General features: G+C 43.7%; 2 protein-coding genes and 1 long non-coding RNA gene across 4 annotated transcripts; 1 reads left to right on the top strand and 2 right to left on the bottom strand.

Moving 5' to 3' along the window:
* Positions 1–8,551: 8,551 nt before the first annotated feature.
* Positions 8,552–16,525, bottom strand: LOC135564539 (uncharacterized). Its single transcript, XR_010461123.1, has 2 exons — positions 15,873–16,525; positions 8,552–14,642 (listed from the first exon to the last, which is right to left on the bottom strand). It is a non-coding gene; the product is annotated as an uncharacterized LOC135564539 (long non-coding RNA).
* A 16,854-nt stretch (positions 16,526–33,379) lies between these two features.
* On the top strand, positions 33,380–36,106 carry LOC115109507 (F-box/LRR-repeat protein 14-like). Its single transcript, XM_029634461.2, has one exon. It carries the CDS (start codon positions 33,940–33,942, stop codon positions 35,149–35,151), a length of 1,212 nt encoding a protein of 403 aa, XP_029490321.1. The 5' UTR covers positions 33,380–33,939; the 3' UTR covers positions 35,152–36,106.
* Positions 36,107–41,278: 5,172 nt separating this feature from the next.
* LOC115109506 (ELKS/Rab6-interacting/CAST family member 1-like) lies at positions 41,279–69,868 on the bottom strand. Of its 2 annotated transcripts, none has more exons than XM_065009788.1 (19): positions 69,679–69,868; positions 62,988–63,771; positions 62,550–62,738; positions 53,665–53,956; positions 53,449–53,576; positions 53,220–53,294; positions 52,985–53,140; positions 52,562–52,729; positions 52,304–52,471; positions 52,049–52,186; positions 51,042–51,182; positions 49,609–49,749; positions 49,322–49,515; positions 48,703–48,838; positions 47,340–47,471; positions 44,291–44,451; positions 43,961–44,108; positions 43,510–43,605; positions 41,279–41,403 (listed from the first exon to the last, which is right to left on the bottom strand). In XM_065009788.1, exons 2-19 carry the CDS (start codon positions 63,543–63,545, stop codon positions 41,380–41,382), a joined length of 3,045 nt encoding a protein of 1,014 aa, XP_064865860.1. In that variant the 5' UTR covers positions 63,546–63,771; positions 69,679–69,868; the 3' UTR covers positions 41,279–41,379. The 2 variants fall into 2 exon arrangements, with proteins under 2 accessions (XP_064865860.1, XP_064865861.1); XM_065009789.1 differs by lacking the exon at positions 69,679–69,868 and adding an exon at positions 67,957–68,291.
* Positions 69,869–72,089: the final 2,221 nt, after the last annotated feature.

Raw genomic sequence — 72,089 nt, 5'->3', positions numbered from 1 at the left:
ATGACAGGATTACCCAAAAAATGGTCACCATGGCAGCCATTTCCTCACCAACAATTGACCCTGTAAGTAGTATCCGTGTACTAGACTTGGAACATCATCAGCCGGGAGGACCTGCTCAAACAACCCTTTCATCCATCTATTCACCGTTCATTACAGAGGGTTACGTATCCCTGATAGGTAACCAAGATTAAGGAAAGATGGCACCGAAGAACATGGCTGGCGTTTCACATTCTCCCAACCAATTGTGCTGTTTGGTTAGTTTTTTTGCATGTTGTGTAACTTATTTTTGAATTTATTGTGTACATAATGTTGCTGCTACCGTCTTTTTTGACCAAAAATAACTTCTGGACATCAGAACAGTGATTACTAACCACGGACGGGAAGCTTAACGAGTCTGACGAGAAGGATGTCCAGCTATCACTGGAACAGGCCCAGATCCCTGCCTTTTGAGTGAATATAAGACGCAGGAAAAGGGTCCGCAGATCGGGCATCCTTCTGAAGATCTGTAGGCGAGTTTGTAATCTCCCACTGCCATTCATTCTTCTTTCTATCGTGCAATCATTGGATAATAAAATTGATTGCCTACGACTAAGATGATCCTACCAACGGGACATTAAAAACTGTAACATCTTATGTTTCACCGAGACGTGGCTGAACGAAGATACGGACAATATAGAGCTAGCGGGATTTTCCATGCACCGGCAGAACAGAGACGCTACCTCTGGTAAGACGAGGGGTGGGAGGGTGTCTATTTGACAGCATTTTTACCAGCAGGTCACATGTGCAACCAGAGGGGAAAAAATCCAAGACCAACTTTACACCACACATAGAGATGCATACAAAGCTCTCCCCCGCCCTGCATTTGGCAAATCTGACCATAATTCTATCCTCCTGATTCCTGCTTACAAGCAAAAACTAAAGGACGACAGGACTGTTTTGCTAGCACAGACTGGAATATGTTTCGGGAATCATCCAATGGCATTGAGGAGTACACCACCTCAGCCATCGGCTTCCTCAATAAGTGCAGCGACGACGTCATCCCCACAGTAACTGTGGGTACATTTGAAGTCAGAAGTTTACATACACTTAGGTTGGAGTCATTAAAACTAGTTTTTCAACCACTCCACAAATATCTTGTTAACAAACTTTAGTTTTGGCAAGTCGGTTAGGACATCTACTTTGTGCATGATACAGATAATCTTTCCAACAATTGTTTACAGACAGAATATTTCACTTATAATTCACTGTATCACAATTCCAGTGGGTCAGAAGTTTACATACACTAAGTTGACTGTGCCTTTAAACAGCTTGGAAAATTCCAGAAAATTATGGCTTTAGAATCTTCTGATAGGCTAATTGACATCATTTGAGTCAATTGGAGGTGTACCTATGGATGTATTTCAAGGCCTACCTTCAAACTCAGTGGCTCTTCGCTTGACATCATGGGAAAATCAAAAGAAATCGGCCAAGACCTCAGAAAATAATTTGTAGACCTCCACAAGTCTGGTTCATCCTTGGGAGCAATTTCCAAATAACTGAAGGTGCCACGTTCATCTGTACAAACAATAGTACGCAAGTATAAACAACATGGTACCACGCAGCCATCATACCGCTCAGGAAGGAGATGCGTTCGGGTCTCCTAGAGATGAACGTACTTTGGTGCGAAAAGTGCAAGTCAATACCAGAACAACAGCAAAGGACCTTGTGAAGATGCTGGAGGAAACAGATACAAAAGTATCTATATCCACAGTAAAACGAGTCCTATATATACATAACCTGATAGGCCGCTCAGCAAGGAAGAAGACACTGCTCCAAAACCACCATAAAAAAGCCAGACTACGATTTGCAACTGCACATGGGGACAAAGATCATACTTTTTGGAGAAATGTCCTCTGGTCTGAAGAAACAAAAATATAACTGTTTGGCCATAATGATCATCGTTATATTTGGAGGGAAAAGGAGGATGCGTGCAAGCCACACCATCCCAACCGTGAAGCACGAGGGTAGCAGCATCATGTTGTGGGGGTGCTTTGCTGCAGGAGGGACTGGTGCACTTCACAAAATAGATGGCATCATGAGGGAGGAAAAGTATGTGGATATATTGAAGCAACATCTCAAGACATCAGTCAGGAAGTTAAAGCTTGGTCACAAATGGGTCTTTCAAATGGCCAATGACCCCAAGCATACTTCCAAAGTTGTGGCAAAATGACTTAAGGACAACAAAGTCAAGGTATTGGAGGGCCATCACAAAGCCCTGACCTGAATCCCATGGAAAATGTGTGGGCAGAACTGAAAACGCATGTGCGAGTAAGGAGACCAACAAACTTGACTCAGTTACACCAGCTCTGTCAGGAGGAATGGGCCAAAATTCACCCAACTTATTGTGGGAAGCTTGTGGAAGGCTACCCGAAACGTTTGATCCAAGTTAAACAGTTTAAAGGCAATGCTAACAAATACTAATTGAGTGTATGTAAACTTCTGACCCACTGGGAATGTGATGAAAGAAATAAAAGCTGAAATAAATCATTCTCTGTACTATCATTCTGACATTTCACATTCTTAAAATAAAGTGGTGAGCCTAACTAACCTAAGACAGGGAATTTTTACTAGGATTAAATGTCAGTAATTGTGAAAAAGTGAGTTTAAATGTATTTGGCTAAATTCCGACTTCAACTGTACATAGCCCTAACCAGAAGCCATGGAGTACAGTCAACATCTGAATCGAGATAAAGGCTAGAGCTGCCGCTTTCAAGGAGTGGGAGACTAATCCGGATGCTTATAAGAAATCCCGCTATGCCCTCAGACGAACCATCAAACAAGCAAAGCGTCAATACAGGATTAAGATTGAATCCTATTACACCGGCTCTGACGCTCGTGGGATGTGGCAGGGCTTGAAAACTATTACGGACTACAAAGGGAAACCCAGACACGAGCTGCCCAGTGATGTGAGCCTACCAGACGAGCTCAATGCCTTTTGTGCTTGCTTCGAGTCAAGCAACACTGAAGCATGCACGAGAGCACCAGCTGTTCTGGATGACTGTGCGATTACATTATTGGTAGCCGATGTGAACAATACCTTTAAATAGGTCAACATTCACAAAGCCGCTGGGCCAAATGGATTACCAGAACATTTACTCAAAGCTTGCACGGACCAACTGTCAAGTGTTTTCACTGACATTTTCAACCTCTCCCTGACCAAGTCTGTAATACCTACATGTTTCAAGCAGACCACCATAGTCCCTGTGCCCAAGGAGCGGAGGTAACCTGCCTAAATGATTGCAGCCCCATGGCACTCACATCGGTAGCCATGAAGTGCTTTGAAAGGCTGGTCATGTCTCACATCAACAGTATCCTTCCGGACACGCTAGACACACTACAATTGGCATACCGCCCCAACAGATGCACAGGTGATGCAATCTCAATCGCACTCCACACTGCCCTTTCTCACCAGGACAAAAGGAACACCTATGTGAGAATGCTGTTCATTGACTACAGCTCAGCATTCAACTACATAGAGCATACGAAGCTCATCACTAACCTAGGACTCTGAGACTAAACTCCTCCCTCTGCAACTGGATCCTGGACTTCCTTAAGGGCCACCCCCAGGTGGTTAATAGTAGGCAAAAACACGTCTGCCACGCTGATCCTTAACACTGGGGCCGCTCAGGGATGTGTACTTAGTCCCCTCCTGTATTCCCTGTTCACCCCAGACTGCGTGGCCAAACATGAATCCAACACCATCATTAAGTTTGCTGACGACACAAAAGCTGTAGGCCTGATCACCGACAACGATGAGACGGCCTATAGGGAAGAGGTCAGAGAACTGGCAGTGTGGTGCCAGGACAACAACTTCTCCCTCAATGTGAGCAAGACTAAGGAGCTGATCGTGGACTACAGAAAAATGCAGGTCGAACAGGCCCCCATTATCATCAACGTGGCTGTAGTGGAGCGGGTCGAGAGCTTCAAGTTCCTTGGTGTCCACATCACCAACAAACTATCATGGTCCAAACATACCAAGACAGTCGTGAAGAGGGCATGACAAAACCTTTTCCCCTCAGGGACTGAAAAGATTTGGCATGGGTCCACAGATCCTCAAAAGGTTCTACAGCTGCACAATCGAGTGCATCCTGACCAGTTGCATCACCGCCCGGTATAGCAACTGCTCGGCATCTGACCTTAAGGCGCTACAGAGGGTAGTGAGAATCGCCCAGAACATCACTGGGGCCAAGCTTCGTGCATCTAGGACCTATATAATAGGCGGTGTCAGAGGAAAGCCCAGACTCCAGTCACCCAAGTTATAGACTGTTTTTTCTGCTACCGCACGGCAAGCAGTACTGGAGCGCCAAGTCTAGGACCAAGAGGCTCCTCAACAGCTTCTACCCCCAAGCCATAAGACTGCTGAAAAATGTACATTGACTCCCCCCCCCCCTTTTGTACACTGCTGCTACTCACTGTTTATTATCTATGCATAGTCTCTTCACGCCCACCTACATGTACAAATTACCTCAACTAACCTGTACCCAAGCACACTGACTCGGTAACTGTGCCCCCTGTATATAACTTCATTATTGTTATTCTTATTGTGTTACTTTATTATTATTACTTTTTAATTTAGTCTACTTGTTAAATATATATCCCTAACTCTTCTTGAACTGCACTGTTGGTTATGGGCTTTGTAAGTAAGCATTTCACGGTAAAATCTACACTTGTTGTATTCGGCGCATGTGACAAATAAAGTTTGATTTGATTTGAAGAGAGGGTCCCAGTTAAAGTCCTGCGAGACACTGGTGCTTTGTTGTTCCATTCTGCAGTCAGTGCTCCCTTTTTGTCCAGAGACTGATATAGGACACAGTGTGTTGATCCGAGGGATAGGTTTGTATATTGTGTATGTCCCTTTACACAAACGTGTGCACTCCACAGATCTGGTACAAGGTGAGGTCATCATAGGATTGCATTCTTCATTGCCTGACAAAGGAGTGGTGGTGATTCTAGGAAGTGAGCTTGCCGGTGGAAGGGTCTGGCGATATGTATCACCACCTCCTCTGGTTTCCATTCCTTCGGCCCATCTCAGAGAGGTGCCGGACGAAGGTGCTTTGAGTTTGCCCAAAGTGTTTACTGCTTGTGCCGTGACTCGTGCAATGAGCCGCTCCTGAGTCCATGTCGGAGTCTGGTGTATTTTATTTATTTTATTTCACCTTTATTTAATTTAACCAGGTAAGCCAGTTGAGAACAAGTTCTCATTTACGAACTGGCCAAGATAAAGTAAAGCAGTGTGACACAAAGAACAACACAGAGTTACACATGGAATAAACAAACGTACAGTCAATACCACAATAGAAAGTCTATATACAGTGTGTGCAAATGAAGTAAGATTAGAGAGGTAAGGAAAGAAATAGGCCGTAGTGGCAAAAAAATTACAATTTCGCAAATAAACACTGGAGTGATAGATGTGCAGAAGATGAATGTGCAAGTACAGATACTGGGGTGCAAAGGAGAAAAAAATATATATATAAATAAAATAAATAACAATATGGGGATGAGGCTTTGGGGGTGACCAGTGTAATATACCTGCTGGAGCATGTGCTACAGGTGGGTGCTGCTATGGTGACCAGTGAGCTAAGATAAGGAGGGGCTTTACCTAACAAGGACTTATAGATGATCTGGAGCCAGTGGGTTTGGCGACGAATATGAAGTGAGGGCCAGCCAACGAAAGCATACAGGTTGCAGTGGTGGGTAGTATATAGGGCTTTGGTGACAAAATGGATAGCACTGTGATAGACTGCATTCAATTTGCTGAGTAGAGTGTTGGAGGCTATTTTGTAAATGACATCGCAGAAGTCGAAGATCAGTAGGATAGTCAATTTTACGAGGGCATGTTTGGCAGCATGAGTGAAGGATGCTTTGTTGCAAAATAGGAAGCCGATTCTAGATTTAATTTTGGATTGGAGATGCTTAATATGAGTGGAAGGAGAGTTTACAGTCTAACCAGATACTTAGGTATCTGTAGTTGTCCACATATTCTAAGTCAGAACCGTCCAGAGTAGTGATGCTAGGCGTGTGGGCAGTGATCGGTTGAAGAACGTGCATTTAGTTTTACTTGCATTTAAGAGCAGTTGGAGGCCATGGAAGGAGAGATGTATGGCATTGAAGCTCGTCTTTAGGTTAGTTAACACAGTGTCCAAAGAAGGGCCAGAAGTATACAGAATGGTGTTGTCTGCGTAGAGGTGGATCAGAGAATCACCAACTGCAAGAGCGACATCATTGATGTATACAGAGAAAAGAGTCTGCCCGAGAATTGAACCCTGTGGCACCCCCATAGAGACCTTCAGAGGTCCGGATAACAGGCCCTCCGATTTGACACACTGAACTCTATCTGAGAAGTAGTTGGTGAACCAGGCGAGGCAGTCATTTGAGAAACCAAGGCTGTTGAGTCCTCCGATATGGCCAGTTTAATGAATACGGCTGCACAGTATTGTCTTTTGTTGATGGCGATTATGATATCGTTTAGGACCTTGAGCGTGGCTGAGGTGCACCCATGACCAGCTCGGGAAACCAGATTGCATAGCGGAGAAGCTACAGTGGGATTCGAAATGGTCGGTGATCTGTTTGTTAACTTGGCTTTCGAAGACTTTAGAAATGCAGGGTAGGATAGATATAGGTCTATAACAGTTTGGGTCTAGAGTGTCTCCCCCTTTGAAGAGGGGGATGACCGCGGAAGCCTTCCAATATTTGGTGATCTCAGACGATACAAAAGAGAGGTTGAACAGTTTAGTAATAGGGGTTGCAACAATTGCGGCAGATCATTTTAGAAAGAGAAGGTCCAGATTGTCTAACCCAGCTGATTTGTAGGGATCCAGATTTTGCAGCTCTTTCAGAACATCAGCTATCTGGATTTGGGTGAAGGAGAAATGGGGAGGCTTGGGCAAGTTGCTGTGGGGGGTGCAGAGCTGTTGACCGGGGTAGGGGTAGCCAAGTGGAAAGCAAGGCCAGCCGTAGAAAAATGCTTCTTGAAATTCTCGATAATCATAGATTTATCGGTGGTGACAGTGTTTCCTAGCCTCATTGCAGTGGGCAGCTGGGAGGAGGTACTCTTATTCTCAATGGACTTTACAGTGTCCAAAAACCTTTTGGAGTTTTTGCTACAGGATGCAAATTTCTGTTTGAAAAAGCTAGCCTTTGCTTTCATAACTGCCTGTGTATATTGGTTCCTAACTTCCCTGAAAAGTTATATCGCGGGGGCTATTCGATGCTAATGCAGTACGCCACAGGATGTTTTTGTGCTTGTCAAGGGCAGTCAGGTCTGGAGTGAACCAAAGGCTATATCTGTTCCTGGTTCTATTTTTATTGGAATGGGGCATGTTTATTTAAGATGGTGAGTAAAGCACTTTTAAAGAATAACCAGGCATCCTCTACTGACGGAATGAGGTCAATATCTTTCCAGGATACCCGGGCCAGGTCAATTAGAAAGGCCTGCTCGCTGAAGTGTTTTAGGGAGCGTTTGACTGTGATGAGGAGTGGTCGTTTGACCGCGGGCCCATTACGGACGCAGGCAATGAGGCAGTGATCGCTGAGATCCTGGTTGAAGACAGCAGAGGTGTATTTAGAGGGCAGGTTGGTCAGGATGATATCTATGAGGGGGCAATTAATTCACATATGGTGTCCAGGGCACAGCTGGGGGCTGAGGGGGGGGGGGCTGTAACAAGCGGAAACAGTGAGAGACTTATTTCTGGAAAGGTGGATTTTTAAAAGTAGAAGCTCAATCTGTTTGGGCACAGACCTGGATAGCATGACAGAACTCTGGAGGCTGATTGCAACTTCACCCCCTTTGGCAGTTCTATCTTGGCGGAAACTGTTGTAGTTGGGGAATCTTTGGTGGCCTTCCTATGCCAGGGTTCAGACACGGCTAGGACATTAGGGCTGGCAGAGTGTGCTAAAGCAGTGGGGGAAAACACTTAGGGAGGAGGCTTCTGATGTTAACATGCATGAAACCAAGGCTTTTACGGTTACAGAAGTCAACAAAGGATAGCGCCTGGGGAATAGGAGTGGAACTGGGGGCTGCAGGGCCTGGGTTAACCTCTACATCACCAGAGGAACAGAGGAGTAGTAGGATAAGGGCAGGGCTAAAGGCTATAAGAACTGGTCGTCTAGTGAGTTGGGGACAGAGAATAAAGGAGCAGATTTCTGGGTGTGGTAGAAAAGATTCAAGGCATAATGTACAGATAACGGTATGGTAGGATGTGAGTACAGTGGAGGTAAACCTATGCGTGATGATGAGAGAGGTTTCGTCTCTGGAGTTATCAATTAACATAGGTGAGGTCCCCGCATGTGTGTTGGGTGGGACGAAAGAGCTATCTAAGGCAATTTGAGCGGGACTGAGGGCTCTACAGTGAAATAAAGCAATAAAAACTAGCCAAGACAGGGGGGTTGTAGGGGGGTTGCTTAGCCCAGATGATGGTGTCCTGTTTATTACTGTGTTGTGTGTTCTGGATGAGCCGCCACTTGTTACAACCTGACTCAAGATTGTAACAAACAATGGGAAACCACACAAAGGGATTAACAAAATGAATTTATTCCATAAATAAAGTAAACACTCAAAACAATAATCAGATGAGGCATGAAGGTCAGTAAATTAGGTGTCAACTGCCAAAGCCACAATGAAACAACCAAAGGTAAGCCAAAGGTAAACCAAAGGTAAGCTTCTCTTGCTGAATGGGGAAGCAGTGGCTCATGCTACTGCTGAGCTTTCACAGGTGTGCCCCATCAGCACTGACGACCCTCCCAGCTCCTCCCACCTCTACTACTCCGCACACCAGTCTCCTGCAGGAAGTAAGCACAGCAAAACCCAGTAGACAGAGCTGTCACAGGATGAAGTGGAGGTGGTTTTGTGTGTGTGTGTGTCTTTGATCCCCTCCATCATGGCTACATGGTCTAATCACCACCAGCAGATGTCAGTGTGTCAGCAGCACACTGCCCTCTCACTATAGCCACCAGTTTAACCATGTGCTATGGATTTGTGTGTGCATCCGTGCATGTGTGTGTGTGAACATCCCCATTCTGTGTTGAACCTGATGAACTGCAGTGTTTGAAAGCTGATTTGTGTCAAAATGACATCATCAAGACCACTTTGCACCCTACTATTCTCTTCTCCTCTCCTTTCTCAACCTACCCCCTGCTCTCCTCCCCTCTCACTCCCCTTTCGTGGTGCCGTAGAGGGGGAGCTGGTTGCATCATAAGCTGCGGTGGCTGTGGCTACCGTTAAAGCCCAGGATTTACAGCAGGCCCTTCTGCTGTTGCAGGGACAACGCAGGCTCTAATCCACCGCACATCACTGCTACATACTCCACTACACGCACTGCCGAGCCCCAGCCCTATACTCCAGCTCCATCTCGAGCCCCAGCCAAAACCATCCCTACGACTGGAAAAGTACATGAATCAATCAAATTGATTGACTGATTCGTTGACTGAGGCAAATCTCGGTAGGATGCACTTCTCATTCCAGTGAGGTAAATGGTTCATGGAGGTGTGTATGGATCTCTGTTACAGCCCCTATTGCTGAGACGTACTCACACACACTCCTCTGTCAAGTGTAAGGTTACTCTGGGAGTGTATGTTATAATCAGCTAATCATAGCGCAGATGCCCCGGGGGGATGGCACACAGCTACTGAGAACCCTGGGACCTATGGGAGAGAAGAGTCAAAACAAGAGGATGAGTGATGCTTGTTCTTCTGCCCATAATTTGGCCGCCACACTGAAGAAGTCTGTCTGTGTGTCTAAACCCCAGAAGGCTTTAGGTGGGCCACAAAACCTCAGTTATGGCTGTGTTCTTCCCAGCCTCCATGGTGATGAGTGTTCTGAGACTGTATGGGTGCAGGAGGGGACAGTCTGTTTAACCCTCTCTCTGCTCCACCCACAGTCACTTACACACCTGTCACACACACCCCTCCTCTCTCTGCCTCATCCAATCAACACTCAATTAGTCACGCTCACCTGACACTCCTGTCGTGTTTCAGGTTTAAAAGAACTCTGGCCATCAAAGGCTGCAATGTCATTCTTGTCGTTTAACTCCATCAACATCTTGGCTTAAGGGGGTGGTTGCCGGGTGGATCTGGCTGGCTGGTAAGCTCTTAGTCAGTTGTTGGCAAGTCTAGAACCACCGGATCCATCTATCCCACCAGTGTGAGTTCTACCATTGCCAAAAACCGGGGTGAGCGGGGCGACCATAAATACACCGGTGGAGCACATTCTGTTGATTATTATTGGTCAGGAGAATTGCCCAGAAGTCACAAAGGAGTTATTAATAATGATCATCCTAGGAAGCCCCTGGAACTTGAATGGTTTGAATGCATTAAGTCTGAGAGCATCATAAGGCTCTGTGTGAGTCATGAGGTCTGTGTCTGAGACTACAGCTCGGGTTACAGCGTTCAGGGCCTCTGGAACAGAGTATAGACCTCCATAGCAACCAGAGATATAGGAGAGGACCAAGACCATTGATCTATAGATCATCCTCTGCGGTCTCTCGCTCTCTTTTTCATTCCCTCTGGAGTTACCTATCTCTTTGTCTGTCTCTCTCACTGTCCGTAGGAAAGATAAAGAAAAATTGTGATCAAGTACTCATGAATCTAAAGAAACAAAGTCATTGTTCCCACCCTCAGCTTCTGTCAAATCACTGACACTGCACATTGATTACAGGACCTATCACCTACGTATCACTATTCCACGTTCTATACAACCTCCGTTCAAACAAACCAAAAAGACAAGTGTTGAGTGTCTGTGTCCTCCTATATTGGCACTACACATGATTGCTCAAACCGATATATACAGAAGCAAAAATGTGCTAGTGCCAAAATGGGAAAAGAAGACGAGTGGAGGCCATGTCTTAAACAACAGCACCAGCCTGAAGAAAACTAAAATAGTTGGATGAATAGCAAGTTGTTTGTCTCACCACAGCTGTTAGAACACAATCATGGTCATAGACTTTCATCAACACTGAATTTTACACAGTTGGTGTATAGAATGTAAAGAGGGCAGAGGGTAAGGGACAGTGTCAGCGATGCATGTTGGGTAATTTGGTTATTTCTCTACTCTGTTTATGGCCCTATGGTAATTCACTGATAGTGTGCCTTCACAGTGAATTCTACCAGTGCCATACACAGAACAGGAGGAGTCATCAGCCCAGCACCAGGGAATGCTGCATGGGTAGCCTACTACATCCGTGCAGGGCAGGACAAAACACAGAACATGGCAGAGCTGTGTTTCAATCCAGGAAGTTGTTGCCTACCTTCTGTCTTTGTTTATTCCCATCACAGATCCACAGGGGCGGACTGGGATCAGAAATCGGTCTTGTCAGTTGAAACACTCCGGACCTTTTTTTTCTTGGCCGAGGCAACACATACTGAGTTTTCGCCTCTGCCACACCCCTCTGGAAACTTCTCGAAACTAAGGATCCGAACCACGTTCTGTGCATGTGCTATTTTACATAAACATTCACGTTTCTCTCTTCACTCACCCTCTTCTGAACCCTCAAACAAATTTGATCGATATGATGATGTAGCCTATAGAGCAGTTTATACTTGGTCTAACGACATGTCTGTAGACAAATTGAACGCGACAAGTATCGCTGGTCAAAACTACATTTAATTTATAGTCCGGTGGAATGTCTGTAGACTGTCGCTGCAACTCGGTTTCATCGTTGCACAGACATGAAAAAAAATGAATGTCTCTGTGACTGTCGCAATGTCCGTTGTTGTGGTTACTGGGCTGCTACAGCAACAAGACTAAATCCCTCTGTGGCAAGAAGGTGCAGGGCAACAGGAGTTCTAAAATTCTCCGAAAAAAATACCTACTTTTATTTTGGCCGTGTTCGTAATTTCACTCTGGCTATCTACTCCAATTTCAGAGCACTCTAATCTGAGTGTGCCAGAGCGCAGAATAACTGATTCATTTACGAATGCTCAACACCCGTTGACTATGGCCGGTGTCGCTAAACGTCAGCAAAAAAACGTATTTAAATGGTTGCCAGCAGCACTGTTGCAGTCACCAACGCTCTGGATAACATGAAAACAGTCTAACCAGCTGTGCTAGGGCAAGTTAAATGGTCAGAGTGAGGTGTTCTCTCATTTGTGTCTGGAAGTAGCTAGCAAGCTAGCCAACGTTAACCAGTTAGATTGGGAGCTTGAATGCCATTGTGTGGTCAGAAATTCTCGGATCAACCCTACTCCTCAGCCAGAGCGTCCAGTGTGCGCTCTGAACTCTCCGAGAGTGAATTTACAAATGGACAATCTGACAATACTGAGTTTAAGAATGCCCAGAGCGCACTATGAGCACACTCTGGCACTCCAGAGTGAATTTACCAACACACCCTTTGTTAAACTCACAACCGTAAGCAATTTTACCTTGTGAATAATGTGGTGTGTTGTGGTCGTTGGTTTATTTTCCTGTAATAATTCATAAAAAGCAGCTAAAGTTAAGATGTTGTCAGCTGTACTCTGGCCCAAATTTTAATTGGCTAGCCAGCTAGCTGACAATGAACCAAAACATTGTTGCCTGGCTTGCTAGGTTGACATTTATTAAATTCATTTTTTAAATGTTGGGTTTATTGGTGTTCAAATAGAGCAAGTACTCTATTTGGAACACCAGAATGCTGATGTTATGCACAGGTTGTCATTTTGTGTTTATACTTTTATACTCATAACGACGACAACAAGTTTGATGTCGGATGACAATAGAATGTTCATGATGTCACTGCGATAACTGTTTACAGACATGTCGATCGACCAACTGTAAACCAGCCTTATGTCTCTGCCTCATATTTCTGAACAACTGCAAAAATGAGCGTTCCAAAAATATATATGAAGGCTACAACCTTCTCTGTAACTGATATTGCACAAGCAAGACGCAGTCTACACATTGCATTGGGGCAAAACAATTAGCATTTTGAGTGGGGATGTAATCTTTATAGCTATGCTGCCATTTTACCAGCACTGTAGTCTCCCTCCTGTTTAGCCTATGTTTGCAATGATTATAATTATTTATTTTTTAAACCATTAAATTGCTATTGACTACCTGTCTTGTGTGCGAGCGGCAGTGGCGTCACGGAGTGACTGAGCACTGAGCAGTAGTGATGTGCAGTTTGTGAACCATCCGTTCTTTTTGAACTACTCTTTTAACTGACTCGAGAGTCACGATTCGTTTTTCCGAGTGACTCGTTCATTTTAGTCGTTCTTTTGACCTGTTGGCCACCAAAAAATTCTAAAGTAGGACTAATACGTGTCTACCAACTGTCTATCATGTGAGCACAGACAAATACAGGCAGCAGAAAAGGAAATACTGTGTTTAGAACTGATAGGTGATCGCATTCTGACAGAATGAATGCAATGATTTGATTATTGAATGTTTTTCGATGGACACAGCTTTGTAGAATCAAAACATACACAGCCTGACTCTGCCCAACACTCCATAAAAATCGTTTTGGTGGGCTGCTGCAGTTCGTAAACAATATATTGCTGATCTCCCTCGCGGCAGTCAAGCATTCCGCCAAGAGTCGTTCACACAATCTAGTCCGGCTGCAACAAGACCTTGTTTCAAATGTATCGATGAATAATCGTATTTGTATGCTTAGCAATCACAAATGTACATTGTATGAAGCACAGTTTTATACGTTTCAGTCACAAATGGCAGCTCCAATAAGCCTCCTATGGGGAATGAGAGACTTGTGCAATCATGATTCCTTCGAGCTTTTAGTTCATCGTTCGCCGGTAGGGGTCCTGCATGCTCTGGGCATTACTGAATCAAAGGAATGGAATGATTCATTCTTTTGACTGAGTCAAAAAGTTCTGAGTCGGTAAGAACTTCCCATTATTACTGAACAACAGCTGAAAGGAGGTAGGCTAGTGGATCCCGCATATGCAGAAATCTACGTCTTATTTTTAGAAACAGAAAGTCGGGTTACAGAAGATCCAGAACCACAGCCACTCTGTTTTTCTTTGAGGCCCCCACACCAGCCCATTTTGTTCCTTGAGGGGCACAAGTTAGACAGTCCAACTGGGCTAAAAATTGACCAGCCCATCTGGCATTACCCAAAATGCCAGATGGACAGGCCGCCCGCCCCTGTGAACTTGGATAGGTCAGAGAAATATGATAGAAACTCAAGTCAAATTATTGCTTACATCTTCTACCTTGTTTCTGATCAACAAAAGGGGAATGGACGGGGCAGAAAGGCAGAGCTTGAATGAAATGCATGACTCGAACACCAGACCTTACTCCACACTACACAGAGAATAATTATTCTCTATGTGTTCTAAAAGAATGTGTTCCAACATGTCGTTCAACACAGCATTAGCCATGTATTCAATACTACGACTTAAAATCTTAAAATCCGCAACAAGTTTCTTATATCCATGTCCTCATGGGCTGCGTTGCACATGCCTTCTGTCCATCGGGTTAAAACAAACAGGTTACAACAAACATCCCTTATCGGGACATGGAGAAAGGGGCAGACATTCATCTCTGTGCCATGCAGACCCACTACCCAGCTCGAAGATTGATCACAGCCGTGTGGAATGATGCACTAAGTGATTTTTGAGATGCTCCAAATGGGTCCCAGAGCTCCTCTTCCCACTTCTGGAAGAAATCATCAATAGACCTAAAGAGCAAAGTTGGTTGAGAGAGAGAGAGAAAGAGAGAGACCTCTGTCATTAAGCAAGTTGAGTAGGCACTTTGCAATGGTGAGAGGAATGCCCTTGAAAATGGTTAGCAACAGACGTTTCACTGGTATTATAGGCCTTTTATATTAGAAAAAGCAAATGCTCATTTATAACGTTATAAAAACGTTACAACCCTATCCGCCTAAACGTTCAATTCCGGTTGCCTATATGCAAATCAAAAAGCCTCAATTAAACGAATAAATAGGATATAGCAGCAATAATACATATTAGGTTATTGGCTTCGTTTAAATTTCTTCAGAAAACAGTCTGTTACTTTTTTATTATTCAGTCGCCTAATCCCATAGGCAAGAATACGATTTGGAGAGTAGGTTAGCCACAGGCCTTGTTGCGTGCGGGAGCGACGTTCACCTTTCTTTAGAATGCCCTCGATGCTGGTGGATAATCGCATTTGTCTGTGATGATTATGCAGTCTACGCTCCTCCACCTCCTGTTATTTTAGGAACGTTTTAGAAATACAAACCCTTGAAGAAGTGCACGAGAGGGTTCACCAAGAGGGTAGTTAAGGCCCATAGCTGTCCAGATATGACCTTGATATATTTTGTTACAGTTTAACCCGCGAGGTCACTGCTTTAACTTTCATGTGGACTAAAAGTGATTACATGTTTTTTTGTAGGCCTACAAATAAATGATCTATAACGCATAAGTAGCAAACCTGAACGAATTGTAATTAGGCTACTTAGAGTGCTAAGTAATTGTATTTGATTCAACTGCATTGTAGGAGGAAATTATATCTTTTAAGGTTAAATACAATTACAATTTGAATAAAACACATTTTTCAGAAGGCGAAGCTACTAGTTTTTATTTGCTAATTGTATTAGGCCTCAGGCTGCAATGACACAGTTAACATGCAATAGCCTATAAAACATGTATGCACTTGAATCAACACCGCATAGAAAACATTAATTTCGAACCAAATGCCAAGTTGTATTATTTTTGTAATGAAAAATAGGCCTATCGTTTTCTCTTTTAAAATGCAGTGACTGAAATGACATTCCATAAAGCGCACTGCGCAATAACTCTACATAATCATGAAACGAAATTATTAAACCGCATTTTACCTACGTAAAAATAATACCGTGTATAAAGCTTATACAACTTTGTCTATACAACTTTGTCTAGTCAAGGACTGTTTTCTTCCCTTTACTCACCCCTCTCTCCCTACCTCCCCCTCTTCGAGGAATAGCTCTATACCTGAACGAAGGCCACATCACCCAAAGGACAGCATCCTCATCCTGAAATGAAAAAAGAAACACAAACACCCATCCTCTCCTCTTTCCACCACCGGCCTCCCCGTCCCTCTATCTCTTGATCTCTCCTAGCACTCCGTCTGTTGGGGCTGCGTGGTCGGGGATTTTCAGATGGAAAGGTAATTAGTTGGTAAGCATCTTAACCCAGTGGAGAGGGAGTAATCCATGCTGCCCTCATCCCTCTCCTCCTGCTGCTGGTGAACAGTTCGTCAGTGTCACGGAACTCTTTAGCGCGTGCGGCGCGTACAGGAGTCCCGTGCCGTGTGTCACTTGACGGATATTGCGAACATAGCCTATTAAGATTGCTGATGGTGGCAATACTAATAATTTTAGATTATATTTGATTGTATTCGCGTTGTTTAAGTGTATTGGCTATAGGCCTACTGTTACGAGCATTAAATGTTAATTATACTATTAATGTCCTTAGCCTCTAAAGCGCACAGATTTCTCCGTTTTTTAGGGCTTGTTGAGTGCGCATGCAGCTCCTGCGCTCACACTGCGGCAGCATCGAATGACGCTCCTCATATGGCGGATAGTGAACCAGTGCAACAGTTCTTTCTCGAGGATGAGGATATCTATTCTCTAGCCTAGGCCCACTTCATGCCATGCAGTAAGCGTTACCCTCCACGGCCGTTCACCTTCATCCCCATATTGACGTGGAGGCTTTAGAAAAAATGTGATGTAGGTAAATAATTAGTTTGTTTTAATCTAGTTTTCCACTCACAAGTTCTTTGCCTTTCCAGTTTTAGGATAGGCCTATAGTCTATACTTAAAACAATCTATTTATAAACAACACAAAACCTTTTATTTAGCCCAAGCAAAGAGCTTCATGCTTTCTTTTTTATCCAAGCCATTTCAGCTCAGAGACACATTTTATACAACCTGTGCTGTCCATCGGGTGTGGCATGAATCTTCCTCCATAACCATGTTCCCTCCCGTTGCTCGAAATGGGGCGCTGTCACTGAAAGGTCCCGCTCGAACTGTAGATCGGGGCTCACATCCCCTCAATATATAGACCTACAGCCGGTGAACATCCCCCATACTCCAATTTTCTCCCATTCACCTGCTGTTGATAATTACACAGACAGACATAGAGGCCTACTTTGAAAAAGAGAGCTCACCCTTTCAGGTGATCCGGGCTGAGTTCCACAGAGAGGAGCGGTTTGGATTTCAAACCTTTTCAACCTCTAAAAGTTGCGTTGAAATCCGTCCACGCGCACCCATTGTCCAAACCATACATTCTAGAACAGACGCAGCCGGCTGGTCACCCCTCGTGCTCTACCGCTGCTGGTAGATGTGCAGGCGGGCCATGTGCATTAATAATGATGTGAAGGTGGAGTATTGTCCTCTGAATACAGTGGGCCTATGCAATTTGATGACAATCCCCGAGTTTACCAGTTATCGTTAAAAAATAAGACTATTTTAATTATATGTATTTTAAATCGATTTATTTCAAAATTGTGACTTTTGGTTTCATGTTGCACAACATAGCCTGTCCCTGTCCATTCACCGACTCATAAATAGGCCTACTAAACAATTGAACTAATTAAGCATTTTATTGATTAAACTCGAACATCGAAAAGCAAAATGAGATACATCTTGATTTAGACTATTCTTAGAGGCTGCCTTTTATTTTTTTTGCTTAAACTAAACCCATCATAATAACATTGATAATAATATAATTAATTAATTAATTATCAAATCAAGGCGTTGAGTCAATCGTTACCATACATTGTTCCATCGATTTTATTAGTACTTTTTATTCATTTAAATCTTTAAAGGTTACTTTATTTCTTAGCCTATATTTTTCTCACATGATCCTTTCGTCCTTGAGGTGAGAGAATGACTGTAAAAGTAAAACCATAGTAAAGAGAACACTGTTCTTTCTGCCTTTTCCTTTCATTCCCTCCGTCTCTCGGGCTGTTGAGTACTCCTTTTCTTGGAGAGAAAAGACATTCAAGTCGAATTTCTACTTTAAACTTTTCTGCCACCTACTGGATGAAAATAATACATCCAAAACTTAGATTTGTTGTTCAGTGATTTCAATCTAGTCTGTTACTTATCCCCAAGTACCCCAGAGAGAATGTTGATTTTCTAATTAAATATTTCTGTATATGGAATCATATAATTTCATAAATAACATGTTTTAATGGTCTCCTTCCATTCAGTAGGCCTACCATTGTTGTCTCTACCTTCTTGCCCTTTGTGCTGTTGTCTGTGCCCAATAATCTTTGTACCCTGTGCTACTGCCATGTTGTGTTGCTACCATGTTTTTGTCATCTTGTGTTGCTACCATACTGTGTTGTCATGTGTTGATGCCATGCTATGTTGTTGTCTTAGGTCTCTCTTTATGTAGTGTTGTGTTGTCTCTCTTGTCATGTTCTAACAGTTCTCTGCACAGGTAGCGGTGGAGGACAGTGAGAGGATTTTTACTGAGCTGATCTGTTCCATTGAAAGAAGGAACTCTGAGGTGAAGCAACAGATAACAGCCCAGGAAAATGCTGAAGTGAGTCGGGCTAAAAGGCAGCTGGAGCAGCTGGAGCAGGAGATAGCTGAGCTGAGGAGGAGAGATGCTGAGCTGGAGCAGCTTTCACACACAGAGGATCACATCCATTTCTTCCAGGTGACGTCAGTCTGTCTATATCAGCAAACAAATCTAAAATAACTTGTAAACTTTAGATAAAACATCTCCACATTTCTGTTTTTCAACCTGTTTCTCCCTGCAGAGTTTTCAGTCTCTCTGTGTCCCTCCTGGATCTGATGCCTTACCCAGCATATCTGTCAATCCACACATATCTTTTCATTTTGTGAACAATTTTGTATCTGAGGTGACAGAACAACTAGAGGATATCTGCAAGAAGGAAATTGCCAAACTATCATGGGAAGGTAGGTGAGAAGTATCAAATAGACTTGTTTTTTACATGCCTCAAAATGAGCAACAGTGGTTACCTTGAATGAATGTTGAACCATAGAGTTGACTGTAGTAATCCTTTGTATCTTGTTTGGGGTTTCTTGCGTTTTCTTGCATTCATTTGTGTTGTTTTGATTGTGTTAAGAACAGTGAGCTCTCCCACCATCCACACTCACCATAGGTTCAAACATCTGTCTTTATAGAACACCTGATGTGTGTTTACCACCACCATCTGTCTGCCCCTGGTGGTCTGGTGTGTAATTGCCCAAATAATAACAGATGATAAAATGCACCCACATTTTATTATGGGGACTTTCATTTCAATCTTCTGGGTTACTGAGGAATGGATACATAAACCTGTGATTTAAATAACTGTCAAAACACCAATTGTCAAGCTGACTTAAATCAATCAGTGCATCTCTCCCTTAGCACCTCCCTCTGACTACTTCATGGGTGCCATTCCACATACTTCTTATTACAATTCCAACCAATTGGCAGGGCGGAGACCCAGCCCTCGCAGGATAACCCAACAACAATATTTTCAGAACATGGAAGCGACCTTCAGCACTGTGAGGCCCAATGTGTCTCACATGGTGACCCCTCATCGCATGGCGGCCCAGGTTGCACCTGCTGTAACCCCAGTGTACATGCCTCAGTACAAGTATGCTGCAGGAGTGCGCAAACCTTCATACATTCATACACTTCCCCAGGTAGTTAAGCAGCAGCCTGCTGTCCATGTGCAGGAGCCTCTGACTGCCTCCAAGCAGCCTGCTGTCCATGTGCAGGAGCCTCTGACTGCCTCCAAGCAGCCCGCTGTCCATGTGCAGGAGCCTCTGACTGCCTCCAAGCTGGCTGCTGCTCCTCCTCAGGAACAGAAAGAAATGCTGGGTCAACGCCTCTACCCGCTCATCCAGAACATGCACCCCAGTCTGGCAGGAAAGATCACTGGCATGTTGCTGGAGATTGACAACTCTGAGCTGCTCTACATGCTGGAGTCTCCAGAGGGTCTCCGCTCCAAGGTGGATGAAGCTGTGACTGTGCTGCATGCTTACCAGGCCAAACAGGCAACAAAGAGACAAGAAAAACTAAAGAAAAGGAAATAATTTGATTCAGCTGGGTCCAGAGATCACCAGACAAAAATGGAAAATGGTCCAAATAAAACAGTCGGGGTATAATTACAACAGAGAATGAAATTACTATGGCTGTCAAATGATACAAACATACAATTGAGTTCATCGCTGGTAAACAGATGAAGAACACTTTCTTTAACCGCAATGTCAACCTGTTTTGACATTTAGTTTTTAGTTGAATATATTGTGTATTTTGGATGTTTTCAGTGTATTATGAACGCGTTCAGACAATACGATTAATCACAATTAAAAATAATTTGTGCACAAAAATGACAAACAGTTAACTGATTAACTCTGACAGCCCTAGAAATGACTGAAAGCATTCTTTTCTGGCACGTTATTCCTTTTAAATGTATGAATGCTTGGGATATTGAGAGTCTATGGCATTGTGAAATGTACAGTGCCTTCATAAATATAAGACTTATTCCACATTTTGTTGTGTTACAGCCTGAATCTATCTACACACAACACCCCATAGTGACAAATTGAAAACATGTTTTTAGACATTTATGCAAATTAATTGAAAAATAGAAATATCTCATTTAAGTAAGTATTCACACCCCTGAGTCAATACTTTGTACAAGAACCTTTGGCAGTGATTACAGTTGAGAATCTTTCTGGGTAAGGGGTGGCAGGTAGCCTAGCAGTTAGAGCGTTGGACTTGTAACCGAAAGGTTGCAAGATTGAATCCCCGAGCTGACAAGGTAAAAATCTGTTGTTCTGCATCTGAACAAGTCAGTTAACCCACTGTTCCCTGGTAGGCTGTCATTGAAAATAAGAATTTGTTCTTAACTGACTTGCCTAGTTAAATAAAGGTTTTTTAAAAAGTCTCTAAGAGCTTTCCAGGTGCCACATTTGCCTATTATTATTTTGAAAACTCTTCAAGCTCGATTGTTGATCCTTGCTAAATAAACTTTTTCAGGACTTACCATAGGTTTTCAAGTAGATTTTAAGCTACAATTGTAACTCGTCCATTCAGGAACAATCACTGTCTTCTTAGTAAGTAACTCCAGTGTAGATTTAGCCTTGTGTTTTAGGTTATTGTCCTGCGGAAAGGTGAATTCATCTTTCAGTGTTTTTTTATTTTTTTATTTTATTTAACCTTTATTTAACTAGGCAAGTCAGTTAAGAACATATTCTTATTTACAACGACGACCTACCAAAAAGCAAAAGACCTCCTGCGGGGACTGGGGCTGTGTTTAAAAAAATAAAAATAAAATAACATATAAATATAGGACAAAACACATATCACAACAAGAGAGACAACACTACATAAAGAGAGACCTAAGACAACAACATAGCAAGGCAGCAACACATGACAACACAGCATGGTAGCAACACAACATGACAAGAACATGGTAGCAACACAAAATGGTAGCAGTACAAAACATTGTACAAATATTATTGGGCACAGACAACAGCACAAAGGGCTAGAAGGTAGAGACAACAATACATCACGCAAAGCAGCCACAACTGTCAGTAAGTGTCCATGATTGAGTCTTTGAATGAAGAGATTGAGATAAAACTGTCCAGTTTGAGTGTTTGTTGCAGCTCGTTCCAGTTGCTAGCTGCAGCGAACTGAAAAGACGAGCAACCCAGGGATGTGTGTGCTTTGGGGACCTTTAACAGAATGTGACTGGCAGAACGGGTGTTGCATGTGGCGGATGAGGGCTGCAGTAGATATCTCTGGTGTGTCTGGTGGAAAGCGTTGGTATTACATTTTTGCATCTGAGCTCTTAGAGTGTGCGGCTCTCTTTTATTTTCAGGAAAGCAGACTGAACCAGGATTGCCTCTAGGATTTTGCCTGTGCTTAGCTCAATATAGTTTACTTTTTATCCTGAAAAACTCCCCAGTCCTTAACGATTACAAGCATACCCATAACATGATACAGCCACCACTATGCTTGAAAATATGGAGTGGTAGTCAGTAATGTGTTGTATTAGATTTGCCCCAAACTTTGTATTCAGGACAAAAAGTTAATTACTTTGCCACATTTTTTTTGCAATATGACATTAGTGCCTTTTAGCAAACATGATGCATGTTTTGGAAAATGTTGTATTCTTTACAGGCTTCCTTCTTTTTGCTCTGTCAATAAGGTTAGTATTTTGGAGTAACTACAATGTTGTTGATCAATGCTCAGTTTTCTCCTATCACAGCCATTAAACTCTGCAACTGTTTTAAAGTCACCATTGGCCTCATGGTGAAATCCCTGAGCAGTTTCCTTCCTCTCCGGCAACTGACATAGGAAGGACGCCTGTAACGTTGTACACTATCCAAAGTGTAATTAATAACTTCACCATGCTGAAAGGGATATTCAGTGTCTGTTTAAAAATGTGTTTTTTTACCCATCTATCCTTTGTGAGGAATTGGAAAACCTCCCTTGTCTTTGTGGTTGAATCTGTTTGAAATTCAATGCTCGACTGAGGGACCTTACAATTATCTGTATGTGTGGGGTACAGAGATGAGGTAGCCTAGTGGTAAAATGCGTCGGGCCAGCAACTGAAATGTTGCTAGTTCAAATCCCCAAGTTGACTAGGTGAAATATATGTTGATGTGCTCTTGAGCAAGGCACTTAGTCCTAGTTGCTTTGGATAAGAGTGTCTGCTAAAATGTGAATGTTGTCATTCGAAAGTCATGTTGACCACTATTATTGCACAAAGAGTGAGTCCGTGCAATTTATTAAGCAGAATCTTTACTCCAGAACTTACAAAGGGATCGAATACTTATTGACTCAAAACATTTCAGCTTTTCATTTTTAATTAATTTGTACAAATTTTGAAAACAAAATCCCACTTTGACATTATGGGGTATTGTGTGTACAGTGGAGCTTTCGTTAAAAGTTAGTGGTAGATAGTAGCATTCTGTCATTAAACCACGCTATCAAGGTGGAGTTAGAACGCTGATCTATCGGTGGAGGTGTTAATGGAGGTGTTTTCAGTCTGAGAGTCTCTCTTCTCTGGCACTAGAGTCCTGCATCAGGCAAAAAAACTGTCAGTGGTCCTGGAGCATTTAAAGCATATTGAAGCCTCTTAATGACTTCCGAGAGCCGATCTGTTATCCAACAATTATTATTATTATTATTAACCCTCTATTATAATTATATAAAAGCCCCTTAGACATTCTCACAGACCAGATTTGTCCTAACGAAAAATGCCTCTTAGATATTAATTTAGAATCCTCCAATCCTCTAAATTTAATTAGACCTACAGTTTATTGATCTGCAGGTATTTTCATTTAGAAGCTGCCTCTTAATGAGTTCAATAATAGATTTGTACCACTGTAGATGCTGTGTTTTTATTTACAGTAGTGTATTAAGTGCTCTAAAGTTTTACATTTCTATCTCCAAACCTCATACAACCGCAAAATGTAGGACAAAGCATTTAATGTACAGTATTTTTTCATCAACATCTTTATTTTTTCGTTAATAAAATATTGATAAAAATACTCTTTGGAAATGCAGATGTTTATTTCAACTACCGTACATCTCAGCTACATAAACCCTAAATCTAACAGTATTTTTTAAATGTCTCCAGTAGATTTTTGTTCCTCCTGAAAGCCCTAATTGTCATGCCCTGATCTGTTTCACCTGTCCTTGTGCTTGTCTCCATCCTCCTCCAGGTGTCGCCCATCTTCAACCATTATCCCCTAGGTACTTACACCTGTGTTCTCTGTTTGTCCATTACCAGTTCGTCTTGTTTGCCAAGTCAACCAGCATTTTGTCTCAGCTCCTGCTTTTCCCCAGTCTCTCTTTTTCTCGCTCTCTTGGTTTTGAGCTTTGCCTGTCCTGAATCTGAGCCTGCCTGCCTGACCACTCTGCCTACCCTTGACCTTAAGCCTGCCTCCCATCCTATGCCTTTGCCACCACCTTGGCAAAGGCATAGGCAACAGTCAAATGTATTCCTGAACTCAATCACTTTAGACGACATATTGAGGTTTATTCATTGTTTAAATATTCAAGGCTACCTTTGTTATTTCATTTTATAACAAAAATACTTGCATGTATTTAAAGACATGGATGACTTCTACACTGTGTGATGACATGCACAAATGAATGAATGATTGATTGATATACTGTATATTGAAGTAGGTCTGTATGCCAATAAGTAAGTTACGCTAAAACAGCTACTGTACAGTAAACAGGACTCTTAGGTCCACAGCTCCATGTCATTTAATTAACTTAACTTCTCAAAGATGCCCTCTGGTGGTCAAACTAGAATTAACTAGCATTAATGTCAACAATTGCTGACACTTAAATAACATGCCATAGAATTCTGTGGCACCCAGTACCTGCAGTGTGATGCAACTTTTAAAGGAAGAACCACTGGAGAGGACGGTGAAGGAGGTGCAGAGGCTAAAGGAGACCGTGGAGCAGCTGAAGAGCCTGCATGGAGTGCAGGATGAGCAAGATGGAGAGGAAGAGAGAGAGGCTGGGGGACAGAGTGAGGGAGAAAGAAGAAAGAGGGGAAGAAGAAGGTAGAGAGACAGGAAGACAGAGAAATGGAGATGGACAAGGAGGGTGAGGGGGCAAGTGACAGGGAGAGAACAATTGTGGAAGAGAGAGGAAGTGGAGAGGGCCAAGGAGATTGAGACAAAATCTCAATTTAATAAATGTTTTATTCAGGCTGTAACACAACAAAATGTGGAAAAGGTAAAGGGGTGTGAAAACTTTCTGAAGGCACTGTATGTTGACACCACTCCACCACGTCGGCTAGAGTGATGTAAAGTTCAACACCATTGGACTCTGGAGCAGTTGAAACCCATTGTCTGGTGATGAATCATGCTTCACCATCTGGCATTTCGGATGGACGAATCTGAGTTTGGTGGATTTTAGGAGAATACTACGTGCCCAAATGCATAGTGCCAACTGTAAAGTTGGTGGAGGAGGAATAAAAGTCTGGGGCTGTTAAATCTTAGTGCTACAGCATACAACAGGGATGTAGAGGGTGCAATAGGTCAGCACCTCAGGAGTAAATGTCAGTTGGCTTTTCATAGCTGATCATTCAGAGTATCTCTACCGCTCTTGCTGTCTCTAGAGAGTTGAAAACAGCAGGTCTGGGACAGGTAGCACATCCGGTGAACAGGTCAGGGTTCCATAGCCTCAAGCAGAACAGTTGAAACTGGAGCAGCAGCACGACCAGGTGGACTGGGGACAGCAAGGAGTCATCAGGCCAGGTAGTCCTGAGGCATGGTCCTAGGGCTCAGGTCCTCCGAGAGAGAGCAAGAAAGAAAGAGAGAGAGAGAATTAGAGCATACTAAAATTCACACAGGACACCGGATAAGACAGGAGAAATACTCCATATATAACAGACTGACCCAAGCCCCCCGACACATAAACTACTGCAGCATAAATACTGGAGGCTGAGACAGGAAGGGTCGGGAGACATTGTGGCCGATACCCCCGTACAGGGCCAAATAGGAAGGATATAACCCCACCCACTTTGCCAAAGTACAGCCCACACACCACTAGAGGGATATGTTCAACCACCAACTTACTATCCTGAGACAAGGCCGAGTATAGCCCACGAAGATCTCCCCCACGGCACGAACTAAAGGGGGGGCGCCAACACTGACAGGAATATCACGTCAGTGACTCAACCCACTGAAGTGACACACCCCTCCTAGGGACAGCATGGAAGAGCACCAGTAAGCCAGTGACTCAGCCCCCGTAATAGGGTTAGAGGCAGAGAATCCCAGTGGAGAGAGGGGAACCAGCCGGGCAGACAGCAAGGATGGTTCGTTGCTCCAGTGCCTTTCCGTTTACCTTCACACTCCTGGGCCAGACTACATTCAATCATAAGACGTACTGAAGAGATGAGTCTTCAATAAAGACTTAAAGGTCGAGACCGAGTCTGCGTCTCTCACATGGATAGGCAGACTATTCCATAAAATGGAGCTCTATAGGAGAAAGCCCTGCCTCCAGCTGTTTGCTTAGAAATTCTAGGGACAGTAAGGAGGCCTGCGTCTTGTGACCGTAGCGTACGTGTAGGTATGTAATGGCAGGACCAAACCGGAAAGATATGTAGGAGCAAGACCATGTAATGCTTTGTAGGTTAGCAGATAAACCTTGAAATCAGCCCTAGCCTTAACAGGAAGCCAGTGTAGAGAGCTAGCACTGGGGTAATATGATCACATTTTTTTGGTTCTAGTCATGATTCTAGCAGCTTTGTTTAGCACTAACTGAAGTTTATTTAGTGCTTTATCCGGGTAGTCGGAAGGTAGAGCATTGCAGTAGTCTAACCTTGTCACGACTTCTGCCGAAGACGTTCTGCGGTCGACGTCACCGGTCTTCTAACCATCGCCGATCCACCTTTCATTTTCCATTTGTTTTGTCTTGTTTTCCCACACACCTGGTTTACATTCCCTCATTACTTGTTGTGTATACAACCCTCTGTTCCCCCCATGTCTGTGTGTGAAATTGTTTATTGTCAGGTTGGTACGCTTACGGCTGGTGTACGCCGGGTTTTGTTTTGTACCCGTGCTTTGTGGCAGCCAGTACTTTGTACTTGGTTGTGTGTACTTTCTGCTGCCTCACTTGTTCTTTGGGTATTTGTTTCTTGTGACGCGGTTGTGTCCTGTTTTAAATATTGCCTGAGTAAAGTGCTTTGTCCACTCATCTCTGCTCTCCTGCGCCTGACTTCCATGCACCAGCTACACCCACCGTTTGACAAACCTAGAAGTGACAAAAGCATGGATTAATTTTTCTGCATCATTTTTTGGACATAAAGTTTCAGATTTCTGCATTGCTACGAAGATGGAAAAAAGCTGTCCTTGAAACAGTCTTGATATGTTTGTCAAAAGAGACATCAGAGTCCAGAGTGGCAGCCGGTACTTTGTACTTGGTTGTGTGTACTTTCTGCTGCCTCACTTGTTCTTTGGGTATTTGTTTCTTGTGACGCGGTTGTGTCCTGTTTTAAATATTGCCTGAGTAAAGTGCTTTGTCCACTCATCTCTGCTCTCCTGCGCCTGACTTCCATGCACCAGCTACACCCACCGTTTGACAAACCTAGAAGTGACAAAAGCATGGATTAATTTTTCTGCATCATTTTTGGACATAAAGTTTCAGATTTTTGCATTGCTACGAAGATGGAAAAAAGCTGCCCTTGAAACAGTCTTGGTATGTTTGTCAAAAGAGACATCAGGGTCCAGAGTAACGCTGAGGTCCTTCACAGTTTTATTTGAGACGACTGTTCAACCATCAAGATTGATTGTCAGATTCAACAGATCTCTTTGTTTCTTGGAACCTAGAATTAGCATCACTGTTTTGTCAGAGTTTAAAAGTAGAACATTTGCCGCCATCCACTTCCTTATGTCTAAAACACAGGCTTTCAGGGAGGGCAATTTTGGGGCTTCACCATTTTTCATGGTTTTTCAACATTTCTGATTAGTCAGGAGACAATAGGTCGTTATCAAACGTCACAATAAGGTGCAGAGCAGTCGATTTGCCTGCTGGAGGGCAAGGAGACCCCAAGTTCCATTAAAATCATTGACAACCGTGTGTCATGTATTGTCATGTTATGTCTTGTCCCTGTGCTTTCTCTTCTCTTCGTTTCCCCCTGCTGGTCGTATTAGGTTACTTTCTCTCTCTCTATCTCTCTCTCTCTCTATCGTTCCGTTCCTGCTCCCAGCTGTTCCTCATTCTCCTAACGACCTCGTTTACTCTCTCACACCTGTCCCCTCTTTTGCCCTCTGATTAAGTCTCTATTTCTCTCTCTGTTTCTGCTTCTGTCCTTGTCGGATTCTTGTTTGCTTTGCCCTTGTCCCGTCCTGTCGTAATCTGCCTCTTCATCAGATGCTGCGTGTGAGCAGGTGTCTCTGTCCTCTACGGCCCACGCCTACCCGGAGGGACCAGCAGTCTGTTGCCGCTAGCCCTGCTATTCTCCTCTACTACTAGAAGGGGGACTCTCCTGTAAAGATAGAGGATTTATGTTTTCCCTGTTTGGACATCTCCTGTAAAGATTGAGGATTTATGTTTTCCCTGTTTGGACATTAAAAGACTCTGTTTCTGTTAAATCGCTTTTGGGTCCTCACTCACCTGCATAACACCGTGTGCCGTTTTCCAGGGATTGGTAAATAACTTAACTATTTGGTTTTAATATCATCACCTCTTGAAGAGCATAGTCAGAAATACACATTTCTGATTATTTCATGAAAAACAATTGCGCACATCTAGCTCTAGGCCTATCATTATAAAGCAAGTAACTGCATATGTTTCATGATCAGTAAACATCAATTGACATAGCAGAATGAAATACTGGTGCTGAAGGTGCTGCAGCACCCCCTGTTAGTGAGATGGTAAAACTGCAAGAATTTGTGTTACAATAAAAAATGATTAAACTATTTTTCTGATACATTATTGATATACATGATAATGGTATTGGAGTAGGGAAGAGAAATACAACATGGGCTATTTATATATGGGCCCCATTCTGCCTTAGGGAGCTCTCAGCTCTGTTTTGTAAGTAGTGCACTCATGATATGCTCTTATCTATTCAGTTTACATACACTTAGGTTCAAACTCGTTTTTCGACCACTCCACAAATTTCTTGTTAGCAAACTATAGTTTTGGCAAGTTGGTTAGGACATCTACTTTGTGGATGACAAAATACATTTTTCGAACAATTGTTTAACAGAGATTATTTCACTTATAATTCACTGTATCACAATTCCAGTGGGTCAGAAGTTCACATACACTAAATTGACTGTGCATTTAAACAGCTTGGAAAATTCCAGAAAATTATGTCATGGCTTTAGAAACCTCTGATAGGCTAATTGACATCATTTGAGTCAATTGGAGGTGTACCTGTGGATGTATTTCAAGGCCTATCTTCTAACTCAGTGCCACTTTGCTTGACATCATGGGAAAATCTAAATAAATCAGGCAAGACCTCCACAAGTCTGGTTCATCCTTGGGAGCAATTTCCAAACGCCTGAAGGTACCACGTTCATCTGTACAAACAATAGTATGTAAGTATAAACACCATGGGACCACGCAGCCGTCATACTGCTCAGGAAGGAGATGCGTTCTGTCTCCTAGAGATGAACGTACTTTGGTGTGAAAAGTGCAAATCAATCCCAGAACAACAGCAAAGGACCGTGTGAAGATGCTGGAGGAAACAGGTACAAAAGTATCTATATCCACAGTAAAACAAGTCCTATATCAACAGAACCTGAAAGGCCGCTCAGCAAGGAAGAAGCCACTGCTACAAAACCGCCATAAAAAAAGCCAGATTACGGTTTGCAACTGCACATGGGGACAAAGATCGTACTTTTTGGGGAAATGTCCTCTGGTCTGATGAAACAAAAATAGAACTGTTTGGCCATAATGACCATTTATGTTTGGAAGAAAAAGGGGGAGTCTTGCAAGCCGAAGAACACCATCCTGGCAGCATCATGTTGTGGGGGTGCTTTGCTGTGGGGACTTGTGCACTTCACAAAATAGATGGCATCATGAGGACGGAAAATTATGTGGATATATTGAAGCAACATCCCAAGACATCAGTCATGAAGTTAATGCTTGGTCGCAAATGGGTCTTCCAAAATGGACAATGACCCCAAGCATACTTCCAAAGTTGTGGCAAAATGGCTTAAGGACAACAAAGTCAAGGTATTGGAGGGCCATCACAAAGCCCTGACCTCAAGTCTGTAGAAAATGTGTGGGCAGAACTGAAAAAGCGTGTGTGAGCAAGGAGGCCTACAAACCTGACAGCTCTGTCAGGAGGAATTGGCCAAAATTCACCCAACTTATTGTGGGAAGCTTGTGGAAGGCTACCTGAAACGTTTGACCCAAGTTAAACAATTTAAGGACAATGCTACCAAATACTAATTGAGTGTATGTAAACTTTTGACCCACTGGGAATGTGATGAAAGAAATAAAAGCTGAAGTAAATCATTCTCTCTACTATTATTCTGACATTTCACATTCTTAAAATAAAGTGGTGATCCTAACTGACCTAAGACAGGGAATTTTTACTAGGATTAAATGTCAGGAATTGTGAAAAACTGAGTTTAAATCTATTTGGCTAAGGTGTATGTAAACTTCCGACTTCAACTGTACACCTGTCATTATGCAGCACAAAGAAATGTGCTCTCTTTTCAGAATTGTCTAATCCTAGGCTGCACCTGAGTTTCAAGTTTGTGAGTTTCAAGTTTGGGGAAGCTTACAATTTAATTTCTTCTATCATTTCTACCAATCTGCGTGCCAGTCATGATTTTCAAATGTGCATTTTCTTGGAACAGTTTCATTTCAATAATAACTTTTCGTTTCTCAAGATCATTGTCACTTGCTTAATAATACAAATTGAATTAAAATCATAAAGTTAAAGTTAAAATTCCACTAATGGGTGAGCACCAGCCTCTGCCATATGGACACATTGATGCACCATGAGTGCATGGAACTAAGAGATAGCCTAGGCCAATGTAGTAGTAGGCCTATAATAGTCAACTAATTAAAAATAGCCTACAAAAACAACGACACATACAAACTGAAATATCCTGATGAAAATGCAGGTTCTTTCAATCACATGAATCTTTCTACTTTGCCTGTCTGCTTCCCTTTCTACACTCTTAGAAGAAATGTGCTATCTTTAACCTTAAAGTGTTCTTTGGCTGTCCTCATAAGATAACCCTTTGAAGAACCATTTTTTGTTGCAGGTTGAACCTTTTGTATAGAGGGTTCTACATGTAACTCAAAATTGTTCTACCAGAAACCAAAAAGGGTTATCCTGTGGGGACAGCCAAAGAACCATTTTTTCTAAGAGTGGATCTGTCTTAACTTGAGCTATCACTAGTGAAGTGCATCATTGTAGTCTATCAAATCAACTGGGTCCAGCCCAATAACTGTGAAGGTCCAGCCCAAAGCTGTGGCTAGCGAACTTGCAACAGGTACCACGTTTACATGCGCATAGTATTCCAGATAGTAGCTCATATCCTGCTTAAGGTCTTATTCGGGATAAGCTGTTTACCTGCACCTTTGATATCCCAATCATGAGTATCCCTATACCTGTGAATAAACTGAATATTCCTTATTTAAGTTCATATGGAATTATGCAAAAAAAATATATATATATATATTTATATTTTACCCCCATTTTTTCTCCCCAATCTTAATCTTGTCTCATGCTGCAACTCCCCAACGGCCTGGGAGAGGTGAAGGTCAAGTCATGCCTCCTCCAAAATATGACCCTCCAAACCACGCTTCTTTACACCAGCCCGATTATTAGTGCTGGTGAAAAGATGTTCAACTGAAGACTGAAGTCAGCCTGCAGGTGCTCAGCCGCCACAAGGAGTCGTAATGAGCCAAGTAAATCCCTCCCTGCCAAACCCTCCTCTATCCGGACGACGTTGGGCCAATTGTACGCAGCCCCATGGGACCCCGGGTCACTGCAGGTTGTGACACAGCCTGGGATCGAACCCGAGTCTGTAGTGACGCCTCAAGCACGGCATTGCCTTAGATCGCTGTGCCACTCATGAGGCCGGAATTATGCGTTTCTTGCAGTAAAAGGATTTAATAAATGTTAATTTTATCTCTGGAACAGGAGTGGAGAAATATGATTTCTTTCTTTCAGCGTCAGCATCTCTTGAGAAAATGCAAAGGTGCATGTAGCCTAATGGGTAATCTTTGACTGTTATGCAAGCAGACAGTATTTCAACCACATAAAATATGCACCCAAGACGAACTGCAGAAACATGTTTAATCATTTTTCTCAGCTTTTAATTTCCTTAAAATTGGTCAAACGGATGACATTGGACATTTAGCACAGGACCAATCTTTCCACTATTTTGGAGTTATGACATAAAATAAGCTGCATGTATCTAACTATAGTGTCCCTGTACCTTGAATAAACAAAATATTCCTCATTTAAGTTCATATGGGTTAAATGGAATAGTAACTGAATGAACACTGACTTTAGGCCTATATATATGTAGCGTAATATAATATTAACTCCAGCAGAATTATGCATTTCTTGCAGTAAAATGAAACAACAAATGTAGGTTACATTTTGTCTCAGGAACAGAAGTGGAGAAAAATGATTTATTTCTAACTGTTGTAGTTGACAAACAAATGGACTACCAAATGTCCAAAATTGTAATATGGCCTACCAAATGTCGGAAATTACAAGCAAGAACGTTTGTAAATTAGGGGTGAAAGTAGCGAGTGTGGTATTTTATGGTGGATCGAACTGTGCAGGTAGACAACTTTTTTTAAGTGATTTGTTTGACAATCAGATGAAAACATCATAACACAACACCATAGACTGCACAACACCCAGGATATGCGCCACTGAGCCTGCGCAGACCGCGAAAAATAACAGTAAACGGGATCAAATGTTTATATGCCACAGCATCCCGTTAAAATCAGCATACCCCTGGCATTTTGTACTGGTTTAACATAACCTGGATACAAGGTTTTTTGATTATCTCAAAAACAGAATACTTTAGTATCCCGAATAATAACGGGATATCAATGTGCCTATTCCAGGCCCTCAAAGTTCCCCGCGTCAGTGATCTCTGGACAGACACAGACGTTTTTGAAAAGGGAAATCAAATAAATGTATAACTAACCCAAGATAATTAATCTCTGTCGTTTACATCGTGAGCAGAACAAGCAAGGAGGTTCAAAACCAAGCACGAGTTTAATGGCGCGTTGTAAGCACCTATTTGCATATTTCCGTTAGGGAACCCCTCCTCTGTGAAGTGCGCGTGCGCACAAACTCAATTCGACCTTGTACTCCTGCTAAAAAATCTTTGGCATAGCGTCAAGTCTAGAAATTTTAGGGCACTGTGTTCGTAACAGATTTGTAGTTTTGGGAACAGAAAATGTATTGAGATCAGATGTTTAATCGATGAGACAATGTGCAGAAGATCGGACCAATTTCACCTAGTTGCATCTTTTCCCGCTACCGACTGAACTTCCTCTCACTACCATATTTGGTAGTGAGAAAACGTTCTAAACGGTTAATAGCCCACGTGACGTGTCTGAGTTACCCCTTCTATCTGTGGGGAAAAATTCAGGCATTTTATGAAATTTCCACTGGCTATATGGGATCCTCAGAGAGTTACATTATACTATTTCACACTGTGAGAATATATTATCATTCACAATGGATTAAAATAAATTAATTTCATTGATTTTCCAGAGGACCACTAACTTGTAGCGAATTGGGCGAAACCAAAAATAAAAAAATGTGGTGGTCCTAAAAAAGGTTATTATCTTTAAAATAATTTCTGAAGTGATTATGTATAAAATCTCTAACTTTTTAATATTTATGTTATTAAATACGGCCAATTACATTTATTACGTCTTCTCATATTAATGTTAATTGTTTTTGTACCCCCCCACCAAGCACTGCTTTTCCTACGTCGTCAGTTTGAAATGGTTGGCCAGACAAAGGCAGCACAGCGTAGCCACGGGAAGAAGCGCCATGAATCCATCAACAGAACTGAAATGCTAATATAAACGGTGCCCTTTTACCCATTACACAGAAGAAAAGAATACTGCGGGTTTAGGAGATACATTTTCTGTTTTTATTTTGAAAATGAACGACCGACTGGATCCACTTGAAGAACGACAACCGTCATCTGACTTGAACATGGGTAGAGTCGCCTGACCGTCTCTGTTTTCCACCTTATGGTTCGCTAGCTAGCCTAGGCTACTAGCCAGGCAAGCTAACGTCAGCTAGTTGTCTACGTTTTCATGGGAAGCAGTTGGCTAACCATCTCAGTTGATTTGGAATAATATAACACAACCTGAAAACTTCGCGTTGGATTTTCAGATATGTATTATGTAAAGCTGGCTTGGGATTCCTGGACTTTGAACATGTTCTTTTTCTGAGTTACATTAGCTAACTTCGCGAACAGTTAACGTTAGCTAGCCTACTCGAATAATAGGATACCTGGTTAGTTTTGGCTAACCTCTCCCCTTCCAAACATGTTTGAAATGGAGACACAAATATCTGGCCTTTTCCCTGAAATTTTAGCTATGATTTTCAGTTACTTGGACGTAAGGGACAAAGGTAGGGTGGCCCAAGTGTGTGCGGCCTGGAGGGACGCTTCGTACCACAAGTCTGTGTGGAGGGGGGTGGAAGCGAAGCTTCATCTGCGGAGGGCCAATCCGTCCCTGTTCCCCAGCCTCCATACCCGGGGCATCAAGAAGGTCCAGATCCTCAGCCTGCGGCGCAGCCTGAGCTACGTGATCCAGGGGATGCCAAACATTGAAAGCCTTAACCTATGTGGCTGTTTTAACCTCACGGACAATGGCCTCGGACATGCTTTTGTTCAGGACATCCCTTCCTTGCTGATCCTCAACCTCAGCCTCTGCAAACCAATCACAGACTCAAGCCTGGGCAGGATTGCCCAGTATCTGAAAAATCTGGAGGTGCTGGAACTCGGTGGCCTCAGTAACATCACCAACACAGGCCTTTTGCTCATTGCCTGGGGCTTGCACAAACTCAAGAGCCTTAATTTGCGGAGCTGCAGGCATGTGTCAGACGTGGGCATCGGTCACCTGGCTGGGATGACCCGAAGCGCTGCCGAAGGCTGCCTCTCTCTGGAGCAGCTGACCCTGCAAGACTGCCAAAAGCTGACGGACCTGTCCCTCAAACACGTCTCCAAGGGACTGGCCAATCTCAAGGTGCTCAACCTCAGCTTTTGCGGAGGAATATCGGACGCCGGCATGATCCACCTGTCGAATATGACTCACCTGTGGAGCCTCAACCTGCGGTCGTGTGACAACATAAGTGACACAGGCATCATGCACCTGGCAATGGGTTCTCTACAGCTTTCTGGCCTCGACGTGTCCTTCTGCGACAAGATAGGTGACCAGAGCCTGGCCTACATTGCCCAGGGGTTGTACCAGCTCAAGTCTCTGTCCCTGTGCTCCTGCCACATCAGTGACGACGGGATCAACCGGATGGTGCGCCAGATGCAAGAGCTCAAGACCCTGAACATCGGGCAGTGCGTACGCATCACTGACAAGGGGCTGGAGCTAATCGCCGACCACCTGACGCAGCTCACCGGTATCGACCTGTACGGTTGTACCAAAATCACCAAGCGGGGGCTGGAGAGGATAACGCAGCTCCCGTGCCTTAAAGTGTTAAACCTGGGACTCTGGCAGATGACTGAGAGTGAGAAAGTGAGGTGAAAGCCAAGCTGGGAGGAAGAAGTGGGGGTTTTCACCGTGGAAGGTGTATTATTTTTCATCTTCATAGAATACCAGAGCGGGTCAGTTTGTATACTTTTACATTACCTTTTAATAACTATAATACTGTGACCTTAATTTTAGTAGAAGGGATCAACCCTTTTTAAACATTCACTGTCATAGCATTATTCCACCCCTTATTTTGGTATAATTGCTTTCTCCCTTATTTCCATGTTAACTATCCTGTCATTGTATCACATTTTATAAGGTTTTTACTAGCTACCTCATTCATTGAAGAAACTGGAGTGCCTGGGACACAACCCCACTGTCTTTCCATGCAAACAAAAAAAATATGGGATATCTGCCACATTTTTCAACTTTCCCTTTAACTGTTTACCAGTATTGATGATAGACTCATGCAAAACAACTATGTTCTAACACAGTCCCTCTTAACACTGCACATGAAGGCCTTAATGCCTTGGATTGAAGCTTTGACTAAGAAGTATTTTTCTTATGTTAATAAATATATGTTTTATAATGAATGGCTGTAAGCCAGAACATTGTACTTCAAATTGAAGTGAATAGTTTGTTTTTGAAGTACACCTTTTTGAATTGGTAGTTTCAATGCCTGAGGAGTTGTACTGTATCTAACATTGTAATCTGCCTTTCCTAATTCCTTCTGGTAAACATGAACAGTGTGGATATGACAGGGGTAAACTATCTGCCTTCTCCCCCCTGGGGACTTTAGAATGGAGAGTGGCAAAATAGACTTTATCTTGCCCTTGGTTATCAAGAGCATGTATTTGAAGTCTGTATGCAACATATCAATAGCCTACATCATATTTTCTCCTGTAACACCTTCATGGAAAGATCATTGGTGTGTTTTTTAAAAAGGGTCATTTAAAATGGTTTTATATTCATACAACAGTGATATTTATTAATAAAAATGCTGAATTTCTTTTTTGCAAATGGTTTATTTTGAGTTCTGTCGCCCATCTGAGGTTTATAGGAGGGCCTTACTATGAAAAAGCAGGTACTAAATATGGCAGAAGGTGCAGGGTGTTCAGAACATTAGGGGCCATTCCATTATCTTACTCTAATACAAGTTCTGCTGGTCCAGAAACAACCATTTGGGGTCGGACACTTCATATGTATAACCTCCCAGTAATTTATTGGGTAAAAAACTAAAACATTTCAGCATCACTGTGCCATTTATCTGGTCTGTGACAAATCATTTTGTTTTATGTTACACTTAATTATGCTGATAATATGCACAATGGCAGTACTGTAAACAAAATTCCCCACAGAGAGTGAAAGACTGATAGGATATGTTTATTTACATACATACAAAATGCAAATACTCAAACGTGTCTGTTTTGCTTTAATTTTACGTAACATTTTTCATCATTAACACAGACGGAAGGCAGTACATTTCTTTAACAAATGCAAAAGAAAGTTTAAAAAAAACGAGAACCATGACTTTAGAAGTAGCACCTTTAACAGCACTGTGTTCCTGAATGAAGAGTTGAAAACAAAGTTATCACAGACTGGTGAGTCCACAGACATTAAGGCAAGGGCAGGGATACACAGGCTAGGGCCCCGTTGCAACTTTTTTCAAAGACACATTTTTTTTTTTCCTCCCTGAAATAAAACTGTTCTCATGACCTGGATAGGTGAAAGCTGACCAGTGAAACCCTTTGCTTTTACCTCTACGATTTTATCAGGTCAGTAATGACTTCTGGAAAGGGAGATGGCCATAGAGAGTACTTTAGAATCACATCCTGGTTTATGGACAAGGGGCAGGATAAGAGAACCTAAACAGTAGCCTAGTCTCCAACTCTGGTCCTGGAGACCAAACTGATTTGAAACTTTGTTCAACCATGGACAGATTGAAATGGACAGATTGAAATAGAAATGTACTGTACAGAGCAGTTCTAAATGCCAGAGACTGGCAGCGTGCTCTGTAAATCAGGCCACTGAATATCAGGAGAACCATGGTTGGAGACCGTTCTGTTCTAAACGGTCAGACTACTGTGTGAGACATTTGGAGAACACAGTCTAAGGGGCGTCATTCCCACAAACATCTCGGATATATGAAATAACTAAACACTGGAACCTCAGGGTAATACGTTTACATCATGTGGGAAAAGTATACATAAAAAATTCAAGAAATATACATAAATGAAAGAAAATAAAAAGTACTCTCCCTCTACACAGTCACAGTTTGAAAACATTTTAAGTTTACATGTAATTTGACATTTATAAAAGTTTTTATTTTTTAGAAATATTTCTCCAGTTTTAGCTGAAGACACTAGAACGGTCTGCCATTTTGTTCAGAGAGCCTTGCTCCTCACGATTCTGTGCAAACATTCAATGCATATATATCCAACATACTTTTATATGTATATATATTTATAGAACATGACTTTCTGCAATTTATGGCAGTACGGTCATATCTTTTGTCTTCAGACAAATTGAGACACACACACACAAAATAGACAACTAACTGCACTGCTTTTAGCTTCTCACTTTGTTTTTTTTACAGAATTCACAACATCTTCCACTGGGTTACATTTATGTAGTCACTACTAGGGTTGAACGGTGGGAACCCGGTTACCGGGATTTACCTCTAAAAATCACTCGCTTTTCCCTGGGATAAATAACTGCGAGAAACCGGTAAATTATCATAAATTATTTATATGAACAGCATGGTGTGAAATGGAACTGTTATATTATATGCTATATCTAAATCTGGCTTCTCTACGGCCTCTGCATGAATCAGCGCTCAGGGTGGGGACAGACAGCAGCCCATCTCAGTATGGAGCACAGTTCATAATGCATGTAGACCTATCATCTCAACGTTTTGTTCTTGTGACAGGTGGGACTACATTTGCTGCAGCATGGCCTATGTTACAGTAATATAAAGATCTAATGCACGTCTAATTTACCCATCTCCTTCTGGCTTACGGGGGTCTTGTGTTTTCTCTGTCGCTCTCCATCAACTCCATCCAAAATAGATAATCCTGTCCTAGATTGATATATAGCCCTATATATAGAGATGTTCTAGCCTACCTTCTACGGGTAATACGTTCAATGCAGTATTAGCCTTATATTTAGCTAATTAATGATGGGTTATGCATAATAAGCTTCTAACTTATAGCCTCTGTCTCTTATCCAATACGCAAGCACCTGTGCTCCGCTGACCTCTATCCTTAAAAAAAACACTCCTTAGCTCTTGGAGTCCCATGGAGGAAAAGCTAGACCAGAATAGCTTGCTGGACATCATTTTTTTATACGAATAGACTATTTGAAGAGGGATGGCCTTCTCTTTTTAGCTGAATGTTATACACAGAAGCCAATAGAACTCATGGGTAATTTGAAAGATGAGTGAACTCGCGATGGCGGTAGGCTAGAGCAGTTATTTATTTAGACCCATAACCATTCAATCTTTGTGAAGCGAAGTGAAAGCCTGTTGCATCTAATTCTAGTCCTGTATTATTCAAGGATGTCATTAGAATGATGAAGATAAGGACAACAAAACGCATTTAATTGAATTGTTGAAAGCACGGAAAGAATGAGAGAAAGAGGATAACATTCAGGGTATATAAACAGGTAGGTATAGAAATATGTCAGCCTACTAATTATACAAATAGGCCCAATTATATTTCAAAATTAAAATCAAATTTGCTAGCCTATACTTTGAACTTTGTAGGCCGCATGTGCTGCACCAGAATTGCATGTTCTCTTCTGCTTCATCATGGTTTCAATGATGTGTCTAATTCCAGTCCATATAATACAATACAGTCCACAGTCAAAAAGATTAGCCTACTGGAGCTAGTTTCATTTATTTACCCAAGAGAGCATAGGCTATAGCTGGCTACATCTAGGGGCTTCTATGTTTTTCTGTCACGCATAATTTGCAGTAGCCTTTATCATACAGGTATTGGATAATGGCATAATCATTTGGGCATTTTTGGGCTTAGGCTCATTAAATGTTGTTAATGTAGGGCTCATAAATGTTTTTCAAATATATGGCTCATCAGGCTCAGGTAGATTCAGGTTAGAGTTTTCATGCTGATCAAAGCTCTAATCAAATCCAAACATATATGCTTTATAATTCTTTTGAATGAAACCTCCGGTTTTGGTGGGAAACACCAGGTTACCCAGGAGAAAAGGGATTTCTTTTCGGGATGGAACATTTCTAAAACACCGGGAAAATATTCAACCCTAGTCACTACGTATTTAATGAGTCATTTACTAATTGATTTAAAAAAGGTTCAAACCCACTGGGAAGGGACTTTCATATCCTTTTAAGTAGGATTCACTATCATTTCATTACAAGAACCGTACACTCGGAAGCTTTGGAAAAATGCACAAAAGGGGCAACGTCAATCTCAGGGAACATAATTCAATCATAAATTAAACAATGATAATGTTTTACAAAGTCATATCTATAGAAACTTTGGATGAGATCCTATGACTGGTAATCTCTTCATGTCTTATGTCAAGCTGTAGCACCAATAGAACTGAGGAATAAAAAGGTCCCTCATGTAGGTCCAGTATTGATCCCTTTGCACACTCAAAGGCCACTCTATCGTACCGTCCCCAAATGACACTATATTCCATATAGTGCACTACAGTGGAGGGTGCTGAGGGGAGGACGGCTCATAATAAGGCCTGGAACGGAGTAAATGGAATGGATTCAAACACATGGAAACCATGTTTTTGATGTATTTGATACCACTCCCCTACAGCCATTACCACGAGCCTGTCCTCACCCATTAAGGTGCCACCAACCCCCTGTGGTCCACTACTAGAAGTGTACGTGGCTAAAATAAACTAACGTTGCATACCACATATTGAAGAGGGTGCTGTGTGCAAAACCATCTAAAACCAACCACTGCCTGCCTGTCCCCCCCCCCCCCCCTGGTCAAAATCCTTACTTGATGTAAATCAGACACTGATGTCAATGGGAGATGTGTGTGGAAGTTCAAGTTAGGATATTGAGTTAGGATTCCTCCCTCTTATGTCTTAAGATACATTCACAGAACATGCAGTAAGTCAGCCAGAGATAAAGCCCTAAAACCCAGCTCTCTCTCTCTCTCTCTCTCTCTCTCTCTCTCTCTCTCTCTCTCTCTCTCTCTCTCTCTCTCTCTCTCTCTCTCTCTCTCTCTCTCTCTCTCTCTCTCTCTCTCTCTCTCTCTCTCTCTCTCTCTCTCTCTCTCTCTCTCTCTCTCTCTCTCTCTCTCTCTCTCTCTCTCTCTCTCTCTCTCTCTCTCTCTCTCTCTCTCTCTCTCTCTCTCTCTCTCTCATATTGGGTGGTTGAGGGGAAATGGGAAACATAGGAAATAACACATAATATATGCTAAAAATATATGCTAAAAATGAAACAGGGAGGTGCTACCTTAACTTTGTTTTCTCTTTCAAAACGTTTTTGTGCGATGTGCACTACTGAACACAACCCATGACCAGCATGCATCTACATCCTTCCACCATTAGCCCACTGTGTGACTGTTCTTCATCAGTTAATCATCATCATCATCATCCTCAGGCTGGTGAATCTCCCCAGGAATGAGAATTGAGCATGTGGGGGTGTAGTATGATCGCTCAGTTCTCCCTCCGCCAAGATCACGTGTGGATTGATGGGAGGAAGGTTGTCTGAAGCTCATGCAGGGTCCTGGGGTCATCAGGGGGTGGTCTATAAAGGTGAGAGTTCAGCAGGACTCCTCCAGCGCGTTGACCACCTGCTCCAGGATGTCAGGGCAGTAGTCAGCGATCTGCTGCAGCACTGAGTTGGCATACTCCTGCAGCTCCCCGCTCTCCTTCTCACACAACTCCAACTCCAGTTCCAACTAAGGAGGAAGGGAGGGGGGAGAAAAAGGGACAGAGGGAGAGATAATGAGTTAGCATACTTCTCCTCCCCCACCATCTCCCTTGAGGCTTTAAAAACTTCACTCATTCCTGTTAAGAGTAAGATATGACAGAGCACAGAAAGAAAGATAGAGGGTGAGAAAGAGACGGGGAACAAGAGAGAGAGAGAAAACACCAGAGGGAGGGACTCCTCTGTTACCTGCTCCAAAGTCATCTTGTGTAGCTCCTCCTCCCAGGCTGGTGGGTTGGCGTGGTGATAGTGGGGGGGTGGGGTCAGGACGCTGAGGATGCTGGGGTCTCGGTCGTGGCAGAGGTCAGTCAAGTGGGCAATGTAGAGCTTAAGCTTATTGCGATTCTCACTCAGGGACAGGAGAGGGGGATCATCTGGAGGGGAGAGATGCAAGGGGGGAGAGGAAAGGGAGAAAGAAATGGAAGAGCCAATTGGATAAGAGAGAGATAAGAAAAATGACATTCGGTCCCTGTGTGTTACAAGAGACTAAACCATGCTAAACCAAAATCATGGAGCATGCAGTGGGAGGAGGAAAAAGGCTGCATCTCACATGCATTAGATCACAAGGAGAAAAGACTTCGGAGTCTGGTATGTGGGACAGATGTGTGTCGTGTGTGTGTGTGTGTCTGCCTATTTGATTGACTCAGTTGTTCACAAACAGTGTCCAAGCTACAGTACATGGTGGGCAGACAAACACTGAAACACCATCCAAGGTAACACAGTAACAACAGAAATATCATTCCCACAAAAAATACAAATATGAGAACAGATGACATGTACCAAACACTGCACGGACCAACTCACTGCACGGACCAACTCACTGCACGGACCAACTCACTGCACCAACATAAAATGGTAAGAGGAGAAACTGATGATAAAACAAAATGGAGGAGCAAAACGGGACACACTGACGATGGAGTGAGAGACGGTCATACATGCCAGGAAGGTGGTGAAAAAATGGACAGATGACTCGGACATTCATTTGTGCTCTCACCCTTCTGAACAAAATGGCTGAGAGAGAGGGGAGGGGGGCGCGGGGTTGGCTATGCCCAAATACCCTCCTCATCATCCTATTGGACAGATGGTTTAGCCAATTGCAGCATTAGAAAAAAACACTTGGTTAGTGTGTGTATGTGTGTGTGAGAGAGAGAGTGTGACAGAGAAACATAGGAGTGCGAGACAGAAAACTGACCAAAAATCAATGTCTGTGGACGTTGAAATCAAGGCCAGTCTGGACCATGCCAAAAAAAGATGTCCACAAGGCATCTGCGTCAGTCCGTGCTTACTGAGGTGTAGCCTACCATGTCTGCATGTTATGAATGTCCATTCATGTGGTAGGACCACCATTTGGTAAAACAGGCTGTTGTATTGGCTTTATTAGTCCTGATTCCGGTGAATAATCAATTTGTCTATTTAAGCTCTGTATATCAGCTACTCAACTTTATCAGGAGTTATCGTGAGCCTGTTTGCAATGTGTTTACACGGCGGGGAAAGCAGAATGATTTTCTTTTTCACTATGATCAGCTTGTACAGATACAAACTTTAAACCATTGATCATGACAAAGGGGTGAAACTCCTGGACAACAGATGTGGTTGTCCATTTTACTTTGGTTGACCTGTCCTGTTTTTAGGATATGTTGTTTGTTAAAATTACAGCACATATTTTATTTGATTTAGCACCATTTAGGTTAGTTAGGCAATTTGATCGGAGAAACCTGCATGATGTAAAAAGTGTCCATCTCATTACATTGTCATATATTTTATCTCCAGCCTGCAAGCTACAGAAAAGGCCACATACTCTTTCTACCATATCCTATATCAGAGTTTCCCAAACTCAGTCCTGGGGCAGAAAACAAAAAATTCACCCAGTTTGGGAAACCTTACTCTATATCTGCTACCTGATTTATGTTAGATCATTTTTTTGACGGAAGGTTGGTGGAGCGTCGCAGCGATGAGTCTCTCCAACAGCACCCTGGAGAGGCACGCTGGAGAAGCAAAATATTTTGGGCCCCTACCTTTGACAAAGTGGCCACTGTTTATCACAGAGCGGCACCAGCGATCACCTAAAAAGCCCATATGCCACTGGTTGAGAGAAATTGTCATTGTATTTGAACAGAATAATGTGAGGTTTTATTTGTTGTTGGAGGTGTGTCTAGGTCAGTTTAGTTCAGAAGATGCCGCCCTCATCAATCTGCCGCCATAGGTGGCTGCCAAATCCAATTTCAATCAAATGTATTTATAAAGCCCTTCTGTCATCAGCTGATGTCACAAAGTGCTGTACAGAAACCCAGCCGAAAACCCCAAACAGCAAGCAATGCAGGTGTAATCCAGCCTAATGAGCTGGCCGGCCGTGATAACTTTATATACTGGAGAAAGATGGTATATTCTGGTCAAGCTACACGCGTGTTCTCACAATAATAGCATCTAGATAGCTTTCAACTGCAAAAAATATGATTCTGTTTGGTTGACTGTGTACCCACCTGATCTGGAGAAGGTTTGTGATTGGTCTGGTCGGGAGCGGTCTTCAAGTGGTCATCCTCATAGTTGTCTGCCATTAGCTTCATACGGTTCTGAGTCTGAGTGAGAGAGAGAGCTCTTATCCAAAGCGACTTACAGGTGCAATTAGGGTTAAATGCTTTGCTTTGCTTTGGGATTTGAACCAGCGAACTTTTGGTTACTGGCCCAACGCTCTTAACCACCACGCTACCTGCCACCCTAATCATGGTGCATTGAGCAGACAGCTCAGAGAAGTTTATGGATGCCTACTTTTTGATTTTGGCACTTGCTGCAAAGTTAAAAGCTATACCTATAAACTGTCTGAGGTCTGTTTAGTCTCCCCCCATTTCAGGTGAAGGAGATGAGTAGAGGAAGTGACTTTACAGAGGCCTATGTTGCTGGACCTAGGTAACATGACGAGGGATTGTTCCCTACCTGCTGTTTGAGCTGTTGTACCAGACGGTCCTTCTCTCTCTTTAGCAGAGCCACCTCATCCTGCGTCTTCTTCTTCTTGGATGAGGACAGCTCCAGCAGGGCAATGTTGGCGTCCTTCTCACTGATGGCTGCCAGCAGCGCCTCCTGTCTGCACCAAGGAGGTATTACAGGGTGGCATTTTAGAATGAGTCATTTACAGGATATTCTATTACCTGACTGTATTACAGCATTACCTGACTACCAAGTCAGCAGACATGTTGCAAAATGTGAAAGTGGAGGGAATGGGTGTATATACAGTGTATGATGCGTGTGTCTTCGTGCGTGTCTTACTTCATTTCCAGCACCTCCTCCAGGTGTTTCCTGCGTTCGGCCCTCAAAGTGGTGAGGTGAGTCTCCTTCTCACACAGGGACTGTTGGGTAGATGATAGCTTGGCCCTCATAGACTCCAGCTCCTGTTTGACCTTCTCCATGGCCCCCAGCAGCTCCTCAATCTGTATACATGCACACATAATAAAAATAAGACAATACAAAGACAAGCGAGTGAAAATGTATTAGATTATGTTTATCATTCAAAGACATAACCTTCCTCAAGTACAGACCCATTTTGATGAGCTGTCAATCAAAGGCACACAAGAAAGAACCCCTAGCCCCTACACCCGTGGCACTAGCCCTTACACCAGGGTTACCCATCTGGCAGACTGCAGGCCAAATATTTGCCACCGATAAGTTTTCTAATGTTCATTGTTGGACATAAAAGACTGGAAAAAAGTCAGGAAATCAGCTCCAAGTTATATCATTTTGTAAATCTGTTCCCAAGTATTCCCATGCAAAATAGAGAGACACACATGATCATATACAAATATAAGCAAGGACTGAAATTATTTAGTCAAACATTACATCAGTTTGGGCTTCTTGTGGTGAATGTGCAGTCTACAAATGATTTGTAATTAGATTCCGGCCCCCTGAACATCCGCGAAAGAAACAAAATGGTCCCGCGGCTGCTCTAGTTGATGATTCCTGACTTACACCCTATCCCCTTGGCACTAGCTCGTACACCCTATCCCCTTGGCACTAGCTCGTACACCCACCCTTGGCACTACCCCTACTCCCCCCCTAGCTCGTACACCCTATCCCCTGGCACTTGGCACTAGCTCGTACACCCTATCCCCTTGGCACTAGCTCGCTCGTACACCCTATCCCCTTGGCACTAGCTCGTACACCCTATCCCCTTGGCACTAGCTCATACACCCACCCTATCCCCTTGGCACTAGCTCGTACACCCTATCCCCTTGGCACTAGCTCGTACACCCTATCCCCTTGGCACTAGCTCGTACACCCTATCCCCTTGGCACTAGCTCGTACACCCTATCCCCTTGGCACTAGCTCGTACACCCTATCCCCTTGGCACTAGCTCGTACACCCTATCCCCTTGGCACTAGCTCGTACACCCTATCCCCTTGGCACTAGCTCGTACACCCCCCTATCCCCTTGGCACTAGCTCGTATCACCCTATCCCCTTGGCACTAGCTCGTACACCCTATCCCCTTGGCACCCTATCCCCTTGGCACTAGCTCGTACACCCTATCCCCTTGGCACTAGCTATCCCCTTGGCACTAGCTCGTAACCCTATCCCCTTGGCACTAGCTCGTACACCCCCCTTGGCACTAGCTACCCTATCCCCTTGGCACTAGCCCCCCTATCCCCTTGGCACTAGATCTTACACCCTATCCCCTTGGCACTAGATCTTACACCCTATCCCCTTGGCACTAGCTCGTACACCCTATCCCCTTGGCACTAGCTCGTACACCCTATCCCCTTGGCACTAGCTCGTACACCCTATCCCCTTGGCACTAGCTCGTACACCCTATCCCCTTGGCACTAGCTCGTACACCCTATCCCCTTGGCACTAGCTCGTACACCCTATCCCCTTGGCACTAGCTCGTACACCCTATCCCCCCTTGGCACTAGCTCGTACACCCTATCCCCTTGGCACTAGCTCGTACACCCTATCCCCTTGGCACTAGCTCACCCTATCCCCTTGGCACTAGCTCACACCCTATCCCCTTGGCACTAGCTCGTACACCTATCCCTATCCCCCCCTTGGCACTAGCTCGTACACCCTATCCCCTTGGCACTAGCTCGTACACCCTATCCCCTTGGCACTAGCTCCACCCTACACCCTATCCCCTTGGCACTAGCTCGTACACCCTATCCCCTTGGCACTAGCTCTTACACCCTATCCCCTTGGCACTAACTCGTACACCCTATCCCCTTGGCACTAGCTCTTACACCCTATCCCCTTGGCACTAGCTCTTACACCCTATCCCCTTGGCACTAGCTCTTACACCCTATCCCCTTGGCACTAGCTCTTACACCCTATCCCCTTGGCACTAGCTCGTACACCCTATCCCCTTGGCACTAGCTCTTACACCCTATCCCTTGGCACTAGGCACTAGCTTGGCACTAGTACACCCTATCCCCTTTGGCACTAGCTCCCCTACACCCTATCCCCTTGGCACCTAGCTCGTACACCCTATCCCCTTGGCACTAGCTCGTACACCCTATCCCCTTGGCACTAGCTCGTACACCCTATCCCCTTGGCACTAGCTCTTACACCCTATAGCACCTAGGTACTAGTGTAAATCTGAACGGATTGATGGGTAATAGACCAGCAATATGGTGAACAGGGCTAGGGGTTGTTTCTGGATCCAACCCCACTGAGGTGTTGAACGTACAACAAGGGGCTCCAATGACAGATCTAAACAGCAATAAAAGGTACGACTTCACTGTAGTACTTTCATTTAACTGACATTTACTTAGAAGTCACATGGTTAATAGTACAACCCAACATTGCTAAATAATAACTATTGACTTTCTCTGAGGTGCAATGTTGGCATCATTGGTTACCAACAAGTTACAGATTGGCGTCACGAGAAACAAGTATCAGATGGTTCTGGTTTAGTTTACACCATGTCATTTCAAAGTGAATAGTAGGTAAATGGTACATGATAACATGGTCTAAAGAGCTACTGATCCAAAAGGGTGAAATACAACAGAGGAGGATCATTACGTCATACCTTAGACCACTTAAAGTGGATGTGGTTGGACTCATGCATTGGTTTGTGTGAGTGCTTCTGAGAGGCAGTAAGTAACAGAGAAGACAGGAGAAAATGAGAGACAAGAAAACTGAGAAAAGGTGGGACAGCAGGTAGGAAGGGAGGGACAGAGTGAAATGTGGCCAGCAGATAGGATGAGAGGAGAAAGGATATCGAAGCTGTATTTGTGTTACACATGTGTGCGTGTGTTTTGCGTGTGTACCCTTGTGTTGCGCGTTTCACTTCATCTCCAACACCTCCTCCAGGTGTTTGTGCATGTGTACCTGTTTCTCCTGGTGGTTCCTGGCAGCTTCCTCCTGTGCCAGCACCATCTCTCTCTCTGCTGTAATCTGAACACTCTCCCTCAGAGCCTCCTCTAACTCCTCGATACGCTCAGTCTTCAACCGCAGAGAGTCCTAGATGGGAGGGGAGAGAAGACTGAGGTAGATAAAGACATTTTACATAAAGGATATTTACAGTAACAGTCAAAAGCTTGGACACACATACTCATTTAAGGGTTTTTATTTGTACTATTTTCAACATTGTAGAATAATAGTGAGGACATCAAAACTATGAAATAACACATATGGAATCATGTAGTAACCAAAAAAGTGTTAAACAAATCAAAATATATTTGAGATTTGAGATTCTTCAAAGTAGCCACCCTTTGCCTTGATGACAGCTTTGCACACTCTTGGCAATCTCTTAACCAGCATCACCTGGAATGCTTTTCCAACAGTCTTGAAGGAGTTCCCACATATGCTGAGCACTTGTTGGCTGCTTTTCCTTCACTCTGCAGTCCAACTCATCCCAAACCATCTCAATTGGGTTGAGGTCAGGTGATTGTCAAGGTCAGGTCATCTGATGCAGCACTCCATCACTCTCCTTCTTGGTCAAATAACCCTTACACCGCCTGGAGGTCATGCAGCAGAGGTAACTCTGGGTCTTCCTTTCCTGTGGCAGTCCTCATGCGATCCAGTTTCATCATATCACTTGATGTTTTTGCAACTGCACTTGAAGAAACTTTTACAATTCTTGAAATTTTCCAGATTGACTGACATTCATGTCTTAAAGTAATGATGGACTGTCGTTTCTTTTTGCTTATTTGAGCTGACTTGCCATAATATGGACTTGGTCTTTTACCAAAAAGGGCTATCTTCTGTATACCACCCATACCTTGTCACAATACAACTGATTGGCTCAAATACATTAAGAAGAAAATAAATTCCACAAATGAACTTTTAACAAGGCACACCTGTTAATTGAAATTCATTTCAGGTGACTACCTCATGAAGCTGGTTGAGAGAATGCCAAGAGTGTGCAAAGTTGTCATCAAGGCAAAGGGTGGCTACTTTGAAGAATCTCAAATCTAAAATATATTTTAATTTGTTAAGCACTTATTTGGTTACTACGTCATTCCATATGTGTTATTTCATAGTCTTGATGTCTTTACTACTATTCTACAACTTAGAAAATTGTAACAAATAAATAAAAACCCTTGAATTAGTAGGTGTCCAAACTTTTGACTGGTTCTGTATGTCGAAAAAAAATTGTGCAACAAGAAGAGCTTTCTATATCAGTGTTGTTATTAGTCACACATCCATAGACCCCCCCCCCCACACACACACACACACACACACACCTTACCTTGACCTGTTGAGAGCTCTCTGAGATGTTGTCCTCTCTCTTTTTAGCTTCGTCCACCAGTCGGGCGTTCCTACTCTTCTCCACCTGCTCCTTATGTTTCAGGGACGCTACCTTCTTACTCTGGTCCTTGGTCTGCCTGCAAGGCACCATGGGACACAAGAGAACTGGTTTACAGACATTCCCATAAGGTTACACTCATAACAATAAAGCATCACAGAGGGAGAGGGTGTTAGAGAGGGTGAAGTGGGATAAAGTGAAGAGAGTGGTGAAAGTGAGAGGGCAGGGAGAGCAAAAGCAATTGAGATTAAAAGAGAGTGGGGGTGGTGGGGGAAAGGTAGGAAGTCCAGCCAGTAGACAGAGCAGAGAACATGTTACTAACCTGGAGGACTGACTGGAGAGGAGACAAGAGAGTTCCAGCATAAAGACAAGAAGGCAAGAGAAACAGATTCAGAGAGCAAGAAGACAAGATGACAGGAAGGAGAAGAGGAGGACCGTGTGGTCTTTCAGAGGAAAACACCTACATTAGACCAGGTACACATGTATGTAGATAAAGTGCTGTTTACAGAGACTGAGTTAGTCACAAACAAGTAGAGTCAGGGTCAGAGAAAGATACACATACTTCTCCAGCTCGTTGATCTTGCGGTCCTTGTCGTTCTTCTCATTCTCCATCTCTCTCAGGATCTCCAGCAGCCGGTCCACCTCCGCCTGAGCCTTGCCAGAATCCTCTCTGTGTCGGGTCACTTCCTGCTCCAGGGAGGTGATGCGTTCCGACAGCTCCGTGTTCGCCTTGGCCTCCAAAGTCGCATTCTGGGCCTGAAAACACACACAGTCAGGCACATTTTATTTCTATGATCAGACAAGTAAGTAAACATGTCCTTAGATCATTGTCTAGAGGCAACATCTCACCCTCTTAAGATGGTTCTCCAGTTTGAGACACTCCTCCTTCTTATGGTCCAGAGAGATCTCCATACTCTTCAGCTTGGAGTCCTTCTTCAGCCCCGAGGAGGCCAGGGATGATGCATGCTCCTTTAGGTCCAACAGATTGGTCTGGAGAGGGAGAGGGGGTTCATAAATTAAAGAGTTTCATTCCAAAATGCTATAAATCCATTTCAGAAATGTTGGTAAATTAGCTTTTATTGTTTAAAGAAATTATGAAATGGATGTGTTTTTTCACTAATCATGGCATGGGGTTGTTCAATGACAGGTTTGAAACAAATACATGTCTATCACTTGATGGTTTCATTTCAGAGACAAATAATCATGTTTTTTTTGTTGCTAAATGCTACATACACTGAGTGTACAAAACATTAAGAACACCTTCCTAATATTGAGTTGCACCCCCGCCTTTTGCCCTCAATTTGTCGGGGCATGGACTCTACAAGATGTCAAAAGCTTTCCATGGGGATGTTGACTCCAATGCTTTCCACAGTTGTGTCAAGTTGGCTGGGTGTGTTGGACCATTTTTGATACACACGGGAAACTGTTGAGCGTGAAAACCCCCACAGCGTTGCAGGTCCTGACACACTACAACAGGTGCACCTGGCACCTACTACCATACCCGTTCAAAAGGCACTTCAATCTGTTGTCTTGCCCATTCACCCTCTGAATGATACACACAACCCATGTCTCAATTGTCTCAAGGCTTAAAAATCCTTCTTTAACCTGTCTCCTCCCCTTCATCTACACTGATTGAAGTGGATTTAACAAGTGACATCAATAAGGGATCATAGCTTTCACCTGGATTCACCTGGTCAGTCTGTCATGGAAATGTTTTGTATACTCAGTGTAAATGACTCACTCTCAGGGAAATAAGGAGTACTGCTTGGTTTTACATAGTAAAATGTAACAAATAACTACATTACATTTTTTTTTATACATTTGTGATATCAATATTTACATTTAAAAAATAATAATTCTATACAGTAATATGACCTCTATGTAAAACACTTACATTTGACATTAGTCATTTAGGAGATGCCCTTATCCAGAGAGACTTACAGTTAGTGCATGCATCTTAAGATAGCTAGGTGAGACAACCACGTATCACAGTCAAATATACAGGATATGAACATTCCGTTCCAGCTAAACAATGGATATATCGTGTTTTTCCCAACAACAACACAAATGATTATTAATCTTGTAATTTAAAAAAAAATAAATCGGTAATATTTTACACACACGAAGGTACTCATAAGCAATCATTTTTTATGAAAACCAAAATGTGAAACATTTGTTGATATAGCGTTTTGAAAAAATAATAATATCTATATATTTTTTAACTGTGTCAACAGTGTCACTACATTTTGGGTGTGTGTGTGTGTGTGTGTGTGTGTGTGTACCTCTCTGTCAGACAGATCTCCCTGCAGCAGACTGACTTTCTCCTTCAGATCCTTCAGTTCTTTCTTGTTGCTGTCGATCTCCTCAGTCTTCTCCCTGTCGTCTCGGTCTCTCTGCTCCTTCAGACGCTCGATGATGCGCTCCTACAGAGGCGTCATTTCAGAGTCCATATGAGAGTACAAACACCACGGACAGAAACAGCACTGCACTCATGAGTCTCTGCCGGAGTTGGACAGTGTGTGTGTGTGTGTTCGAGCACTGCATCGGGTACCGAAGGTTCCCCACGGGTGACCCACAACAACAACAACAAATCTGCTGGCGGGTGGAATGAAAGTACTCCTTGAACCCGTGGGTTGGCTCGCAGTTCAGAACAATTATATTGCGGGTCGGAAATGTTTTAAATAATGCTTATACAATTTGTACAAACCCATCAGCTTGTTTTATTGGTGTAAATCCCATTGTGTGAGCGGTGTCAGACCCAGCCACAGTGAGAGTGTGGAGCTGTTTTATTGGTGTAAATCCCATTGTGTGAGCGGTGTCAGACCCAGCCACAGTGAGAGTGTGGAGCTGTTTTATTGGTGTAAATCCCATTGTGTGAGCGGTGTCAGACCCAGCCACAGTGAGAGTGTGGAGCTGTTTTATTGGTGTAAATCCCATTGTGTGAGCGGTGTCAGACCCAGCCACAGTGAGGAGCTGTTTTATTGGTGTAAATCCCATTGTGTGAGCGGTGTCAGACCCAGCCACAGTGAGAGTGTGGAGCTGTTTTATTGGTGTAAATCCCATTGTGTGAGCGGTGTCAGACCCAGCCACAGTGAGAGTGTGGAGCTGTTTTATTGGTGTAAATCCCATTGTGTGAGCGGTGTCAGACCCAGCCACAGTGAGAGTGTGGAGCTGTTTTATTGGTGTAAATCCCATTGTGTGAGCGGTGTCAGACCCAGCCACAGTGAGGAGCTGTTTTATTGGTGTAATAAAACTGACCAATGTAGGACTCTAGTGTGTGTGTGTGTACCTTCTCAGCGAGGGACTCCTCCAGTGTGTTAAGAGCTGTGTCTGTGTTAGAGGTGTCTGTCTGTAGAGACTTCACTCGCTCCTTCAGGCTGCTCATCTGCTTCTCCTTGTCTCTCAGCTGTTCCTGCAGGTTCTCAATCTGGACACACACACACAAAATTAGGTGAGCTAGACGAAAAACATACACAAAACGCTTACTAAACAGGACGTAGTATGACTTTTGCATTATACAGCATGATATATAGTCAAGCTCCACCTTCTTCTGCAGGACGTTGACCTTGCGCTCCTTGACCTCCAGCATGTCCTTGAGGTCGTGGATCTCTCCGTTGAGCGTGCCCTTCTCCTCAGACATCTCCTGGATCTGTTTACTCTTCTTGTTCAGCGTGGTCTCCTTCTCCTCCAGACGCAGACGCAACGCATCCACCTGGCCAGCAGAGGGGAACCGCTCAGCATACTGGCTCTGTGTGTGTGTGTGTGTGTGTGTGCGTGTGCATGTGTGTGTGTGTGTGTGTACCTCTGTCTGTAGGATGGCAGCTCGTTGTTCTTTAGCGGTCAGCGACTCCTTGAGGACCTCGATGTGCTGTTTGCTATCAGAGAACTGGTTGGTCAGAGTCTCCAGCTTGGTCTGTAAACCTAGCAGCTCTGTGTCCTTCCTGGACATGTCCTGCTTTACTTGGTCCATCTGAGAGAGAGAGAGAGAGAGAGAGAGAGAGAGAGAGAGAGAGGTGGAGGAAGAGGGAAAACAAGAGCAGGAGAGGGGAGAAGAGGAATGGTAGAGAAGTAGTGGGTGATGAGCAGAGGGAGAGGAAGGAGTGCATGGCTATGAAGAGAACATAATGAGAACACGAACAACTATAGAACAGATTGATATTGAGCTGAATTCTGACCTATCAGAACCAAGGGCAACTGAATTCAGACCAATGGGAACTGGTCTAACCTTGTTCTTCATGAACTTGGTGTGGCTGCGGTAGACCTCCATCTGTTTCATATCCTCCTGTCTCTCCTCACAGCTCAGCAGGCCGTTGGACTTGAGCATCATCACCTCCTCCTCCATGTCCCTCAGACCTCGCTCCAGAGAGTTGATCTTAGCATCCTGACACACACCGGAGAGATAAGGGGTTATCCCACAGACAAACACACTGACAGACACAGCCACACACAGAGACAGGTACCTTCATGTCGATGACTGTCTGTAGAGCCTTGGTTTTGGTGGACTCTGGGGTTCCCTCGTATCGACGATGCAGCTCCTAAAGAGAACAAGGTTGTCACAGCTCATACACATTGTCTACTACACAACACTCAATCCCAAATGGTTTGTATTGTGACCCAACTAAAGCCCCTCTATGTGTTACCTTCCTCCGTCTCCCCTCTCTCCTCCTCATCTCTCCCAGTGTCCCTCACCTCTCGTAGAGCAGTCGTCTCCCGGTCTCTCTGGTCCAGTAGGGACTCTAGATGGTGTCTGTGCATCTCAGCATCAGCCAGTCTCCTGGTTCTCTCCTGGTCTTCCTCTGAGGCCTTAGCCGACGGCCCTGGAATACAACAATATGGTCATTTAGAAGATACGTTAACATTGGAAAATGACTAATATGGGTCGCTGTTTGTGTCCCAGTAACCCACCTTTGCTCTGCAGCATCTCCAGCAGTTTCTTGATGGACTCGTCCCTGGCACCCAGGGTCTGTTTCTGGGTGTCTATCCTCAGCTCCATCTCCTCCAGGGTCTTTCTGAGCAGGAACAGCTCCTTGGCCTGACGCTCGTGGTCCCCATGAAGCCGCCGGTAGTTCTCCTCCGTGGGTTCAGAGTTCAGGGCCAGTTCGCGACCCTGGCTGGCAGGGTCCTGCTGGAGCAGCTGGTTCAGGTCTCTCTGGATCCTCAATTCATCCTGCAAGGCCTGGACTGTCATGTGGAGGTGCTAGAGAGAGAGCAAGAGACAGGGGGAGAAGTTATATGTATCAAAAAGGGGAGGAAAGGGGAGAGAAGAGAAGGATCAGTGGGTACAGCAACAAATACACCACCTACTCAATCAGGACATTTTGGCGTTCCCATGTAGTGAAATACAGAGAGCAAAAGCACAATCAGCCAGCATTCATTGTTTGCAGCCTGTACTGCCACAGTTCTTTGACAGAGTAGCTATGTGACAGAAATACAATGCTGTGCTCTATTCTCTGCTTTGGATCAGCTGGGAGGTGTTTCAGACAACAGCACAAAGACAAGTCCCTGTCTGTATCCCTCGCTCCCTCGCGCTCTCCTTCGCTCTCTCTTTCACTCCCCTCCTCACCCTCCCGTTTCTGTCACACGTTCCCTCATCCTCTCTCCTCCTCGCCCCTCCCAGACCCAGTGACTAAGTCTGACTCACTGATCCCTCGCTCCATTCCTCTCCCTCATGAGAAGAGACAACAGAGAGGTGTTTAAGAGATTGGATACAGCAAGCTGATCTAAACAGAACACACACACACAGTAGGCAAAGCTCTGCAGCACAACACACTGCAGTACAATGCTATATATGGGTCAAACGTACGATAAACACTAACATATCAACACTGACACTCCCTCCCTCTCTCTTTATATATTTATCCCTCCCTCCCATTTGTATTCATTCCCTATCTTACCACAAATCTCTTACTTTAATATGAGCCAATTAAGCATTTTTAACATTTCTGACATGACAAATGGTGTAAGTGGCGAGGCGAGTGGTGTTTAGTGAGTAACAGGCAATATAAAAAATAGCTGAGTATCAGTCGTACTACTGTAGGAGATGGAAGATGACAGCCATTTTACAGCGCTCGACACACATTCTGAGACTAATAGCAGTCACTTATCACTGGGGATGAAGGGGATCAATGTCTTCTATTTTCTACTGGGATGACAAGAGCTGCAACCAACGCACACGCACACACACACACATCAGGAGAGTGGCTGTGTGAGGGGGCTGACAGTCTGAAAACAGCCATCTTTAAATTCGAGCACCCGCTGATTAGCCCTACAGTAGCCTCACGAGCTTCTAATGCTCTAATTTATAGATGGCTGTTTTCAGACTGTCAGCCCCCCACTGCACAGGCATCTGGGTAATTACCCTGTCCGTCTAACCGTCAGCCCCCTCACTGCACAGGCATCTGGGTAATTACCCTGTCCGTCTAACCGTCAGCCCCCCACTGCACAGGCATCTGGGTAATTACCCTGTCCGTCTAACAGTCAGCCCCCTCACTGCACAGGCATCTGGGTAATTACCCTGTCCGTCTAACCGTCAGCCCCCTCACTGCACAGGCATCTGGGTAATTACCCTGTCCGTCTAACAGTCAGCCCCCCACTGCACAGGCATCTGGGTAATTACCCTGTCCGTCTAACAGTCAGCCCCCCACTGCACAGGCATCTGGGTAATTACCCTGTCCGTCAGCCCCCCACTGCACAGTCAGCCCCAGTCACTGCACAGGCATCAGGGTAATTACCCTGTCCGTCTAACAGTCAGCCCCTCACTGCACAGGCATCTGGGTAATTACCCTGTCCGTCTAACAGTCAGCCCTCTCACTGCACAGGCATCTGGGTAATTACCCTGTCCGTCTAACCGTCAGCCCCCTCACTGCACAGGCATCTGGGTAATTACCCTGTTTGTCTAACAGTCAGCCCCCTCACTGCACAGGCATCTGGGTAATTACCCTGTCCGTCTAACAGTCAGCCCCCTCACTGCACAGGCATCTGGGTAATTACCCTGTCCGTCTAACAGTCAGCCCCCCACTGCACAGGCATCTGGGTAATTACCCTGTCCGTCTAACAGTCAGCCCCCCACTGCACAGGCATCTGGGTAATTACCCTGTCCGTCTAACAGTCAGCCCCCCACTGCACAGGCATCTGGGTAATTACCCTGTCCGTCTAACAGTCAGCCCCCTCACTGCACAGGCATCTGGGTAATTACCCTGTCCGTCTAACAGTCAGCCCCCACTGCACAGGCATCTGGGTAATTACCCTGTCCGTCTAACAGTCAGCCCCCCATTGCACAGGCATCTGGGTAATTACCCTGTCCGTCTAACAGTCAGCCCCCCACTGCACAGGCATCTGGGTAATTACCCTGTCCGTCTAACAGTCAGCCCCCTCACTGCACAGGCATCTGGGTAATTACCCTGTCCGTCTAACCGTCAGCCCCTCACTGCACAGGCATCTGGGTAATTACCCTGTCCGTCTAACAGTCAGCCCCCTCACTGCACAGGCATCTGGGTAATTACCCTGTCCGTCTAACAGTCAGCCCCCCACTGCACAGGCATCTGGGTAATTACCCTGTCCGTCTAACAGTCAGCCCCCTCACTGCACAGGCATCTGGGTAATTACCCTGTCCGTCTAACAGTCAGCCCCCCACTGCACAGGCATCTGGGTAATTACCCTGTCCGTCTAACAGTCAGCCCCCCACTGCACAGGCATCTGGGTAATTACCCTGTCCGTCTAACAGTCAGCCCCCTCACTGCACAGGCATCTGGGTAATTACCCTGTCCGTCTAACAGTCAGCCCCCACTGCACAGGCATCTGGGTAATTACCCTGTCCGTCTAACAGTCAGCCCCCACTGCACAGGCATCTGGGTAATTACCCTGTCCGTCTAACAGTCAGCCCCCTCACTGCACAGGCATCTGGGTAATTACCCTGTCCGTCTAACCGTCAGCCCCCCACTGCACAGGCATCTGGGTAATTACCCTGTCCGTCTAACAGTCAGCCCCCTCACTGCACAGGCATCTGGGTAATTACCCTGTCCGTCTAACAGTCAGCCCCCTCACTGCACAGGCATCTGGGTAATTACCCTGTCCGTCTAACAGTCAGCCCCCTCACACAGCCACTCTCCCGTAGTGTGTGTGTGTGTGTGTGTGTGTGTGTGTGTGTGTGTGTGTGTGACTCAGCAGGGCATAATGGGCAGGAAAAGAAACACCAAATTATCCAGATCAGGCCATTAATCATTAAAGACATGCCTTATGTCAGGATGCCAGTGTTCAGAGGGGAAATACATTAATTTGATTAGTGAAGTCCAAAACATGAAGTGAAAAATCATTCATGTTTTCCAGACATCTGGATTATAGATGATTTCCTAAATACACTAGTTCTGAAACAGAATTGATCCCCATTTCCCATACAGTTAATCTCCTGTTAAACCAGGATTGCTATTGCTAGTTAACAAACACACACACACACACACACACACACACGATGACAGAAGGTTGGAGTGCAGAAAATCCCCCTGCCAGCATCCACACATTATACACACGCAGTGATGGGGTGCTGAGCTGGGCATTATCCTAAACGCAGAGGCAGCGTCTCCTCTCACTCACTCTGAAGAGCAGGAGAAACAGAGAGGCGGGTAGCTGTGTTTAAAGCACCTGATGTGGAATTGAACTTGGCACAAACCCAAGGAGACAGGAGGGGGTAACAATCAAATGCCATTGACTGCTAAAGTAGGAGTTTTGATAAATAAATAAGTTGGGGGCTTGACCCCTCACTAGCCAATCAGAATGTGCTCCTTGGCTAAATATGCAGTTGATTCAACTTGTGTATTTGAAGTCTTCTGTACCGTGTTGTCATCAATTCCAATTTGAATGTTAGTCTTTTATAGCCTAGTTTATTAAATAGTCTACAGAAACAAAATGTCGGCCTATCCCATTTTTGCATAATATGTTGAACAAGTTTGCAGTCCACATTGTTCTAAGTAATTGATGGCTTCAATATTGAAATATATTTTTAAAACATAGCCTTCCTACTAATATAAGGAAAGGAAAGTGGGATACCTGGTCAGTTGTCCAACTGAAATGTGTCTTCCGCATTTAATCATGAGCCTATAAACCAGAGTTACACTGTTAGCACTGAGGCGGCGTGCAATAGTAGGAAGACATCTTTATGCAGCTCACCCTGCACTATCAGCTCCAATGTAAATAACATGAGCATGTCTACCTCTGATAAGCTTCCCAGTAAATCATTAAAAACAATCAAACAACCCAGAAAAGCAGTAAAAAAAAAAAAATAGCCCATTTTAACATATGTAGCCTAAGAAACAAGGTCCATGAAGTCAATAACTTGCTTGTAACAGATGACATTCATATTCTGACTATCTCTGAAACTCACTTAGATAATACCTTTGATGATACAGTGGTAGAAATACATGGTTATAACATCTACCGAAAAGACAAACGCCAACGGAGGGGGTGTTGCGGTCTATATTCAGAACCACATTCCTGTAAAGCTTAGAGACGATCTCATGTCAAATACTATTGAAGTAATATGACTACAGGTTCATCTGCCTCACCTAAAGCCCATTCTGGTGGGAAGCTGCTATAGACCACCAAGTGCTAACAGTCAGCATCTGGATAATGTGGGTGAAATGTTTGATAATGTATGTGATATCAACAGAGATGTATATTTTCTGGGTGATTTAAATATTGACTGGCTATCATCAAGCTGCCCACTCAGGGAAAAAAATCAAACTGTAATCATTGCCTGCAACCTGGCTCAGGTTGTCAGTCAACCTACCAGGGTAGTTACAAACAGCACAGGCATTAAATCATCAACATGTATTGATCATATCTTTATTAATGCTGCAGATATTTGCTTTAAAGCAGTATCCAAATCCATAGGATGTAGTGATCACAATATAATAGCCATATCTAGGAAAACCAAAGTTCCAAAGGCTGGGCCTAATATAGTGTATAAGAGGTCATACAATAAGTTTTGTAGTGATTCATATGTTGATGATGTAAAGAATATTTGCTGGTCTGTGGTGTGTAATGAGGAGCAACCAGACGCTGCAGGTCTGTGGTGTGTAATGAGGAGCAACCAGACGCTGCAGGTCTGTGGTGTGTAATGAGGAGCAACCAGACGCTGCAGGTCTGTGGTGTGTAATGAGGAGCAACCAGACGCAGGTCTGTGGTGTGTAATGAGGAGCAACCAGACGCTGCAGGTCTGTGGTGTGTAATGAGGAGCAACCAGACGCTGCAGGTCTGTGGTGTGTAATGAGGAGCAACCAGACGCTGCAGGTCTGTGGTGTGTAATGAGGAGCAACCAGACGCTGCAGGTCTGTGGTGTGTAATGAGGAGCAACCAGACGCTGCAGGTCTGTGGTGTGTAATGAGGAGCAACCAGACGCTGCAGGTCTGTGGTGTGTAATGAGGAGCAACCAGACGCTGCAGGTCTGTGGTGTGTAATGAGGAGCATCCAGACGCTGCAGGTCTGTGGTGTGTAATGAGGAGCAACCAGACGCTGCACTTGACACATTTATGAAACTACTTATTCCAGTTACTAATATCCACGCACCCATTAAGAAAATGACTGTAAAAACTGATAAATCCCCTTGGATTGATGAGGAATTAAAAAATGGTATGGTTAAGAGGGATGAGGCAAAAGGTATGGCAATTAAGTCTGGCAGCCCAACTAATTGGCAAACGTACTCCAAATTAAGAAATCATGTGACTAAACTAAATAAAAAATAAACTACACTATGAAACAAAGATACATTATATAAAGAATGCTAGTAAAAGCTTTGGGGCACCTTAAATGAAATTTTGGGAAAAAAGGCAACTCGGCTCCTTCATTCATTGTATCAGATGGCTCATTCATCACAAAACCAACTGATATTGCAAACTATTTAATTACTTTTTCATTGGCAAGATAAGCAAACTTAGGGATGACATGCCAGCAACAAACGCTGACACTACACATCCAATTATATCGGACCAAATTATGAAAGACAAGAATTGTACTTTTGAATTCGTAAAGTCAGTGTGGAAGAGGTGAAAAAGATGGTTGTCTATAAATAAATAGATAATATAAACCCAACCCCTCTGAATCAGGGGATAAGACTACTGTAAATTGCATTATGTCTGAGCCAAGAACATGCCAAATGTAGTCAATAAGCAATTATTGACAAGGCCTAAAAAGAGCGAAAAATTCAAATAAAATGTAAATCAAAACTTGTTTTAAAATAGGCTATACATAAATATAGTTACAGGCACCATATATTGTTCCCATGAGCATAATATAAGGCAATGCAGACAATGGAAGGTTTTACACACATCAAACTTTTCACAGAAGCTGGACAAAGCTCCAATATAAAGAGAACATCAACCGTTATACTGCTCACACTTCTCCAGAAATAACAGACGGTTCCTAAATTCCATTGCATGCGAGCTGGACGATCTCATCACAAAGCTAGGACGGTGAATCATTCTAATAAGTTGGTTTTTTAATCAAATTAAAACAAAATCACTGTCTTTTTTTTTTTACAACAATATTTCTAAATAGCTTGGGGTCAGAACCATGATATCATAAAACCAACAGGATAAAAGAGACATGACGGACGTCTGTTGAACCAGCCTTTGTTTACAGCCTATAGGTATAGGGTGAGGGTAGCCTATGTTCTTTAATCATGTGTTGTTACAGCCTATAGGTCTAGGGTGAGGGTAGCCTATGTTCTTTAATCATGTGTTGTTACAGCCTATAGGTCTAGGGTGAGGGTAGCCTATGTTCTTTAATCATGTGTTGTTACAGCCTATAGGTCTATGGTGAGGGTAGCCTATGTTCTTTAATCATGTGTTGTTACAGCCTGTAGGTCTAGGGTGAGGGCCTATGTTCTTTAATCATGTGTTGTTAGGGTCTAATGCCTTTTCTTTAATCATGTGTTGTTACAGCCTGTAGGTCTAGGGTGAGGGTAGCCTGTGTTGTTACGGAGGTCTAATGCTTTTTAATCATGTGTTGTTACAGCCTGTAGGTCTAAGGTGAGGGTAGCCTATGGAGGGAATGCTTTTTAATCATGTGTTGTTACAGCCTGTAGGTCTAGGGTGAGGGTAGCCTATGGAGGGAATGCTTTTTAATCATGTGTTGTTACAGCCTGTAGGTCTAAGGTGAGGGTAGCCTACGGAGGGAATGCTTTTTAATCATGTGTTGTTACAGCCTGTAGGTCTAGGGTGAGGGTAGCCTACGGAGGGAATGCTTTTTAATCATGTGTTGTTACAGCCTGTAGGTCTAGGGTGAGGGTAGCCTACGGAGGGAATGCTTTTTAATCATGTGAAATGGAAAACAAGCAATTGTTCGAGGAAAATAAGTTCTAAACGGCACCAGCATCATCTCATATCTCGTTTGGTGATGGGCATATGGACACATGTAGCCTATTTGGAGGTGGTTTACGCACACCCAAAACGAGAGCTGGCTAAAATAATGTAGGCCTACGCAACACATAAAAAGGGGATGTTGGCTCACTGTTTTGCTGCTCCAAAACTTGATATTTGAATAAAGCGTTGGAGATTAAGATTAATTTCAAAGCACTCTCACGAGTCAAACCCTTTCAGGCTTGAAAGCAGCATTAATTGAGGGGAGGCTATATGCTTGGTTTATTATTTTATTTATTTAAATAGGCAAGTCAGTTAAAGAACAAATTCTTATTTACAATGACAGCCTATTGGGGAAGTGGGTAAACTGCCTTGTTCAGGGGCAGAACGACAGATTTTTACCTTGTCAGCTCGGGGATTTGATCCAGCAACCTTTCAACGCTCTAACCACAAGGCTACCTACAAAAAAACACAGCCCCTCTCTTGTTCGATGAGCATAAGGGCACTGTGCGTCACGGCTAGGTTGGTTGCCCTTCCGCTCACAAAATCCATGCCATTACCAACCCCGTTACTGTTAAGACCTACCTGCTTTTCATTGGTCTTAAATCTCCCGATATGCACCGCATTAAATTCCATTTTGTGCTTGTTTTCAAGGACACACCTCAAACATTGCCATCTCTCCCACCTCAGCGCAAGTGAGCTGATATTAGGCATGAACCTGGCGCATATGGCCAGTTTTTACACGCTGAAAATGCAAACTACCGTGTGTTCGGGCCGTAGCAGCAGCCAAAAATAGAGCCCTTGGTCTCTGATTAGCAAGTTAGTCTTCAGTATGCCGAGTTGTGAGCTGTCACCACATAAGACAGCAATGTGAGGAAACTAAAAGCTTGCTCTCTCTCTCTCTCACACACACACACACACAGGGGGGTGGGGGGGACTAAACGCTTGCTTTTATATGCTTTTCCCAAGAGCCTGCTATTTACTCTACGTCTTATCCCGAAGAGGCTGTTCTGCTGTTTCCATTATTTATTTTCTCTCTATAGCAGGTACAGTAGCGTTGTAACATCCCCCTAGCTCAATCTGAAGCTCATTTTTCACAGGTTTCCTCTCATATCTGCTCACTACATCCTCCCATTCCTTTAACAAAAGGGGGATGTTGTGTACAGACTTATGCAGCCATTAAACTAACACCCCTCTTTCATCTACAGTTTGTAGCATGAGCACATAGCTGCATATAAGAGGATTAGCTGATGTTGCTAAAGCTACACATCCTCCCTCAGACACACACTGCCGATAGCTATAGGATAGGTTAGAGCCTACGTATCTCCCCTGTCACACACACAGCCAATAGGCTCTAACCTTCCCTTTGCTCGAGGTAGTAAATTGCCCCCAATTCTTTCTTTAACAATTTCATGGATGTAAAATATCACCCACACTAACCTGTGTCTCGTCTTGCACCACGCGGTATTGTTCCTTCCAGACAGTGATCTTGGACACCTCGTCCTTCCTTAGGGCTCTCTCCTTCTTCAGCTCAGGGCTCCAGAAGGTCTTTATGGAGTTCATGGAGGAACTCAGCTTGCTCTCCTTCACCTCCACCTCACGACACAGCAACTCATTCTCACGCAGAACCTGAGGGACAAGGAGACTCAGTCTGTCAAAGATACCGTCTGACTTTCACTCACACACACTCTGCACCGAAACGTTCTCACACAAACCTTGGAATGGCAGACACTATGCAAAAGTCAAACTGGATGCGCTGCTCAAAATACGGTACATGTCAAACGTGTCATTGCAAAATGTCCTTATGACATCACAGCTTCCAGTCTCACTAAAATATGCAAATCAGTAAATTAGATAGCTGCAACTGGGGCTACTGACCTCTTTGAGCTGGGCCTGCAGGTCCAGTATGGTGTTATCCCGGGCTTGTCTCAGGGAGTGTGGCACCGTAGAGGCCATGTGGTGATCCCCAAAAGCCAGGGAGTCACCTGCCATCATTCCCCCAGGGAGCACAGCGTTGGCTGGGGCCGACGTGGCGATGTTTGGTGTGCTGGCTGCCACGCCTCCACCCCCACCTGCGCTCGCCCTTGACCCGTATGTCACCCTCTGTCGCCCCATTGTGGTCATCTCCCGACCGCTCTTGTTAACTCGGTCGGACATGGCGACCTCGTTGTCGCTCAGGTACATGGGTCCTGAGGTGGCGTAGGCTGCATTGAGGGACTGGATGTTCTCCATGGAGAGGGTCTTACCCCCCGCTCCTCCTGGACATCCTCCGCTGCCCCCCGTGCTGTTGGTGCGACGGTGACCCATCCGTGGTGAGCGGGGGAGACAAGGGGAGCGCCCAGAACCCTGGCTGCTCCCCCCATCCCTCCCAGCGTCTCTCCCTCCTCCGCTGTGGTTGGCATCCGCTCGGCCAACGGAACGGGCGCTGCCGTACATGTTCGCTGAAGCAGAGGAGTGGACGGCTGGATGGTGGGAAGAGGTGCAGTGTCCGAAACGTGGAGATGTAGCCTTGTCTAGTGTGCGATGGACTCAACTGAAGTAAGTGAGCGCTTGTTTCATGCGAAACAGCTGAGCGCTCTCTCAATCTCAGAAGGGACTGAGTGACAGCTGCTCTTGGAGTTAGATAATGACCATTCAGAGGGTCGATACACAGGAGACTGATCTGGAAGGAACAGAGTTGGCTAAATGAGAAAGTCTGTACACCGAAAGGCAAAAGCATACCATCGCTGCTTTACTGTAATATCGATCTAGCCATGATGCATGAAATGAGGAACAAGTTGAATATCACACCTACTCATTTGGACACACCTAAGGGTTTATCTTTATTTTTATATTTTCTACATTGTAGAATAATAGTGAAGACATCAAAACTATGAAATAACACATATGGATTCATGTAAGTAACCCCAAAAAAGTGTTAAACAAAACAAATTCTATGTTTGAGATTCTTCAAAATAGCCACCCTTCGCCTTGACAGCTTTGCACACTCTTGGCATTCACTCAACCAACTTCACCTTGAATGCTTTTCCAACAGTCTTGAAGAAGTTCCCACATATGCGGAGCACTTGTTGGCTGCTTTTCCTTCACTCCCTAGTAGCGCAACGATCTAAGGCACTGCATCTCAGTGCTAGAGGCGTCACTACAGAACCTGGTTAGATTCCAGGCTGTACGGGCCGTGATTGGGAGTCCCATAGGGCGGCACACAATTGTCCTGTTGATAAAAAAATGAGTTGGAGGAAGCGCAAACCAGATGGGATGGTGTATCGCTGCAGAATGATGTGGTAGCCAAGCTGGTTAAGTGTGCCTTTAATGCTAAATAAATTACAGACAGTGTCACCAGCAAAGCACCCCCACCTCCATGATTCACAGTGGGAACCACACATTCGGAGATCATCCGTTCAACTACTCTGCGTCTCACAAAGACACAGAGGTTGGAACCAAAAATCTCAAATTTGGACTCCACCGGTCTAATGTACATTGCTTGTGTTTCTTGGCCCAAGCAAATCTCTTCTTATTATTGGTGTCCTTTAGTAGTGGTTTCTTTGCAGCAATTCGACCATGAAGGCCTGATTCAAGCAGTCTCCTCTGAACAGTTGATGTTGAGATGTGTCTGTACTTGAACTCTAAGAACTGCAATTTGAACTGCAATTTCTGAGGCTGGTAACTGTAATGAACATGTCCTCTGCAGCAGAGGTAACTCTGGGTCTTCCTTTCCTGTGGCGGCCCTCATGAGAGCCAGTTTCATCATAGTGCTTGATGGTTTTTTGCGACTGCACTTCAAAGTTCTTGACATTTTCCGTATTGACTGACCTTCATGTTTTCAAGTAACGATGGACTGTTGTTTCTCTTTGCTTATTTGAGCTGTTCTTGCCATAACATGGAATTGGTATCTTCTGTATACGACCCCTAACTTGTCACAACACAACTGATTGGCTCAAATGCATTAAGAAGGAAATCAAATTCCACAAATTAACTTTTAACAAGGCATACCTGTTAATTGAAATTAATTCCAGGTGACGACCTCATGAAGCTGGTTGAGATAATGCCAAGAGTGTACAAAGCTGTCATCAAGGCACAAGCTGGCTACTTTGAAGAATCTCAAATATAAAATAATTGTTTATTATTTCATAGTTTTAATGTCTTCATGATTATTCTACAGTGTAGAAAATAGTACAAATGAAGAAAAACCCTTGAATGAGTAGGTGTCCAAACTTTTGACTGGTACTGTACAGCCATGGCCAAAAGTTTTGAGAATGACACAAATATTAATTTCCACAACGTTTGTTCCTTCAGTGTATTTAGACATTTTTGTCAGATGTTACTATGGAATACTGAAGTATAATTACAAGCATTTCATAAGTGTCAAATGCTTTTATTGACAATTACATGAAGTTGATACAAAGAGTCAATATTTGCAGTGTTGACCCTTCTCTTTCAAGACCTCTGCAATCCGCCCTGGCATGCTGTCAATTAACTTCTGGGCCACATCCTGACTGATGGCAGCCCATTCTTGCATAATCAATGCATGGAGTTTGTCAGAATTTGTGGGTGTTTGTTTGTCCACCCGCCTCTTGAGGATTGACCACAAGTTCTCAATGGGATTAAGGTCTGTTTTGTTCCCCGAGTCACTTCGTGATCACTTTTGCCTTATGGCAAGGTGCTCCATCTTGCTGGAAAAGGCATTGTTCGTCATCAAACTGTTCCTGGATGGTTGGGAGAAGTTGCTCTCGGAGGATGTGTTGGTACCATTCTTTATTCATGGCTGTGTTCTTAGGACATTTTTTGAGGGAGCCCACTCCCTTGGCTGAGAAGCAACCCCACACATGAATGGTCTCAGGATGCTTTACTGTTGGCATGACACAGGACTGATGGTAGCGCTCACCTTGTCTTCTCCGGACACGCTTTTTTCCGGATGCCCCAAACAATCGGAAAGGGGATTCATCAGAGAAAATGATTTTACCCCAGTCCTCAGCAGTCCAAACCCTGTACCTTTTGCAGAATTGTTTTTATTGTTCCTTTATTTAACTAGGCAAGTCAGTTAAGAACAAATTCTTATTTTCAATGACGGCCTAGGAACAGTGGGTTAACTGCCTGTTCAGGGGCAGAACGACAGATTTGTACCTTGTCAGCTTGGGAATTTGAACTTGCAGCCTTTCGGTTACTAGTCCAACGCTCTAACCACTAGTCTACCCTGCCGCCCCAATATCTGTCTGTCCCTGATGTTTTTCCTGGAGAGAAGTGGCTTCTTTGCTGCCCTTCTTGACACCAGGCCATCCTCCAAAAGTCTTTGCCTCACACCTGTTCTGGTGGTGCCCCGATCCCGCAGCTGAATCAACTTTAGGAGACGGTCCTGGAGCTTGCTGGACTTTCTTGGTCGCCCTGAAGCTTTCTTCACAACAATTGAACCGCTCTCCTTGAAGATCTTGATGATCCTATAAATGGTTGGTTTAGGTGCAATATTACTGGCAGCAATATCATTGCCTATGAAGCCCTTTCTGTGCAAAGCAATGATGACGGCACGTGTTTCCTTGCAGGTAACCATGCTTGACAAGAGGGAGAACAATGATTCCAAGCACCACCCTCCTTTTGAAGCTTCCAGTCTGTTATTCGAACTCAATCAGCATGACAGAGTGATCTCCAGCCTCGTCTTCGTCAACAGTCACACCTGTGTTAACGAGAGAATCGCTGACATGTTGTCAGCTGGTCCTTTTGTGGCATGGCTGAAATTTAGTGGAAATTTTATTTTGGGATTCAGTTCATTTGCATGGCAAAGAGGGACTTTGCAATTAATTGCAATTCATCTGATCACTGTTCATAACATTCTGGAGTATTTGCAAATTGCCATCGTACAAACTGAGGCAGCAGACTGTGAAAATTAATATTTGTGTCATTCTCAAAACTTTTGGCCACGACAGTACATCCAGGGTCCCTACACCAAGCGTGTAGGATGAGTGCCTCAAATGTCACAACTATGCAGACTGTAACCCCCAAAGAGCAAGCAGAGGTTATAGTGGCAAGAAAATAAAACTCAGTAGGCAGGAACTAGGAAGAAACAGACTCTAGATGAGTCTGTACCGTACACTCCAGAAGAGGTCATACTCATGTTTCTGCATTCAACAACACTACATTGTTGCCTTTCCAAATACAACAAAGACAAGCTGACTAAAGGAGAAACCAGAGTGGAAACCAGACTACCTACCATGGGCATAATCTTGCAATAAAACCTCTAAAACCTCTAAGGTTTTTCAAAGGGCCAATGCATTTTGGCAGATGCTTTGAGCGTGTCCAGTAAGAAATTCCCATATAGACAGCCCACCAACTGGGTGTAGATATCCATTAAAACAGTGATATAGGTATTCTTCCATAGTAGCCGTGGCTAGTAAAGTGTTTAAAGCAATTTTTCAAATGAACCTGTTTTAGCAGATACACTTTTCTACCGAATTGAGAACAAAGCATGCATCTTGTAAATGTCTGTGCTCAGTTGCAGGCGGTTCTCCAAAAACAAGAGAATATAATGAAAAATGGTCAAATCCACATTTTGTATGGAGTGAGAAATAGGGTTGGGCGGTATCCAGATTTTCATACCATTCCTTTACCATACCAGGGTATACAATATTACCAGTAGTGCACACAAAACTAATTTAGGCAGCAGGGATCTTGATCCAAGAGGTATTTGCTGTAACCAAGACGCTTGATCTAGCAAGCTTGCCACTTAGATGGAAAGTTAGCAAACCATATAGCTGGAACCCTGAACTGGAGACATATAGCTGGAACCCTGAACTGGAGATAACTATCTAAGAGGTGGCAAATAAATGAACTAATGAATAAGCAGTGGCGTAGCACACACCTGAGCTTTATGGCGCCCCTCTTGTATTTGTGTTGATTCTTGTTTTGGTTGCACTGTCATCTACTTCTACACATGGCCCCCGGTTGTGTCACATAGAAACGATGTCGATAGAGTCATGTCATTTTACCATCGAAAGGGAATGTATGCAGCCAGCTATATATACACTCGTATCCCCCGTGGACCGGTTCGTACATAAAACATTGTCCATTCAGGCTGCAAAGGTGTCGGTTTTCGCCTTCATTCGACTTAATGGAGAGAAGGCAAAAAGAAACGGGGAAAATATTCATACTTTCTTTATGAAACACCCTTTTCCCCCACCATGCTACAGTGGCTAATGCTAGTCCCGGATGTTGTGTATTATGTTTCATAAAGCAAGTATGTTATTTTTCCTGTTTTGCTCTGACTTCTCGCTGATTTGTTCCTGAAAATATTTTGGGAAATGTAAGATGTCCTGCAGATTAAAGGAGGGAACTCCTTACTTTGTGGAAAAATATGAATTTGACTATCTTTCTGAATATTCTCAGATTTTTTGAGAACCACCTGCAACTGAATACGGGCATGTAAAATACGTTTCTTCCCAATAGAGAACGAAGAAAGTATCGGCAAGAAAAGGTTAGTTGACATTTTTTATTTCTACTAGCCAATGTATAAAGGCTACTGGGGAATACTTCCCATATTGCCGTGTTAATGTAGGCCTATTGCTACTATGAATGAATGTACAGTTGTATCAATACATATGTGAAATCCGCTACACCTACAGTTCAATAGTAGACTCTGCAAAGACCGTTTTGTATAGATAATTTCGATTTTTTTTTCTCCCCCCCTTACGTTCAGCGTCAAAGAGAATTTCAAGTAGGGACGCTGGTACGTTATGGTACAGTATGTGTCACGTCACCTGGCTAATGTAGGGAGGAGCGCCCCTTTTCAATTGTATCCAATGACTGCGAGTTGTGGGCCCAAAAATGCGACCGATAGTACAGAATTTCCTAAGAAAACCCAAATACTATCTTTATCCGTGATACATTACACCACGGACCATTTCGATTGTAGACTTCTCATAAACGTATCCATAGCTAGTAGGAGTTTCAAATGGCAGCCTAGCTAAGAGCAAAAATGACGCTAATGTGACTTATCAAGCGTTACAATGTAACGTTTTGCTGCAATATCGATTTTTTTTTATTCCAATGTAACACTGTTCCGAAATTGAATGTAGATGGATCTTGCACTAGCCTATATCGCGCACGGTAGCGTGCTACATTGTTTCTTGTTCGCTACGTTAGCTATGACTGAAAGGGCTGGCCATTTAAACATTGGGGAATAAAAACCTCATGGATGCAAGATAAACTGCTAGCAAAACTGATAAATGGTCTGAAGGTAATACGATTGTCAACTTGGATGGCAAGACGTCTAAAATCTTTAGTAATGGACAACATCTAAAAAATAAAAATCGTTAAATACAGGAGCCACCCAATCGCACCCTCTCAAATATCCATTCTTTTCCTCCTCCATTGCTGTAGGGCTGAACATCATTTACGGGGTTTTCTTTCATTTAAAGAAATTTGCTCCCCCCTAAAAAAGACTAACAATACTGCCGTTATTTCCTTTCCAAAAATGTCATAATATTCGGATGCATACATATTCATAAATATGATATGGTCAAGCAGATTCCTTAGAAATGAACACAATGATGACGAAAATCACTTATAGAGTGAACTAGCCTACCGTGCTGTAGCTCTGTCTGATGGGGGTCAGTCAAATCAGTTTGTTGTATCCTGCGTCAAATGGAAAACGGCACATATACGGACATTTTCCCTTATTTCCTCAGCATACCTCTATCTAATTTTCCCATATTTTTTGCCAACACAACTAGCGGCTCTCGCTCTGGAGAGCCTGGGCGCTTCAGTGACGTCAAGCCCGCGATGCGCGTTCACGACTGTCATCGCTACGCTTTAATCCCAAAGGCGTGTTCCCGACGACATACCATAACGTACAGAAAGTCGGTTTACGTTACAATTAATTTACTAGCCTTTTTACCTAAGTGTGTTATTTTGTGTAGACTAGAACTGTTTCACCAGATAGGCCTAAAGTGTTTGAGAACCAATTTTAGGGTTGCAATCACCAAGAGGAGGATGGTAAAAATAAATTAATTTCCTTTAAAAAAAAATTTTGTCAGATGTTTGATACCTGACATAATTCCTCGGTTTGGTTATGAAGCCAGTGGGCATTCTCCTTGGATAGGTCTAGACCTATGCTAGGTAAATCTTATTAGACTTTTTTTATTTTTTATTTTTTACTTTCTCTCTCTCCCTCTATCTCTCGGTCATGGTCCTAGATAGGTGGTGTGAGGGGCTGGGCATGGAGCGGACCCTGCAGCTGTACGTTGGGGGGCCCAAGTACAGCGTGGCAAACAGGCAGAGGGACTGCCTCATGAACTGATTTTTAGGGCAGTAAGATAGAGGGGGTGGCCTCAACTGATTCTGAGGCACTGAGGGGATTCTGCTGAGCTAGCCTGTGTTGTACCGGGCTATGGCCCGTAACGTAAGGGGACAAAACCGGTGAGGGAGGCCTTCCCATCTTAAATCTAACAGTAATCTGAGCCGCACTGTAATACTGTTAATATCTATTTTCCATAAAATATTCGGAACAAAAATATAAATGTAACATGAAACAATTTCAAATATTTTACTGAGTTACAGTTCATATGAGGAAATCAGTCAATTGAAATGAATACATTAGGCCTTAATCTATGGATTTCACATGACTGGGAATACAGATATGCATCTGTTGGTCACAAATAGCTTACAAATGGGCCTTGCATTGGGCCTCAAGATCTCGTCACGGTATATCTGTGCAATTGTGTTTGTTGTCCGTAGCTTATGCCACTCTGTTCACAACATTGACATCAGCAAACTGCTTGCCCACATGACACCATACATGTGGTTTGCGGTTGTGAGGCTGGACATACTGCCAAATTCCCTAAAATGACGTTGGAGATGGTTTAAGGTAAATAAATTAACATTTAATTATTTGGCAACAGCTCTGGTGGACATTCCTACAGTCAGCATGACAATTGCACACTCCCTCAAAACCAGAGACATCTGTGGCATTGCGTTGTGTGACAAAACTGCACATTTTAGAGTGGCCTTTTATTGTCCCCAGCACAAGGTGCACCTGTGTAATGATCATGCTGTTTAATCAGCTTCTTGATATGCCACACCTGTCAGGTGAATGGATTATCTTGGCAAAGGAAAAATGCTCATCAACGGAGTTAAACAATTGTGTGCACAAAATTTGAGAGAAATAAGCTTTTCGTGCATATAGAACATTTCTGGGATCTTTTATTTCAGCTCATGAAACATGGGACCAACACTTTACATGATGCGTTTATTTTTTTGTCCACCCGGTGCAAACTCCGCCCACACGGGCAGCAGGGCCAGCTTAATCCAATCCCCTCAGTGGTAGGGTGATTAAATAAATAAAAAATCCTTAGCAATCTATGCACAATACCCCATAACAACAAAGCAAAAAAAAAAATTTTTTTTGCAAATGTTTTAAAAATAAAAAACTGAAATACCTTATTTACATAAGTATTCAGACCCTTTGCTTTGAGAATCGAAATTGAGCACAGGTGCATCCTGTTTCCATTGATCACCCTTAAGATGCTTTTACAACTTGATTGGAGTACACCTGTGGTAAATTCAATTGATTGGACATGATTTGGAAAGGCACACACCTGTCTATATAAGGTCTCACAGTTAACAGTGCATGTCAGAGCAAAACACAGTGGCCTCCATCATTCTTAAATTGAAGATGTTTGGAACCACCAAGGGCCTTGTTCAGGCAGGTGACCAAGAACCCGATGGTCACTCTGACAGAGCTCTAGAGTTCCTCTGTGGAGATGGGAGAAACAGAAGAACAACCATCTAGCAGCACTCCACCAATCAGGCCTTTTATGGTAGTGTGGACAGACGGAAGCCACTCCTCAGTAATAAGGCACATGACAGCCCGCTTGGAATTTGCCAAAAGGCACCTAAAGACTAAGACCATGAGAAACAAGAGTCTCTGGTCTGATGACATCAAGAAGGAGTTCCTCTACAGCAGAGGTAACTCTGGGTCTTCGTTTGAACATGCCA

This window comes from Oncorhynchus nerka, linkage group LG25, assembly GCF_034236695.1.
Source record: "Oncorhynchus nerka isolate Pitt River linkage group LG25, Oner_Uvic_2.0, whole genome shotgun sequence".
NCBI lineage: Eukaryota > Metazoa > Chordata > Actinopteri > Salmoniformes > Salmonidae > Oncorhynchus > Oncorhynchus nerka.
This window is presented reverse-complemented; position numbering and strand designations above follow the sequence as displayed.

Bases quoted from the DNA above. Each gene is read 5' to 3' on its own strand.
- LOC115109507 (XM_029634461.2), top strand. From the start codon at position 33,940: ATGTTTGAAATGGAGACACAAATATCTGGCCTTTTCCCTGAAATTTTA.
- LOC115109506 (XM_065009788.1), bottom strand. From the start codon at position 63,545: ATGTACGGCAGCGCCCGTTCCGTTGGCCGAGCGGATGCCAACCACAGC. The intron at 62,739-62,987 runs GTCAGTAGCCCC...CTTGTCCCTCAG, and splicing joins TGCAGGCCCAGCTCAAAGAG to GTTCTGCGTGAGAATGAGTT. The intron at 43,606-43,960 runs GTAGGGAACAAT...TCTCTCACTCAG, and splicing joins TACAACAGCTCAAACAGCAG to ACTCAGAACCGTATGAAGCT.